This window comes from Armigeres subalbatus, chromosome 2 (assembly GCF_024139115.2).
Source record: "Armigeres subalbatus isolate Guangzhou_Male chromosome 2, GZ_Asu_2, whole genome shotgun sequence".
NCBI lineage: Eukaryota > Metazoa > Arthropoda > Insecta > Diptera > Culicidae > Armigeres > Armigeres subalbatus.
Window position 1 is genome coordinate 177,499,590 of NC_085140.1, and position 65,762 is coordinate 177,565,351.

General features: G+C 39.2%; 5 protein-coding genes across 5 annotated transcripts; 2 read left to right on the top strand and 3 right to left on the bottom strand.

Moving 5' to 3' along the window:
* Positions 1 to 1,647: 1,647 nt before the first annotated feature.
* LOC134211287 (cuticle protein 19-like) lies at positions 1,648 to 2,296 on the bottom strand. The gene is made up of 2 exons (XM_062688008.1): positions 2,229 to 2,296; positions 1,648 to 2,124 (listed from the first exon to the last, which is right to left on the bottom strand). Exons 1-2 carry the CDS (start codon positions 2,235 to 2,237, stop codon positions 1,771 to 1,773), a joined length of 363 nt encoding a protein of 120 aa, XP_062543992.1. The 5' UTR covers positions 2,238 to 2,296; the 3' UTR covers positions 1,648 to 1,770.
* A 1,421-nt stretch (positions 2,297 to 3,717) lies between these two features.
* On the top strand, positions 3,718 to 4,435 carry LOC134211282 (cuticle protein 19-like). Its single transcript, XM_062688003.1, has 2 exons — positions 3,718 to 3,873; positions 3,933 to 4,435. The coding sequence occupies exons 1-2, from the start codon at positions 3,865 to 3,867 to the stop codon at positions 4,335 to 4,337; spliced, it is 414 nt and encodes a 137-aa protein (XP_062543987.1). The 5' UTR covers positions 3,718 to 3,864; the 3' UTR covers positions 4,338 to 4,435.
* Positions 4,436 to 9,174: 4,739 nt separating this feature from the next.
* LOC134211278 (histidine-rich glycoprotein-like) lies at positions 9,175 to 10,012 on the bottom strand. The gene is made up of 2 exons (XM_062687998.1): positions 9,896 to 10,012; positions 9,175 to 9,826 (listed from the first exon to the last, which is right to left on the bottom strand). Exons 1-2 carry the CDS (start codon positions 9,977 to 9,979, stop codon positions 9,338 to 9,340), a joined length of 573 nt encoding a protein of 190 aa, XP_062543982.1. The 5' UTR covers positions 9,980 to 10,012; the 3' UTR covers positions 9,175 to 9,337.
* A 14,863-nt stretch (positions 10,013 to 24,875) lies between these two features.
* Positions 24,876 to 25,644, bottom strand: LOC134211280 (cuticle protein 19-like). The gene is made up of 2 exons (XM_062688000.1): positions 25,513 to 25,644; positions 24,876 to 25,439 (listed from the first exon to the last, which is right to left on the bottom strand). Exons 1-2 carry the CDS (start codon positions 25,519 to 25,521, stop codon positions 24,999 to 25,001), a joined length of 450 nt encoding a protein of 149 aa, XP_062543984.1. The 5' UTR covers positions 25,522 to 25,644; the 3' UTR covers positions 24,876 to 24,998.
* Positions 25,645 to 54,063: 28,419 nt separating this feature from the next.
* LOC134211279 (adult-specific cuticular protein ACP-20-like) lies at positions 54,064 to 54,953 on the top strand. Its single transcript, XM_062687999.1, has 2 exons — positions 54,064 to 54,128; positions 54,191 to 54,953. The coding sequence occupies exons 1-2, from the start codon at positions 54,120 to 54,122 to the stop codon at positions 54,746 to 54,748; spliced, it is 567 nt and encodes a 188-aa protein (XP_062543983.1). The 5' UTR covers positions 54,064 to 54,119; the 3' UTR covers positions 54,749 to 54,953.
* The last annotated feature ends 10,809 nt before the right edge of the window (positions 54,954 to 65,762 follow it).

A 65,762-nucleotide genomic window follows, 5' to 3' on the forward strand; every position in this document is an offset into this window, starting at 1 on the left:
GAGCTTTTTCGGATCTAGTACCCGTTTCTATTTTCCTTCCATTTCTCGATATCCTTCTATCTCGATGGTCCCGAAAGTCTTGCTATGAAAAGACTGTTGTCAATGAGAATATATCAGTTGTGAAGTTTTATTAAGTTTTCAAAATGGATAAATCAACTACCAATAAATTCCAAAAATGTTGTGCAAATTTTGGAAATAAAAAAACTCATAACTATGTTGGAAGATAGTGGAAAAGAAGATGTTGTTTTTCAGCAATGGCTAACCACTGATCGGTGTAATTTAGAAATCGTTATAAAGCCTGTAGATAAATTTGTAATTGATAAACTTATAACTCATGACTTTATTTGCAGACAGCAATCCACATTTTCGAAAAACAAAAAGAGTACCTTAGGTCCTAACCAATTTTAATCTTTACATTCATTGATTTGTTTTCTCGGTGAACGAAACGCTCTTTTATGTTTCAAATTTTACAGTTTAGACAAATTTACAATAGTCAATCAAACATCACAATTTTGTAAATCTGGTCATTTGTGTGTAACATTGATATAAGAAATCTAAAAAAAATATACGCCCTTTTCAAATGTTGGTCCGTATTCATGTTTTATTATACGAAATTGCTTCTTAAACAAATGTAATTATGTCACAGAAACATTATTCCCAGAAAAGTTAGATAATTGAAATACCTATCTGCAGAAAAAATTTCATCGATTTATGAGATGAGGTTTTTTGTAATATCGATTTTAATTATTAAAACTATTTTTTTTCAGTGTTGAAATCGGTTTTCTTATTTTTTGGATATTTCTCCTTCTGGGAATTTCACGACAGTCCGCCATACAACACCTTTTTGTAAGTCTTGTCATATTAGAGTTACATCGATTTAAAAAAAAAATGAAAAAAAAAAAATTAGGCCCTCATCAAATGTTACTCTTGACAATTTTTGAAAAACTAAGTATGCAGAGTGGCTTAGAAATACCGTATCTTTATGCCCACCAAGTTTCATTCGATTCTGAGATGGTGCTGCCAACCGCTGGTCGAGTTGGCGAGAAATTCGTCATACGTACCTTAACCCTTAAAAGGCCGAGACGACAGTCACCTCCTTCAAAGTGCTCGTTCTCAGTGGAGCGTTGACCAAATTTCATGACCGCGTTCATGAGTTTCGAAAATGTAATCAAGTGCAATATAGTTCTGGCGTCATAAAATAAAGTAGATACATGAAATATATCAAGTAGAAGTGATTTTCAACGTTTGCAAGTAATCTGATTACTGTAATTACCGATATTGAAAGCCGTATACCTGATCTAAAAGTTATGGTCATATTTCTTAAAATCTGATCACGAAATAAACCAAATTGTGACAGACAAGAGGGAAAATATTACAAAAAACTGTAGATATATTTATTTTGGAGCATTCCAGTTCATCCAAAATATCCGTGAGTTCAGGTCTTGAATTCTACCATAGAAGGGAAAGGTAATGTGCACATAAAAATACTCACCGGTCAAAAATGGTGACGCCAGGCGGCACACGGCTCTATCTTCTACACCCTTTGTTTTTCTAATAAATCAGTGAATATCATCAACACTGATAGGTGAATTCATGTTGTAATATTAAATTTCTGGAAGCATTGCATTTAACAAATCTTTCTAAAACAAATTTATACTTCATTTATTTAAAACCAATAAATATCAAAAAACAACAAAAAGCGCAGATTTGTAATCACAAGTTAAACAACAATTATATCACAGTCTAGACAGTCTCTTGCTTTCACCATTCTCAGTGGTGTCCGTGGGCCTGCGGGTGTTGGGCGTGACCAACTTTTTTCACGACAGCCTGAAAGCCGTTGTGCTTATCGGATGAATATTCAACCACACGCTCAGTGCCGTCAGCTTCATGCAGAGTGTAACCGCCCTTGACAACATCACCATCGCGGACCTCCCACTGGCTTTTGTGATCTCCGGTGTGATGATCCTTGACGCCGTACTCGTACTTGTACTTGGGATAGGCGTAGTGATCCTTGTGATCCTCCTGCTGCCCACCACCATAACTCCCGAGGCCCTCGCCAACAGTACCTTCTCCGTGCCACTCAGCGGTTACTGTTACCACCAGTAGCATTGCAACAACTGCCAACTGGGTCGTTAGATTGGAAAAGAATATTATTTAATTGTGCAATGAAAACAGAACCGAGACATTCTTACACCACGCGACTCAGCCCCGATTGACTGTATACTTACCTTGAACATGTTGCTTTTTGGCTGAAAAGGAGGAAGGTGCGGTTGGTCAAGCGAAAACACACGGTTGAATGATGGCACCGTCGCACAGAACGATGGCTTTTATAAGTCTGTGGGTCAAACTAAAAACTACCTTGCGTGACATACGAAGCCACTCGGTACATTAAAATTCGTCCAATAATTGAATTAGAAACCGATGGGCTCACGCGACTCACTATATAGTGCAAAAATAAGTACATGTAACACTGAAAGTAGAAGCTAGATTTTATCAAACCAAGTAGCACTTTAAAATATGGTTAGATAAGATCTAGAAGTTAAGAAGAACTTTGGTGGCATACAAATGAGACAAAATTGAGACCGCAAATACAATTCGATGAACTCGATAAAATCTAAACCAGGCACATCTCGATTCGACAGCTTTTTCGCATGGTTGCATATATGTCAATCAAGATGCGCAATCCCATCTACTTAATTGAACCAAACTACTATTGAACCGTTTGATTTATAACTACAGCTCCAATGTGACTTATTAACTATTGTAAATTATCTATCATTCTTTTACCTTTAAACTCGTTATGCTGGTTAGCCCGTGCTCTTTAAAAAAAATACTGGAAAATGCATGTGGTTTCTAAGATGGTCGATTTGTGACAATGCTGTTTATTATTGGAAATCCGGAAAAAAGGCTTACAGGATCTGAATTCAAACTCACAAACTTCCGCTAGGCCAAAGTGTTTAGTAATCCTCAGAGACTCGTGCTGGTGCTGGAGACAAGGCGAACAGGTGCTGTTAGGCTGGCACTCCACGTTTGCAGAAGCAAACTCCTTCTCTCTCAAAATACACATAATCAAGGGTCCTCAAGGGAGTTGATTACTCCAGTTACGGTAGGTTACGGATTCATTACCATTGCAAAAATGGTAACTTGATTTAGAAGTCACGCAGTAATAACATTAAGCTGCAAAGCGCTAATATTCCATCAGTGGAGGATGTTATGACAGAGAAGAAGATGAAGATTAGATTGTAATTGATATCTAGATTATGGGTAATTAATTATTTGTTAAATTGGATGTAAAGAAAACTGAATGCAAAATTGAATAGCTTAATTTATTTATCAAATATATTTTATAGGAGTGACTGCTCAATTTCGTATCAGGATTAACAATGGGAATTTCCCCACATTAATTAAACTTACCAGACACCCTAAGCGTCATATGCATAACCATATGAACCCCAAAAACCTATGAAATTCCAATGCCATGCCTAACAGATGTTTGCAGACAATTGGTGTTGGTCTTGAAACCGATCAAGTGACCTTGAAGTGCGGCTGTAAATTTATGGTTTTGGCGCAGCTGAGTTGCCTTCACCAATGCGGTTGTACGCAGCAGCATGGTTCATTTCCCACTGCCTGCCGGTGTGGTTATTTGTTTTCAGCGACAAGTGAAAATATTTAGTCGCGTGGGCGGATAAAGCGTTTTGCGGTGAAATCGAATGCAAATCCGTTGATTGACTGAGCTCTGTTCTGAGTTCTGATGACTGTGAGCTTCTGTTCTAAGTTATTGACCAACTAATCGAGCGGAGGTATATAAACCAAAGCATGTTACAATGCCGATATCAGTCGTGTAAAAACCGTTGATTTAACAAGATGTTCAAAGTAAGTTGATCAATTGCATATTTTTAAACACTATTAATTATTGGTATTTTAATTTCTAGGCTACTGTTTTCACTATTTGCTGCCTAGCGGCTGCTACATCTGCTCAGTACTGGGGAGGTAATTGGGGTGGCGAGGGTAGCTATGCAGGAGAACATAAGGATTACCACTCGTATCCAAAGTACAAATACGAATATGGAGTAAAGGATTACCACACCGGAGATCACAAGAGTCAATGGGAGCAGCGTGATGGAGATGTAGTCAAGGGTGGCTATACTCTGGATGAGGCAGATGGTACCAAGCGTGTGGTTGAATACCATTCCGACAAGCACAATGGGCTGACGGCTCACGTCAAGCGAATTGGCCACGCCCACCATCCTCAAGTTTACGGACATCATGGTGGTCACAACCACGGATATGGTCATTCCGGGCATAGTTATAGTAACTTGAACCAATATCATTACTAAGTTTGACTTTTGGTACATAATAGGCCTGTTGAAGTTCTTGGAATACGATTGGATGAAACAAGGGATGAAATAAAACAATTTTCTCACAATAAGGAGTATACAGTTGGCTCTAAATGTTCGATACATTTTTGATTTCTTTAACTCGATAATCCCTTTATCTCGGCCCCTTTTCTGCACTGTTGCCAATTTATGGTTAAAATTAACTCGTTTCATTCCCTGGGTTACTTTGCAGGGTTACTGTCCGGCATTCTTACAACATGCCCTGCCCATCGTACCCTTCCGGATTTAGCTACTTTCTGGATATTGGGTTCGCGGTCATTCTTCGCCGCCACACACCGTCTTCTTGCACACCGCCAAAGATGGTCCTTGCAAGTCCTCCTCGAGCATTGTCCATGTTTCATGTCCGTAGAGAACCACTGGTCTCTTATCAGCGTCTTGTACATCACACGATTGGTGCGGTGGTGAATCTTTTTTGACCGCAGTTTCTTCTGGAGCCCGTAGTAGGCCCGACTTCCACAGATGATGCGCCTTCGTATTTCACGACTAACATTGTTGTCAGCCGTTAGCAAGGAGCCGAGGTAGTCAAATTGCTCGACCACCTCGAAGGTATCCCCGTCTATCGTAACACTGCTTCCCAGGCGGGCCCTGTCGCGCTCGGTTCCGCTCACAAGCTTTACTTTGTCTTTGACGCATTCACCACCAGTCCAACACTTGTTGCTTTACGTTTCGGACTGGTGTACAGTTCTGCCACCTTTGCAAATGTCCATGTCATCCGCGAAACAAATACATTGACTGGATCTGTTGAAAACCGTACCCCAGCTGTTAAACCCGTCTCTTCGTATGACACCTTCTAGCGCAATGTTGAACAGCAGACACGAATGTCCATCACCTTGTCTTAGTCTCCAACGCGATTTGAATGAACTGGAGTGTTCGCCCGAAATCTTCACACAGTTTTGCACACCATCCACCGTTGCTTTGATCAGTCTGGTAAGCTTCCCAAGAAAGCTGTTCTCGTCCATAATTTTCTCTACACGAACTTGGGACCTGGTATTCACGGCATTTTTGAAAGATTTGACGTACAGTAAAGCGGCCGTCAACGAAGCCGGCTTGATAACTTCCCACAAACTCATTCACTAATGGTGACAGACGTCGGAAAATGATCTGGGATATCACTTTGTAGGCGGCATTAAGAATTTGTATTAGTATTTGTATTTGTATTTTATTAGATCCAACTGCTCAAACATGGTCTTATTGAACATCTTATAACTAGGAAATAATATCACTCATAAATAACTGATTTCATCAACTCATTAACAACATATTAATGACACATTATAACACATTAATAGCACATAACTCTTCAAACACCGTATGGAAATCAGTCTCGGTGATAGCGGGAGAGCATTTCTCACAATGCATTGTCATGATTTTATAAAGCAATAATGGTCGACGCGACAGCTATTCAGAAACGGATCTTCTTCTTCATTGGCATTACATCCCCTGGGACATAGCCGCCTCGCAGCTTAGTGTTCATTAAGCTCTACCACAGTTATTAACTGCGAGGTTTCTAAGCCAAGTTACCATTTCTGCATTCGTATATCATGAGGCTAACACGATGATACTTTTATGCCGAGGGAAGTCGAGACAATTTCCAATCCGAAATCCTAGACCGGCACTGGGAATCGAACCCAGCCACCCTCAGCATGGTCTTGCTTTGTAGCAGCGCATCTTACCTCACGGCTAAGCAGGGCTCAGAAACGGTTATTTTGTGAAATTAAGGTCACTCATGACAGAATCCAAGTTTCAAAGTGCTCGCGTTTTCGGGGCCACACCACTCGATACGGAAGCAACGCAGAACTGTCATTTTTATTTTTTCACGCATGCTGCGACGCAGCAAATCTGAATCAACAAAAATGACAGTTGTCCACCGCCTCCATATCGAGTGGTATGCCCCCGAAATCGCAAGCACTTTGAAACTTGGATTCTGTCAGGAATGACCTTAACGGGCACAAACGTGAAACAATCAATTAATGATGACACTTTTTAATAAAACATTCAATGGACTTGACTTTAACAAAGATTGTATAATTTTTAAACGTCTTCAACACGTTAAATTCAGCGTTCTAGAGGAAGTAACAAACAACAAATAGCCCGTACGGTATCAGAGACGATGCGAACAACCCTAAATCATGTCCGATTTAGCTCAAATTTTGCTTTCGCTCGAAAGTTTTCACACTCCAGTAGATGTTGTAGATGGGGCAGTTTTCACACTCCGGTAGCTGTTCAGTTTCCCAGATTCTGCCGATCAATTTCTGCAGGCAATAAGTGGCCAGCTTTTCCGGCCCATCTTGATGAGCTCAGCTCCGACACCATCCTTACCAGCTGCTTTATTGGTCTTTAGCTGTTGGATGGCATCCTTAACTTCCCTCAAAGTGGAGGCTGGTTGGCTTCCATCGTCCGCTGAACTGACGTAGTCATCTCTTCCGCTGCCGTGAATTTCACTGCCTGTACTCTCAGCGCCATTTGAATGTTCATCATAGTGCTGCTTCCACCTTTCTACCACCACACGTTAGTCCGTCAAGATGCTCTCATCCTTATCCCTGCATATTTCGGCTCGCGTCACAAAGCCTTTGCGGGATGCGTTAAGCTTCTGATAGAACTTGCGTGTTACTTGAGAATGGCACAGCTGTTCCATCTCTTCAAACTCCGCTTCTTCAAGGTGACGTCTCTTCTCCTGAAAAAGGAGGGTCTGCTGTCTCCGCTTCCATCTATAACGCTATATTGCTGTCCGACCGCCCACGCTGCGTCCTTCTCCTCCACAATCTGTCTGCACTCTTCATCGAACCAATCATTCCGTCGACTTCGTCCCACATACCTGACGTTGTTCTCCGCATCCTCGTTAATGGCTGCTTTAACTGTATTCCTCCAGAGGGGCCCCATCGAGCTCACCCTCTTCCGGCAACGCTCCCTCGAGATGCTGCGCGTATGCAGTGGCAACATCAGATTGCTTCAGTTGCTAAAGGGTCGTACCGCCGTAGCCGTCGGTACCGAACATTGTTGATGACGGATAGTTTTGGGAGCAGTTTAACCCAAGTTTTTTTATGTACAGGTTATCCGACTTGTCAATATCCCCAACTTGGATTTTTGTATGGAATTTATGCTCGTTTGTTTACGTCTTGCACTGAAAATGTATGTATCTCCCCCGCGCTGGTTATTCCCATCTACTGACGAAGTCGGATAACCTGTACATAAAAAAAATCTTGGTTTAACCATCGTCAGATAGTGATCAGCTTCGATGTTAGCGCCACGATATTTATGTATATCCTGACGACGATAATATGCCGTCCATCAATCAGAACGTGGTCGATTTGTGATTCTGTCTGAAGTGGTGATCTCCAGGTGTTCCGATACGGAAGCCTGTGTTGGAAATATATGCTGCGGATGACCATATTCTTGAAGGCAGCGGAATCAATTAGTCGTAGGCCGTTTTCGTTCGACAGCCGGTGAGCGCTGAACTTCCCAATAGTCGGTCTAAACTCCTCCTCTTGGCTAACCTGAGCGTTCAAATATCCTATGATGACTTTGACGTCGTGACTTGGGCATCAGTCGTACTCACGTTCCAGCTGCGTGTGGGCTATGGACGTTGATTATACTGAAGTTGAAGAACCGGCCTTTGATCCTTAACCTGCACATTCTCTCATTGATCGGCCACCACCCGATCACGCGCCTTTGCATATCGCCCATCACTATGAAAGCTGTTCATAGCTCGTGTATGTGTTCCCGCAGCTCTGGTAGATAACATGATTACCTCTAAACGTTCGCTCTCTACTGATGAAAATGTCAACATTTCTTCACAGCTTTAGGATATTTAAATTTTAAGTTAATAACTCAATATAGGAATACTTGATCCCTCATTAATCGCCCATACAAAAAATGGCGAAAAACCCTGAAAAATAATAATTTGTTCTCAGGTGTCTATTTTTATAATAACTTGACAATTTTGTTCGAAAACGTATTCATTGTGTAGATATCATAGTCTCACCAAAATCAAAGATATCATTCACTGTGGAATTCTATAACAAAAATCATTAATGAATACGTACACGACGAAAAATCTACATATTTTTAAGAAAAAATATTTGAAAAATCAGAGAGCACCTTTCTACTTTTATCAAACCAAGTTCTTGGATTAAACCAAAGGGATCAATTCCCCCCGAATATTTTGAAATTCGATTTAAAACAGCACTAAAAATCGATTTTGTATCAATAACAACAACAATTTACATGCTGTCACATTAGTAAAGTTGAATTATATATTTCTCAGAGAGTCTTTGCAAAAACCGCGTAGATGTATTTATTTTTAGCTGTGATACATCGGAAATGAAAAAGGTGGACCAAGTCTATCCAGTCTCCCCTACGCATTACCCAGCATTTGCCATGCTCCATTAAAAGTGACTGGAGTTGAATCAACAATTTTTGGCGCCTGTCATCAGACTTGACTCGACTTGTACGAGACACTGAAGACGGCATTACAGTTGAGGCCGAAATAAGTATCTGTTTAGAATACAACGTGATGGAAACTCGTCTTATGAAAGGTAAAGACATTTCACTAAATTAGCCTCATAATTTTCTTAATTATTGGTGTTTTCATGAACATTTCATGGCTGCACAATTTGAATCGATTTGTTTATATCAACTCATATGTCCCCTATCAAATATGAGTAACATGAATATATATGCAGTGCATATGTGCAGTTGCTTGAAAATGGTTGTTTTTTTCCTATAATTGGCAATAAATGGCTTTTTGGGATATTTTAAATTAAAAAAAACGGCATACTTTTAAAATTATTTCAAAGCCTCCATTAACATTCTTTCATCAACATCGATCATAACACACATCACAGATTGGTAAACTACATCACATCAGAAATTATGTTTAGAACTCATCTTCGAAAGCACTTATGTCTGGGTTGTATCACATTCACATTCATTAAACTCTCTTATTCGTGTTTGGTCAAATGGCTGTAGCTATGCCCGTGACCGTGATATTCCGCTGAGGAAGGATAATGTTCGTGGTGATCCTCTTGGTGCTGATGATAATGATTCTCCAGAACCAATGGAGCGTGATGTGGCTCAGCGTGATGTCCATGTCCCAACTTTTTTACAACGGCATTGAATCCATGGTGAGGATCAGCAGTGTAATCTACCACGCGTTCCGTTCCGTCCGAATCGTGCAGCGAGTATTGTCCCTTCACGACATCTCCATCACGGTGTTCCCAGTGGGTTTTATGGTCCCCGGTGTGGGCATCCTTGACCCCGTACTCGAACTTGTACTTGGGATAAGCATGGTGATGGTGATCTTCGTGTCCGTACTCTTCCTGGTGATAGTGGGGGGCATCGTGTTCGGCTTCTACATGGAATTCATGCTCCGGTTGATGGTGATATCCGGAGGTGGCTGTGATTGCCACAAAAACCAAAATGCACGATACCTGTCAATTAAGTACAGAGAACCTAAATGTCTTATGGCACCAATTAAATTACATCACACCAAATCCTACCTTCAACATGTTTTCTATGTTTCGTATGCTACAAACTTGACGACTAGCGACGGAATAATATCTTTCTCGGTGGCGTTCCAACATTTATATACAGGGCATTGTTAGCCAACCCTAAAACCAATTAGTTACATCCAATAAATCCTAGCTTGGTAGACAATTTGGTAAACCAATCAAAAATGCTGCAGCAGAAACGCCAAATCATAAAAACACCCATCCAAGCCTTAAATCGAGTCAATTTCACGATTAACCTTCGTGATGACGTTGGGCTGAGTCAAAGCGAATCATTGCACGCAAGAATGACACGGCCTACAGATTATTGAACCTACCGATGAGACGGGCTGCCATTGAAACATATGAAGATCATGATCACCAAGTGTAAAAAGCAGATGATGCCGTTTCAAATTCTTTGAAGAATCAAAATAGCGAATCACCATCCGTCTGCAAGTAAAAAATAAATTGTATATCGTATTGGATTTCCTATTATAATTTGGAGCGTTGATATTGTATACTAAATGGATTAGCAATTGAAAAGAGCAGATATAAAAAACATACATTTTTTCTTTGTTTCTATAAATTTTTAAATAAATTCAGATCTTCACTTATCATGGTATCGCCAGTGCTAAGGGAGCATATGATAAGGGGGCTAAAAGCAGCAACTTCCAGGTCCAACCTAGGGACACTCCGCAAGTACAGACGAATTAACAAAGCAAACTAAAACACTTAAAATAAATCACCGAATTTGATAAAATTTTACCGAAATCTCAACAGCAGAACTGTTCGGAAAATAATTTTACAGATTTTCGGTGATGTGATTGAACAATGCAAAAAATTACAAAAAACCTTTAAAACAATTACCGAACAGGTCTGCAGATAAGATTAAAAATTTAAAAATTTTAAATTTACCGAATACTATGAAATGAGTTAAGTGTGACACACCTAAAAAACATTAAAATTGGATGAAAGGTAAAAGTTGGACGAAAAAACGGGACCAAGACATTAATCACGGTTGTCTTCCATGGTGGAGGGAGGCAGCAAAATAAAATTTCCATAACGAGTTAAAAAATTTCTATAAAAAATTAGGAAATTTCCAATAAAGAAATCAGGATATGAGCAATAAATAAATATAAAATTTCCAAGAATAATGCAAAATTTACATAAACAATTGAGAATTTTCCACAAAACAAAAATGAATTAGCAAAGCAAAAACTGCAATTATGAATATTTTTCCATAAAGAAACCAAAATGTTTCACGAAAAAAATAAAAAATTTCCATAAATAAATCAATATTAGCAATATACAATTACTAAATTTTCCACAAAATAAATATTATTTTCCATAAAAAACTGATTTTTTTCCACAAAACAAGCAACAAAAAATAAAAAAAATTCATTAAAAAATACAAAAAAAAACAATAAAATTTACAAAATTTTCCATGAATTTTAAACGCTTTTAAAGAAGGGGACATCTTTTGAGAAATTCTCAGTTTCATTGCTTTTTTATATTTCTTTATAAAAATTTTCATATTTTTTATTTGCTCTTTATTAATTTCTTCGTGGAATGTTTTTAATTTATGTGAAAAAAAAAATGTGGAAGCTTTTGTTATTGTATATTGCAAATATGTATTGATTAAGGTTAAATCACTACTTGGGCCTATGGACCCGATTCCCGGCTCACTGCATAGAAAACTAATGATTTAAAGTTATACTGTTAGGAAGCCGTAGTTTTCTCATTGATAATTTTTAAAAATTCTATCTCGCACAATAAATAATATTATTTAACCATTTATTTTACTCCTAATTGATTCAATCATAGAAAGTAAAAATGTACTTTCGAATGATCGACTGTTTATTGTTATTTTAACTCAAAACGGCTACGCAGTCTTTAAGGATTGAAACAAGATTTATATTTGTCCAACGTTTCGACACGGGGTTGGTGTCTTCATCAGGGGAAAAATATTATGTTTGTTCCTTGTCTAATGTTTAGTCTTACAATAACTGTCAGGTTTGGAAATTTGTGGAACATTATTTTGGAAAACACTTATTTTTAACATAGATGACACTGGCAAATAACACAGATTTTCTTTATCAAACCACCTATCCTCAAACCGCACAAAAAATCACCTCGCCCCAAGAACCGCATCGTGCTGCCTAAAGGCCAGGAGCCTTTTTTTATTATAAAAATCATCCTTCATCGTTAATAGGAAAACTGTCCAATACGTATGCCGGAAAAGCAATCGCTCTGACTGAAATACGTGCTACACCTCGTGAATTTAAATCAAATAAATGCTTTTTCAAACGATGTTTAGCGAGAATAGCTATTTTTTAATCAGAAGTGAACCTAATAGCAGTATTACATGGCCCACACAATTCAGGAAAAGTTGCTTCCTTTCATAAATATCAATTAAATAATGCTGTCGTACGCATGTTAGGCCGGGAATGGGGTAAGAACTATTTATGGAAATTTTGTATTTTTTCCGTGGAACATTTTGATTTGTTTATGGAAAAAAATTCTCTCGATGATCTACATAAATAACAAAGCGTTTTACGGGGCCTCAATCCTAATATGAAGTTGGCAATGATACTTGAGACATAATTAAACTATTTTTATCAAATCGCAGTGTTACCAGAACATCAACGGTACTCCAATCTATTCTTGAGTTCATATAAACTCTTTGCAATGCAAATATTCTTATTGCAGTTATTCATTTGACTACATTACGACCAAACATTTTGGCTTTGATCGAGCTTTGAGAATATGACTTATAGCGCTCTTCATCACAACCGTAGTGCAGCTTATAAAATCAATTGGAATTTGACGTTTGAGGCTTTTTCAGCAGATTTATGAAAGGTTTATTGATAGTAATAAGAATGCCAATAAAACTGAGCAACTAGCCATGGTGATTGCTGTCATAAATCCATTATAAGAATTAAATAAATCCAACAAGCATGGAAATTGTTACTTGGGTGAAGACGACTGACAAATCTGTTCTTCTCGGAGGCATTACTCCAACGTACCTCGATAAATGGCAATCAAACAAAGCAAAGATCATTGAATTCACATATGGGCACTTACAATACACTTACGATGAGATGAGCTGGCAACGACAACAATATTATGGATATCCTAAAAAAGATTCTGTGTGGATTCTGTATATAGCAAAATACAACAGTAGATCCCGGCACAGTAGTGGTTAAGAACACAGAGTGCCTACCAAATAAATATATGAATAAAAAAAACTCCGTGATATATAAAACGATTTATTTGGTTCTGACTAAGGGTATGCGATAAACACTTTTTCCTAACGAAACGAAACGAAACGAAATTTAAAATGTCTATGTTGATTCGAAACGAAATATAGATTTATTTTCGAGACCTCGAAACGATACGAAATCAGGGTCAATTGAATTCGAAATTTTTCGAAACGAAAGTAAGTTAAATTTTTTTCCGCGGAATTTTTATTGAATTGGTTTTACATTATGTTCGGAATTTCAATTTCACTTTTCAAAGTCAAATAACTGAACAATAGAGTTATAATAAGAGAAGAAGTATAGTCTGTGATAAATCGCCTCGTTCCCGTTTACATACCATTGCCATTAAGGAAATACCCCAGCATTTGTGCCGCTTTCAAAGCAAAACATCGAACGTGTGCTCCCGATTCTGATCAATCTGTTCAGTTTTATATTAGTAAGTATATAAAAATATAGAAATGGTGTGATTTGTCGTTAAAAATCTTATTTCACTTGAGAATTATGTGATTATGCTTCATATTGACTTATCAGCGTGGTTGTATGGCATTGAGCCAACTCGAAATTAGAAAATGAATGCATAGATTTTATTTTTTAATTTCTTTGATTTTTTGTGAATTTTTTATAGGGTTAACTCATAGTTTCATTTACGGAAAAGGTCGTAATCGAGTAAAACACATCCGTGCACGGTTTACATGTAAAAAAAGAACTGGGTTTAATCTACTCTAGATAATAAAAAAGGAATTCACTTGCTTCGGAGTTTGACCAATATTTAATGATGCCAGTCATGTGCTTACAGTCAATTTATCCCTTAGGGCCTTCTTAACTCTTAAGCGGTGCTTACCCATGTCCTTAAACCTGGTTTGAGGCGTAAGTGGAGGTGTAGAATTATTAAAAAGGGGCGCTGAAAAAAGACTTCAAAGGGGCCCTTGTAATCCACGACACGACTTGCATCTTTGAGAAAGTTTTACTGATTTGATTCATATCTGGTTACATTATACAAATAGGATAGAATAGTTAAAGATATTTTTCGTTTTCTGTTAGATATTTCTAACGAAATACTGAAGACGTTTTATAGAAAAAAAAACTAAAAACGTACTTCTCGACTCAGAACGGGTTATGTAGTAAGCATCTCAAATAGCCATGCGAGCAAAGTCGTAGGATTGCCAATCCGGAGATGGTGAGTTCGATTCTCGGTCTGGTCAAGGATGTTTTCGGGTTGGAAACTTTCTCGACACCCTGGGCATATCCATTGTCTTGCCACACAAGATACATACTCATGCAATGGCGGACATAGAAAAGTTTTCAATTATTAACTGAGGAAGTGTTAACAGAATACTAAGTTGAAAATCAGGTCAAGTTGCAGTTGCAATGTAGAACCATTGAAGAAAAAGAAGTAAGCGTTAATAGAAAAATTTGTATAACATAAAGTTTTGAAAATAGTTTTATGATTTAGAACCGTTGTGTTTCAAAGCACTGTACTGCTCTCTGGTACGCTCAATATTAGAGTTTGTATCTGCTGTTTGGAATCTCTACCAGGCTGTATGGAGTGAGCGGTTAGAAGCTGTCCAAAGAAGATTCGTCAGATATGCTTTGCGTCACCTTCCATGGAATGACCCGTTGAACTTGCTTACTTACGCTGATCGCTGTCGGGTTGGATACTCTAGCCAAACGGAGGAATGTGGCTCAGTGTGTTTTTATTGTTAAGCTTTTATCATCTGAATACAATGCCCCTGAGTTGCTGTCGAGGATCAGTTTATACGCACCTGTCCGAACGTTTCGAATTTCATGTAGACAACATAGTCCGATGAACAAAAGAAATACGAAAAGAAAGAAAAGTTCAGCGGCGCAGCCAAAATTTTTGATAACATAAAGTATGGTTTAAGTTTAAATTTGTTTCGAAAATTTTCGCGGAATTCCGTTAAGTTTCGCGAGAAGCTAGTTTTTTTCTAGCGAATTTTTTGTAATTTTACGAAACGAAACGAAATAAAGAAATCAGACTTCGCCATGCTCAAATTCCGCGAAATTCCGCGGAATTTCGTTTCGAACGACCTGAAACGAAATTTTTCGAAATACCGCTTATGCTTAGTTTTGACAGCGTTCGACACGAAAATAAATCAAATTTTGGAAAACCAGTTCAAATCCAAGGTCTGACCGCTGGATACCGGAGATAGTCCGGATTATTCGATGGCATTTCAAAATGCTATTTTTAAGCGTTTATATTTTTTACTTGGGTTAAATGTTGACCCTTTTTATATTTTTTACAGAAACTAGAGCTTTTCCTGAGTTGATTGATATGTTGACGTCACAGATCGGACAACAAACACCTAAGATATGCCCGATTCCGTGAAATCCGTGTAACCGGTTCCACCTCTTGTAACACGCATGCTATTGTTCTCGTAGACAGCGTTCTTGCATCAAGTAGTAGGTACCCCATGAAATAACGGCTGGCGCAGTGTTACTAAGTAAATATTTAAATCACAGTTGTTCTAGAAATACGCGTCGCTGGTCCGAAAATCTTCGTTGGCGACGGCGGTCAAATCTTCTACATTTGGTAAGGAAAATAATATGAATTTTTCGCTAATTATCTTTTGAGTATTCTTATATTGCGCGGATAATTCGTTCAATTTTCTACAATAAAATCTTCGGAATTTTCAAAAGAGTTTACTTGAGTTTGAATTTCCTCGAAAAAGTATTTTTAATTATAATTCAGCTTTGCAGAGGAGAAAAAACAAATTTCTTTGAAAATACGTGCTTTTGTGAATTAAATTCCGTTTTTCACAACAAATGTATGTGCCAAATAAAATCCAACAGCCAATATGCATTCTAAAAGGCCCATTCTACAAAATTCAAACTTTATTCTAAAAGTGAGGAGCGGACATTCAGCTTTGCAGAGGAGAGAAAACAAATTTCTATGAAAATACGTACTTTAGTGAATGAAATTTCGTTTTTCACAACAAATGTAAGTGCCAAATAAAATCCAACAACCCACATGCATTACACAAGGCCCATTCTACAAAATTCAAACTTTATTCTAAAAGTGAGGAGCCGAAATTCAGCTTTGCAGAGGAGAGAAACCAAATTTCTATGAAAAGACGTACTTTTGTGAATTCAATTCCGTTTTTCACAATAAACGAACGAGCCAAATGAAATCCAACAACCCAAATGCATTCCACAAGGGCCATTCTACAAAATTCAAACTTTATTCTAAAAGTGAGGAGCCGAAATTCAGCTTTGCAGAGGAGAGAAAACAAATTTCTATGAAAATACGTACTTTTGTGAATTTAATTCCGTTTTTATCAACAAATGAACGTGTCAAATGAAATCCAACAACCCAAATGCATCCCACAAGGCCCATTTCACCAAATTCAAACTTTATTCTAAAAGTAAGGAGCCGAAATTCAGCTTTGCAGAGGAGAGAAACCAAATTTCTTTGAAAAGACGTACTTTTGTGAAATAAATTTCGTTTTTCACAACAAATGAACATGTCAAATAAGATTCAATAACTTACTTAAATCTTGTACGATTTTTTTCTATATGATTCAAACCTCTTTCTCAAAGTTATAAACCAAAAACCAGCTTTACAGAACAGAGAAATCAAATTCCCATAAGAATACGTAGTTTTGTGATTATAAACCCGTTTTTCTCAAAAACTGGACGTGTTACAAAAAATCTGAATACATGACTGAATTCAGCGAAGAAAAGTCTTTCAAGTACACTGAGAATGGTTGAAGGGAGTAAAACACTGTTGACAAGTTATTTTTGAATTTGGGAGGAAACTTGTAATTTAAAATATAATCGTATCCCGAGTTTTCACGAGATTTTTTTATTTTCACTTGATATTTTTAGGATTTTCCAAAATTGTTAGAGACAATTAGTTTAGTGTTTCCAAAATAAATTCTTTTCATCTTCCATGGATTTTTTTTTTGAATTTCCAAGGAAGTTCCTTTGTAAACTTAGGACACCTTCCTTCGAAAATTCATAAGAACTTCAGAAGAATTTCATTTGGATAGGAAAAAGAAAAGCTTGATCGATTTTTTCTTATTTCTTACTTGCTACTTGGAACTGAATAGTTAATGTTAGAAAAAATGCACTCAAATAATGCAGATTATCTCTGGTATCCGGCGGTCTGGACATTGATTTGAACCAGTTTTCCAAAAACTTGATTGGCTGTCAGAACCAAAGAAATCGGTTGATATTTCACGGAGTTATGGTCACTTGAATTTTGATAAAATTTTGCCTGTCCCGATCATTCTGTCTAACCTCTGTATTACCCATCCGTATTGAATCGGTTAAAAGTGCTAATTTATTTTTGTTTTGTGGAAAATTATTATTTGTTTTTGGAAATTTTGCATTATTTGTGGAAATTTTATATTTATTTATTGCTGATTTCTTTATTGGCAATTTCCTATTTTTTAGAGAGAGTTTTTATTTTAGTCTTTTGGCAACACATCCAGACAGGATAGACATGACTGCTGGCCGCAGGCAGGAAATGCACGTTGAAACAACTGTGTGGAGGGGAATTGAGGCCTCCTTACGACTAGCAGGTGCGCACCAGGCGACGATTGTGTGGGAGATGATTGACATGTTTCAGTTGACGTTGACATAGGAAATCTGCGATCGGTTGAAGGTTGAATTATCGAATAAATCAAAGCAGATGAGTAGGTACTTGCCTGCAATTGGAGTTCGGAAGCCCCTTCCTCCTATCTCAAATACAGGACCAGGATTACTGTTGAAGGGATATGGGGTCTCCTTACAGCTAGTAGGCGCGCATCCCGGTGATATTTTATCTTTGACAGAAAATATACACGACCAAGGCACTATGGGAAATTATCATACAAATGGGCGGCCAAAAATATTTTTTCAATGAAAACTGTTTCTGTGCCACATATATTATGTGAAGGAAGAAGAACCCTTTTTAACCCTTTAATGGCCATCGTTAACCCTTCAAAAAATGTCACCCATGAAAAAGGAGCATTTTTTTGTTTTTTCCAATACAGCATACATAAAACAGCAAACAAACATATTTGCAGTAATAATGTTGTTAATTTTCTAATCATTACGAGGTATAGAAAATAAAAACTACAATTTTTAAGAGAACTTTGTTTGCAACGTTCTAGTCGAAGTGCAAATATGCGCTAGACCTCTTCATGTTTTCAAAAGGTATCAACAATTCAACCGGTCAGCCCAGAATCACAATACCTTTGCTAAAATAAGCCTCCTGTCAAATTTTCAGCTAATTCGGATAAAATTTCGAGTTGGCTCAAGTCGATTTAGTGTTTTTGGGCTATTTTAAATTTTGGAAAAATCTAACAAGAGATATAAACGACGAAAACTATCGCAACAACCTCTATACGCAAGCTTTTGGTGTGCTCTACAAGTCTTGTGAACATTGCGATTCGTTCCGTTTACGTTTTATCTATGTTAAAGTGATTTTCGACCTTTTAAGTGCATAAAAACACTGTTTCCTCTAAAAGTCGTTGTTCTACAAAATTCTTGAATTTATGACAAATCATTGCTTATTTATTATATTATTTTTCTCCTCTTTTGCCTGGACATTTGAGTAATATAATTATGTTTTGTTCGAACAACTTGTTTGAAGAAATCCTAACGTGCATATTTATGGCAAATGTTCAGCTTCTTATTTTTAAGAATTGAACGGTAAATCGCACATTGGCAATTATATTACTCAAATGTCAATTGATTTGTCATAAATTCAAGAATTTTGTAGAACAACGACTTTGAGGGGGAAACAGTGTTTTTATGCATTTAAAAGCTCGAAAATTACTTTAACATGGTCAAAACGTGAACGGAGCGAATTGCAATGTTCACAAGACTTGTAGAGCAAACCAAAAGCTTCCGTATAGAGGTTGTTGCGATAGTTTTCGGCGTTTATATCTCTTGTTAGATTTTTCCAAAATTTAAAATAGCCCAAAAACACTAAATCGACTTGAGCCACCTCAAAATTTTATTCGAATTAGCTGAAAATTTGACAGGAGGCTTATTTTAGTATGAGAATTGTGATTCTGGGCTGACCGGTTGAATTTTTGATACTTTTTGAAAACATGAAGAGGTCTAATGCGTAAGCACATCACGCACTAAAGATTGATACTATGGTTATATTATTCCCCCATTTACAGATGAGAGGACATTCGGGAACATTAGGTTTGAGGTACCATTTTATAGCAAAGAATTATTTTAATGAAAGTTTTTCTACTACAGCTTTTTGATATGATTCTTCGCGTGCAAAACAAACCAAAGTGAGCATGAGCATGAGCATTATGACCGCACAATTCGTAGTTGCTACTCCGTGATTGACTAGAACTTGCGAAATTGTACAGAGAATACAATAAATGGGGCTTGGGACTAGCTACCCATTCTCAATGTACACGTTTCGGGAGCTCAAATATCTAAAGTCAATAACGGCGCCGGCCACGTCCTTACGGTCATATAGGAAGGGAAGGATTGTTAGTCCGACTCTCGTTGCTACTAGAGACCGAGAACACCTCTGCATCTCCACGATTGTCTTGGGATAGGATATCGTTTTAGTTACAAAGGATAATTTATCTAGATTCACTTCGGTAAGTGATGCGATCTATGGGATGGGAAATAACACTCGCTGTCTGAAACTTTCACTTTCTGATTTATTCACTCACCCGCGCAAAGCAGAACAAAATTACGACGACCGGCCGATCGTTTTGCCTTCCGCACAAAGCAAAACTAAACTTCGACGACCGGCCGATCCGCTTACTGAAGAAACACGACCGGACAAGAAACAAACTTTCACTTTCTGATTTATCTACTCACCCACACAAAGCAAAACTAAACTTTGACGACCGGTCGATCCACTGCCTCGAAACAAGAGCCAACACGCACTGAACTAATTAACTTTACTACCGGCCGCGGAATGCAAATCACAAAATTTCAGCAAATCGCACGATCGTTCTGCCGTCCGAAACAAGAGCCAACACGCACTGAACTAATTAACTTTACTACCGGCCGCGCAATGCAAATTTCAAAATTTCGGCAAATCGCGCGATCGTACGGCCGTCCGAAACAAGAGCCAACACGCACTGAACTAATTAACTTTACTACCGGCCGCGCAATGCAAAACACAAAATTTCGGCAAATCGCGCGATCGTTCGGCCGTCCGAAACAAGAGCCAACACGCACTGATCTCTCTTCGCGTGCAAAACAAACCAAAGTATCGAAAAACTAAGATTTTAAGCTTTGAAATTATATAAAACCTCATATTTAACTTCATAACATACAAATCAAAGTAAGGAATGATTTTTTATTTTCATCAGCTTTTTTCACTTCGCCAGCCTTTTGACTGAATAAACATAGCGCTTCAATATTTTCCGATTTTTTTATCTAGGGTACAACCGATCCTTTTTTCTACACGGGGGATGCGTTCCGTGTGAAAAAGTTTTCAGTTCAAAATTTGAACATCCGTGCAAAAAAAGTTTCATGATTTCTCGACGAATCATGCAAAGGAGCATTTTTCCAAAAAATTTGTATGGGAATTTTTTTACACGGCCGTATAAAAAAAGTCCGTGCAAAAACAGAATCGGGTGTATATACTTTCATATCTTCTATCTTCTATATAGGCTAGGTGTACCAGTTGTGGCTATAGCACCAGTTATCGCACTAGTGCTTTATATGCCAAATGACCAATCAAATCACCGCAAACCAAGTTCATATCGATAATGCGTATTCATATGACACGATAACACCTTTGATTTCCTCCAAAACAAGCAAAACATAATTGTAAAAATTGATTTTGCTTAATTTTCAACGTCCTTTGCACCAGTTGTGGCACTAGTGGTCCCAATAGAAAACAAATCCCATAAGAAAACAATGGGATTTGCCAAATAAGGAACCAAAATTAACAATAGTGCCACAACTGGTGCATGCGTTCCTATTATGGATTAATAAATTTTGAGGATAATAACAAATTTTATTGTGGTTTTCATAGCTGTTCTAAGGAGCAGGAAGTAAAACTTTTTGCTTGATATATAAAGTTTACCCACATGCCTTTTACTTATTTAAAAAAAAAAACAGTTGTTCTTATGTATGGCAACAATTGGTACACCGACCCTATATATAAAACTCAATGTTTGAATGTTTGTATGTATGTTCCAGCATAACTTCTGAACGCATTGGCCGATTTCAACCAAATTTGGAACACACATTCTTTGTCTTAAGGAGACGATGATAGGGGGGTTAGGGATGCTCTTTGAAAAAGTGGGAGGGTGTGGGGGGAGGGGTGTTCCTAAGTTATCGATCAACTCAGTGTACCTTCTGAACCCCTTGGCCGATTTCAACCAAATTTGGAACACACATTCTTTGTCTTAAGGAGACGATGATAGGGGGGTTAGGGATGCTCTTTGAAAAAGTGGGAGGGTATGGGGGGAGGGGTATTCCTAAGTTATCGATCAACTCAGTGTACCTTCTGAACCCCTTGGCCGATTTCAACCAAATTTTGAACACACATTCTTTATCTTAAGTAGACGACGACAGGAGAGTTAGGGATGCTCTTTGAAAAAGGGGGAGGGTGTGGTGGGGAGGGGTATTGCTAAGTTATCGATCAACTCAGTGTACCTTCTTAACCTCTTGGCCGATTTCAACCAAATTTGGAACACACATTCTTTATCTTAAGGAGACGATGATTAGGGGTGCTCTTTGAAAAAGTGGGAGGGTGTGGGGGGAGGGGTGTTCCTAAGTTATCGATCAACTCAGTGTACCTTCTGAACCCCTTGGCCGATTTCAACCAAATTTGGAACACACATTCTTTATCTTAAGAAGACGACGACAGGAGGGTTAGAGATGCTCTTCGAAAATGGGGAGGGTGTGGTGGGAAGGGGTATTGCTAAGTTATCGATCAACTCAGTGTACCTTCTTAACCTCTTGGCCGATTTCAACCAAATTTGGTACACATACTCTTTATCTTAAGGAGACGACGATGGGGGGTTGGGGATTCTCTTTGTAAAAGGGGGAGGGTGTGGTGGGGAGGGATATTGCTAAGTTATCAATCAACTCTGTGTACCTTCTGAACCCCTTGGCCGATTTCAACCAAATTTGGAACACGCATTTTTTATCTTAAGGATACGATGCTGGGGGAGTTAGGGATGCTCTTTGGGAAAGGGGGATGGTGGGGGTTGGTGTATTGCTAAGTTATCAATCAACAAAGGGTACCTTCTGAACCCCTTGGACGAATTCAAACAAATTTGGAACACACACTCTTTATCTTGAGGAGACGACGATGGGGGGTTGGGAATGCTCTTAAGAAAAGGGGGAGGGTGTGGGGGGAGGGGTATTGCTAAGTAAGAGATCAACTCAGTGTACCTTCTGAACCCCTTGGCCGATTTCAACCAAATTTGGAACACACATTTTTTATCTTAAGGAGACGACGATGGCGGGTTAGGGATGCTCTTTGGGAAAGGAGGAGGGTGTGGAGGGAGGGGTATTACTAAGTCATCGATCAACTCAGTGTACCTTCTCAACCCATTTACCGATGTCCACCAAATTTGGAACTCATATTCTCTGTTTAAGGAAGACCATATTAGACCATATATTTTTTTTAAATTGGCACGATTTTGAACGAACATCGGGTGAATTTTTCAGGCCGGTTTACACGTGCAGCACTTTTTTGGTTTTTGTTTTCGATTTTAAAATAGTTGAAGGCTTAAAAAAATATTAGTTTTTTGAGAAAGTTGACCTCAAATTAGCCAAAGAATCGACTGAGACAATAAAACGAGTTTCAATTTTCGACGGGAAAGGTCAATTGTTACCCTTCATCGGAATCATAGTATGCTCAGTGAAAAGCAATGATTAATGTGCTTCCTTCTGGATGATGGATGTAATTGCTTTTTCAAAAGTAGGCATTTGCTCGGAATAAGGCAATGGTGGGTGTGATCCCTTCTTTTAAAATATGCGTTTGCCCGGAATAAGGCAATTGTGGGTTTGATCCCTTCTTCAAAATCAGTCAATGTTTCCAAAAGTTTTCTTTTAATAAAATGATGAAGTATCAATAGGTAAACACAATTACCCTGTTGATCAATTGGTTTTAACATTTTCCTATTGTGAAATCAAATTTCGAACCAATCTGGCAATTCCGAGCAAGGCCGGGTACATAAAGCTAGTGATATATAAAATAGACAATTTGAAGATAGTATTTTTTTTTAATATTAATGACCACCCTTTTCCCCATTGTGCAACGATGACTGGAAGTGACGATTTCGCAAGGTAAAGAAGTTGCGCATTCTAAACGTACTTGTCTGAAATGGCAGTCTGGAACCCCGTTTATCCTGACCCATATACAGGACCGGGCCGACTGATGCGCGCTGGTGGAATTTGCTCGACTGTAATGGAGGAACATCACCTTAAATGTACAAAATTGCAAAATGTCCTTAATCTGCTCGCCTGCCGAGACAATTCGAAAATTTATTTAACAAAAATGAAATGTTTCAGATAAATCTCCAAGTGACGAGTGTTCGGAATATGTGTCAGATCGGAATTTGAGTCAAAACGGTATGTCCTGTGGCTCCAGCGGAATCCAAGATTTTTTAGACCCGTATTGCCGATGATCGCATATCAGTCCCATCTTTGCTGTAGTTTCTTTTCATATGGGATAGATATGTGCTTGTGGGCAGCATAGTATTCGAACTCACGAAAAACTAGTCCTACGTGCACATACCTCAGGCCAAATGGCTGGATCCAGTGCAATTTTTATTCAGCGAGGGGTCTAGGTAGCCCAATCTTGAAAAAACGAAGCCTAGCGTGCTGATATCCTTTTCCATAGCAACAAGCTTCACAAAATCGATCCGGCCATGTCTAGTGCTAGATTAGATTAAACCATAGCAAAAACCGCATCGTTGATTACATCTGGTCTAGTTTTTAATAAGTACAGTCAAAACCTCTTCTCATTGGCTTCGTTGAATATTGGAACGGAAACAACATTATCGTTTGGTTGTTAGCTCCTGATTCGACATTTTTTAGAAGCCATCATAGCAACATCAAGATCGCGTGGTCACTTATTCGGTTTTCGCAAATCTTATGATGACCAACGGTTTGTAGCTGGTATCAATGTCTTTATATCGGTACGGAGTCCACTTATTATTACTCTATGTCTTAACATCATTTCAATCTAGTGAATAATTAGTTGTTTGAACCACGAGCGAAAACAATGTTCTATCATTCCCTCGATGGATTTAATTGGGTCTTACTTACACCAAGCCGATCATTAGACTCTGCCGTATTTTCAAATCATTCTGCATTCATTTGACCAGTGTTATGGTTTAAAAGTAACACCTGTCATGCGAACGCTCGGCTCTGATGTAAGCCTCCAGTGAATGCAATTATTGCATAGAAAAAAAATAGAAAGTGAACTGCAGTTTCCGAGCTCGGCGTCTTCTGCTTGATTGATTAGCAGCTGACAATATCTAGTGTTATGTACAATGTGCGACAGAGGCAATAAATTGATGTTCTATTTTGAGTGGCTGATTAATTCAATGCACGATTTACGTGTTTTGCATATGATTACCTGCCCTCACTCTGCCACTGTCAACGTAGAGAGCAAAAGCGCTGGTTTACTGTGTGCTCATTTTCAGTCTAATCGAACAGCTCTCGGAGTGACGAATGGTCGTACTTTTCATACGGTACACATGTTCACCAGAAAGAAGATCTGCATTATGATTTCGGACTAGATACCCCACAGAAAAACATAATTTCAATTAAACAATACATGTATTATTATTATGAGTCTCGCGCTAGAATGGGCTACAAACTTAACAACATTAGCAATAAATATCAAGTCTTTTGGGGGTAAGAACTAATAGGATAGGAAATTCAGCTCCTTATTCCAAATGCTTGTGTTCGTGATGATGTTTCTTCTCCGGTTCATGGTGAACCAACGGCTCGTGTTGGATCTTCTTGACGACTGCCTTGAATCCGTGTATAGGATCCGCAGTGTACTCCACGATGCGAGTGCTACCATCAGCATCGAACAACGTGTATGCTCCTTTCACGACATCGCCATCTCGTTCTTCCCAGTGGGTCTTATGGTCTCCGGTATGGGGATCCTTAACTCCGTAGTCGAACTTGTACTTGGCATGGGCGAAATAATCGTGGGGAACTTCGATGTGATCTTCGTGGTGATGCTCAATTTTGTGGTGTTCGACTTTATGGAGTTCAGGTTTGTGATGCTTCTCCAACTCCACATGGTGCTCCTCTTGATGGGGAACATGCACTCGATAGGCGGAAGCCGCTACCGTGACACAAGCGACGAGCCCGATGAACTGATTGGAATAGAAATAGAACATTAATTAACATATTCGATTTTAGCCGAAGTGTGTGTGTGTTTCTATTTACTTTCAGCATGATGGATGAAATTTAATTTATTTCAGAATGAAACTGGGATAAAAATTTGCCTTCTTTGTACGTTGTACAATGTTGGATGACTCTCGATTGAATGATACAATTTAGGCACTTCGACAAGTTTTTATAGCGAGAAAACAATAGATTCCGAACCGCCACCGCACTCGGTCAAACTAGGAGAAATGGTTCGATTCGTACCGATTCTGTCTCGGTGCCTTCCTCCCCGCCACAGACCGGTGCATTCCATTGAGACACTCCGTCGAACCGGCGAACGCGGGAGAAGCTTCGACAGGTTGCAAACGAACCAAAGATATTACATAAAACAAAAAATAATCGACAGGAAAAATCACTCACCACACGGATTAACTCGAGCTGGCTCTCTATTGAACAGCTACGATTGTCGGAGTCTAATGAAGTCACAATAATTTAATTAGCACTCGTTTACAATCAATTTGCAAGCTACCGAACAATTGGCTGCAGCGGCTGCAGCTTTCGCATCAGCGCGGAAAACTGCATTGATCCGACGAAAGAAACCAAAAAAGCGCTCGAAGATTGGAAAATAATCGACGACGTCGGCGCCGCCGGATGATGGGTACCGGCGCGCACTCGTTGTGGAAGATTACCCTTTGCGTCAGGCGCTGTGCAACAGCAGAACCACGAGGGCACAGACAGATTATTCTGAATAATGCAGTTAAATAATTTGATGTTGGATGAATAGCTTACGGCATTGTGTCAAAAAATTAAGAATGAATGCGAGAAACACTGTTCATAACTTCAATTGTGTCATTGCAAAAATAAAACAACGAGTTAATTCTACCAGAGTGAGCATACACTGTGCTGCATTTTATGTACGTGGTTTGTTTTTACATGTTTCTGGCCATTCTAGCCCATGAACAGTTCGGAATAAATTAGATCCAATGCATTGCTAATTGTTACCCTATCAGAGAAAAGTGATTACTGAGAAGTTTTTTAAAATAATAAGCCTAAATAAGTTATACCTAAGATATTGTTGCTTTAAATTTTGTATAGAATATTGGGAAAATACTAGAAAGTATTTTTTTAGTTATTAAAATAGTCTTTTCAATGTTACATTTCGGTAAAATGACTTTCAAAAATAAATGAAGCATCATTCCTTTTCTTCTTATTCTTCTTCTTCTTGATATGCTATACATTTTAAATTGAATTTGGCCTGTTTCTAAAACTTATTGCTTTTATAGCTTTTACACAATTATCAATTGGCTTTTCTATGTCTGCCATGAATTATTGAATACGTATCTGGTTCTGTAAGTACAATGAATACACTATGTGAGATTGTTTCCCACCATAGTACTTTCTACACCGGATAATTACAAAGTACAGGCTGTATTAGCATACAAGAATAAAATGGATGTTATATTAAACCGAAAAATATAGAGTCCTCCCTCAAATACACCAATTAGCAATAGCACGGAATTACCAAGCCTGAGGTGGCGAGTTCTAGTCATCCGTATGTGGCATGTGCAATGTTATTTGAAAGCTTTCTATGCCTTTCTACGCCTCTCCGTCTAACAATAACTCAAAACATTCGTCATAGTATCCGAATTCCAACTGGTATTGCGTAGCAGGTTATACCAGCAAGTATCATCTTTTTGAAATACAAACGAACTTTTTCTCACTATAGTAACTTCGCTAAGCGCAGCGTCACGAAGATTTATGGACAGCGTGCGCGTAAATTATGACTGCGGATTCATGACCATGCACAACATAGTGCAATGGTGACCGACTTTTACGTGCCTCTAGATTTTTTTTTCTATTTGAAACGTGAGATTTTTATGACCCGCTGTGTGAACACACCGCAGACTCAAACTGCTCGTTATGTTTAATTTTCTGGTTTCATTCGCGTTACTTACTACCGTTCAGCCGTGTGCAATGCTGCAGACTTCCTCTTCAGTAGCATTGCCACGCGCGCTACTGACTGGTACATGCTGTGGGACGTGGATATGCTACCGAGTGGACAAGGCTCGGTCGGATATTAACTGATCAGCTTTGTACGGGCTTGTGGAACTCGACGATACTCACGGTTGAAATGCGGAGAATTTCTTCACAGCTGCCAGCAACAGCGCCATACCAACGCGCGCCTGGTTTGCAGACCAAAATGCAAATCATAATTGGATTAAAAGATCACCCTTAAGTCGGCAGCAACAATAAAGTTTTTTGTTGGTTACCTGAAAATGAACTGGCTTAACGCATTTAAATCAGCCTGATACTTAGTAAAAATTAAGCAATTAGTGCCGGTAAACCGATTATTACACACTCAACCAGGTCTATACTGCCGTTATACAAATAGTTGTCCCATGTATATAGGAAATCTCAGCAAACATGGGACAAATATGCATATGACGGCAGTATAGTGTTCAATGAGTTTTGAGCTTCTAACAGTTCGACTATAAGTGCATTTGTTCTGAATAAGCCCACGTTCATCGAATAAGCTTTACACGTGTCATTTTATTGCTTTACTATTCTCTGAGACTGTTCATAATTACATAAAAGTTATGCTGTTATTTGAGCTAACTGTATGCAATCAATTGTACTGAACAACATGAAAATAAGGACAAATTTTGTTCTATAATGCGAAGAACTAATATCTCCACATCACAACAGGTTAGGCAAGCCTTTTTCCTAAATGCAATCCATTTTCATAGTTATGCTATAGGGTAAATCCGGGTGAGATAGGGATCCAACTACATAGTATAGAAGTTATTTGCAAAACAAAAACAATCAGACTGTACTATTTACATTACAGAAAAAAGTCAAATCCGGGTGAGATGCCACACCTCAGGGAGAGATGCCGCATGTGGAAAATGTTGGAGAAATGGGAAAATATCCATTGTTTTTACGATAAACGATATTTTTCAGAGAAGCATAATCATTTATATCTGTATTTCAACCCAAAAACAAACAAATTCTTCGGGTACCGTCAACTGGGGGGAAGATGATCATTTTTAAGACAAAACATGCAATAACAATGTGTGTTTTCATTTCAAATCGGAAAAAAAATATTTTCAAAACACGTACTGCTATACGTTGCAATAATCAACAAATTTAGTTTTCTGAAATGCGTTCGCATTTATTAAAATAAATTTAATTATCACACATTTTTTGAGTAATCTGGTACACATCAAATGTTGAGTAATCTGACACATCAAATGATCATCTTCCCCCCATTTGACGGTAAACAATTTCTTACTTCTACCGTATAAAAATACAAAGTCAAGGATATTAGTCGTTAATAAGCTTTTATTTTATTGTTTTTCTCCCACAATCAATTACACAAATCGTAAAAAATTGCACATATTCCTTTTTTCTATGTCTATGACGTTTTTTCAACTTGTTTAATATTTTAAGATGTTGAGATGAATTTTTTTTTCGATAAACGAAATCATAGCAGTTATTCCGCACTTAGTGACTAACCTAAACGACCTGGCTCACACCAGATATTCTGACGCTCGACTTGGATCCATCCAGCGTCGCATGAATCAGCCTAATAAGCTTTGCCGGAAAGGCATGTTCTAGCATTATTTGCCACAGTTCGTTCCGTTTCACTGAGTCGTACGCTCCCTTGAAATCTACAGACAGATTATGAGTCCGCAAGTTGTATTAACGGAATTTATCAAGGATGTGTCCGTTGTTGATTGTCCTTCTCGAAAATCGCTTTGATATTCGCCTATAAAGGTCTCCGCAAACGGACGCAGAATTCGGGAGTTTTCCTTGTTGGCGGTATTGAGTAGTGTTATATGTACCTCGATAATTAGCACAATCGAGTATGTGCCCTTTCTTGTAGATAGGACATAAGAGGCCATAAAGACAGCTCGAAGGCATTTCTTCTTCCTCCCAAATCATTTCAATCACTTGGTGGATTTTCTCGTTCGGCCGTCACTTCATCGAGCGTTGATGGCTCCACTGCTTGTCCATAATCCTCATTCCTGATTCTGTTTGTGTCCTCACTGTCTGATTGTCCATTCAACAATAACTTAAAGTGCTCCTCCCACTTACCAGTCACCCCTGCTCGGTCGGTCAACAGATTTCCGGAGCTGTCGTTGGTCATGACTAGCACCGGTGCGCTTTTCTTGTGCATGTTGTTGATTGTTTTGTAGAACTTCGCTTCGCTCTGCCTCCGAGAGTAGTTTTCGTCGTACTTACGCCGGTGAAATTTTTCTCATCTGCCCTTAGTTCTATCGTTCTCTATGTTGGTGTATATCCGCTACTAGCATGCGGCTTCTGGCTTGGTTTTTCTCATCTGTCGTCCTTTGACACTCGCCTTTTCGCTGGTTTCCTTGTGTAGTACCCAGGGTTTGCAGATATCGCTCTCAATAGATAACGAACAACGATGAACGAAAGGCAAAAACTGTTCCGAATCATAACAAATCATAGGATGTTTTTATCAAACTTGTAAACAAGTGCAAAACATCAGAATAGGATAGGCAGCCCCCACAAAGAAGTGATGATCTCTTTGTTTTCGCTCGGTTTTGCTGGGAATCGTACAGCTGTATAGAACAAGTTGAAATGCATCATCAGAGCCAGTACTCCACGCGTTTGGAGCTTTTTAAAAGAAATTTATCATGAAGTATAGCCTCCCGAATCAGTTCTTTATAATGACAGCTTGCGAAAAAAGTTTCTCCCGGTGTGCTACATATCATATATGTGGTACCAAATACCTCTGTGACTGTTGAATTGAACGCCTCGTGGATTTGTTGCCACAATGCGTTCAAATTTTCTCCAGTTGGGTGTCCTTCGATTCTTTCGTCGAGCTTATGAGCGAATTGCTCCGCAACACTTAGCCTTTTTTTACAGGGAGTAATGCTAATGCACTGACCCACTGGCATGTACTGGAGTGTGGGACTCTCACCCACTAAGCCCTCCTTGGGCTCCAACCCTAATTTCCCCCCGGGACAGCTTTCCAGCATTACTTCTGGAGGATAGGCTATACTTAATGTACACATTCACACAGGCACTCACACCATTTGAGACTTACTTAGATGTTCACTCTAACAATCCACTGCCATACCTCGAGGAGTCTTGCGGTAACTGCCTGGGCCTACAGATACCACGCTAAGACACTCCTACCTCAGCATGTGTAGTCTTTACACAAACTACGACACACCTTCCTCAGCACAGACCGATCATTCGCTCTTCTGCCGAAGCAGACCACGCGCTACCCTACCGAAGTAGGGACCAATCAACGATACTACGCTACGACACTCCTTCGGCATGCGCAGTTCACACTCAAACTTCTGCCTGCTTCGAGGTGACAATAGTGGTGACGCACTATGACACTCCTGCCTTAACACAAGCAGATCATTCGATCTCTGCTGAAGCAGCACACGCACTACCCTACCGATATAGGGACACTCCCCATGCCAATTGGCACTCACTGGGCTCCTGTGCACTTTGAGCGGCACACTGTCGCTTTGATAGGGCCTGTTTGCGGACACATGTAACTTTTTGTAGAGGTTTAACAAATCCCACAAACCACACCACGTCCTAGACAGGCCCCCTAACTCGCAGAGGCCGTGTTCAGTGGTCGTATAGCCCTTGGGCATAGTCCCTGCTGCCCTCGCCTGGCAGTTGATGCATGTTCAGTAGATCTGTTCACCATTTTCAAAAGAATTTCAGATTCAAAGTGCCACCCCTCTATTTCAATGAGTATCTTAAATGGAGTCTCCTGACCAATTTTCAGCCAAATCCATAGAGATTTAGAGGTGCATCAAACGAGATTTGTGATTTTTCAGACTTTTTCGTAAAAATATTGTCTGAATGCATCAATTTAACTCCACATAATAAAAGGATTAGCCGTTGATCGTTTCTTTAGACTATTATCTACCACTTTGTCATTGATACTAGGATGTTTAGACGATCCGTGGACCTCTTGATCTGCAGGTTCTGACACTACCACATAGCCCACTCTAGATCCATACCAGTGGGTCGAGCATACTGGATGACATTGCTCATAAATCATGGTCAACTTTGTTTTAGCATGAGGGGAATGGTCTTGCTTGACTACCCTATTCAAATGTTGAGTATTTCATGAAAACTGCATTTTTACATGCCGAAGCTTATTTTTCAGAATAAAGTGATGTATGGACGAAACTTCCGCAACACTCGAAGGAAAAAATGAAAGGAAAAATTGAATTGGGCACATATTGAAAATTTATTCTACCCCCAGAAGCACCTTAAAATTATTTTTCTGGTTTTCAGGCATTTTTTTCAGCTAAATCTAATAAAAAGTCATAGAATAAGCCCTCTTAACATCCTAGTATCAATGACAAAGTGGTAGATAATAGTCTAAAGAAGCTATCAAAGACTAATCCTTTTATTATGTGGAGTTAAATTGATGCATTCAGACGATTTTTTTACGAAAAAGTCTGAAAAATCACAAATCTCGTTTGATGCACCTCTAAATCTCCATGGATTTGGCTGAAAATTGGTCAGGAGACTCCATTTAAGATACTCATTGAAATAGAGGGGTGGCACTTTGAATCTGGAATACTTTTGAAAATGGTGAACAGGTCTAATGTTCACCGCATGGTTCTCTCACGCCTAGAACAAATGATGCTGGACAACCTTGCGCGAATCTCACATACCACCAGATAGGGGCATAGTCGATATTTGGGGCTCGGAAGGTCCTCATATCTGAGAAATGTCGACCGTCCACTAGAATATGATCGATTTGAGAACACGTATCGCCACTAGGGTGTCTTCTGGTGTACTTTCGACTATTCTTCAGTGCAAAATAGGTGCTACAGATAGCCATTGCTCTGGTTCCGGTAAAATTGACTAGCCTCAGGCCGTTGTCATTGGTAGTTGCATGGAGGCTCTCCTTTCCAATGACTGGGCGAAAGAACTCTTCCTTTCCGACCTGACCTGATGAATTTCTCGTCGTGATTTTGGCAGCATCGATTCCTGGAAAAAGTAGACAAGAGAAAATAAGGGAAAAGGAGAGAGAAGTGCAAACCCGGAAGCCTAGAGGACGAGGATGGGGAAGAGAGAGAGGAGGAGTGTGAAAGAAAAAATGGAGGAACGCGCAGTTTTCGGAGTGCAGAAAAGAATAGTTTTTTGGACCAAATTCCCGTCCCAAACAAGAAGTTTTCGAAAAATGTGCCGTATTAATCGACGAAATAATCCTGTCGAGTGATTTTAAGTAGCTCCCGCATGGAATGTGCACTATCGTACAGCATCCTGTCGTAGAAGCAGTAATAAATACCGAACGAACGACTAAAACCTCCCCTCTTTCATCTTGATAGATGGGCGAGTAATGATATAATGATTATTAGGTCATATAGGTACTATTTTATTCAAAGTTTATTTTTGCAATTTGCACTTGTTGGCACCTAAATGTTTAGTAATTTTTTAGCCCATTATGTCTAGAATAAGGTAAGGGATAAATAATTATCGGGTCTCTTAAGGCACATTTTTTCTAATTATTATTTTTGAATGTCTTAAAAGTCAAGGAAATAAACTGTTTCGTGAATTATACAAGTAGAATCTCGTATTTATTCTTCAAAGCAGCATTCTCAACCTTTTATTTTATAATAACAAATTAAAAATTGGTCCAGTAGTTTAAAAGTTATGGATTCTTGACATAAGTAAATATTCGAAAATGTCGTTTTCATAGAGATGGTACATCGTTTACCTATATAACGCCTGTGTTCAAAATAATAGCAGCGGAGGCCGATTTTCTTACAAAATGGCCAACTTTGACAAGCTGTAACTTTGTACCCCAATGACCGATTTAGCTAATATTTCGGCGTTGAACTACAAATATGTTGAAATTTCGATATAATAAGTATTAATTTTTTCGAACCACTCGTTACAAAAATACACACTAGATCAAATTGTTCAAAATAATAGCAGTTTTAATTTTTGATATACTGGCCTATTCAAATGTTATATTGCACAATTTGTTTTTTTAATGATCTACTTAGTGCCTCTCAGCACCTAAATACAAGTTCTTCTTCTTATTATTATTATTGGCATTACAACCCCACACTGGGACAGAGCCGCCTCGCAGCTTAGTGTTCATTAAGCACTTCCACAGTTATTAACCGCGAGGTTTCTAAGCCAGGTTACCATTTTTGCATTCGTATATCATGAGGCTAACACGATGAATCGGGAATCGAACCCAGCCACCCTCAGCATGGTCTTGCTTTGTAGCCGCGCGTCATACCGCACGGCTAAGGAGGGCAAGTCACTTTTGTCAAAAATCCATAACTTTTGAAGTACTGCACCGATTTTCAATCTATTATTATGAAATCAAAGCTTAAGAATGCTACTTTTATGAAAAAAATATGAGATTCTACAATTTATTCGATTTTGCTTGGATAATTCACGAAACAGTTTGTTTTCCTTGATTTTTGAGACATTTAAAAATACCAATTAGGTGAAGTATGCCTTATGAGACCTGGCAATTCTGCATCCCTTACCGTATTCTAGACATAATTGGCTAGCAAATTATAAAAAATAGGTGCCAAAAAGTGTCAATTTAAAAAGTGAACATAAAACAGTACCCATATGATTTAATAATCATTATATCATCACATATCCCAATTGTATAATGTTGGAGTCTCCCTCAAATGCTTTATTTTACTTATATATACAAGTTCACGGAACATACTGAGTTGATTAATTGATACTAAAACATGGAAAAGCTCAGAAAACACATTTTGAGGTTAGTTTACCAAATGATACAATAGATTTTTTTCACAGTGTATATTTTATTCACATAGTTCCAATGATTACCTAAAACATTGCCGAAGACACCAAAACGATCGGACAAACCGTTTTCAAGTTAAATTTTATTGAAAGTGTTCAAGGTGTTTTTGCTTAGACCCTTGTCAAAAGATTGGCTAGAGCCAAAACGGCAAACTAACTATGCAAATTAAGTTTTTTTTTATCATAAGGGATGCATTTGCAAAATTTCAAATAAATCGACCTTTGATTTAGCATATTTAAAACAAACAGATTAATATAGGGGGAAAGACGGCTTTGGCAGGTTTTGTTCTATTATTGTCAGGGGGGTTTTTGTCGACCAAATTTTATGAAATTTGGCCAAAATATTCTTTGATACGCAAAGAATGTTTATGCCATATTTGAGAATAGTCAGTCATAAACAACCCCCCTGCCAATAATAGAACAAAACCTGCCAAAGCCGTCATTCCCCCTACCTAGCGGTGATGGAACCTTTCCCGTGTGTTATAAAAATAGTATTTTGGCCATAGCTTCTGAGCCCATAGTCCAATAGGTCCAATTTTCAATAGGAAAGGATTCCGCGTCGAATGCGATCTGTTACGAGCAAATCGGTTAAGAATAAATGCCAAAAAAAATGAGTGAGAAATTTTTACGCGCCCGTTTTTGGTATGAAAAAAAAATATTCTGGCCATAACTTCTGAGCCCATAGTCCGATCTGGCCAATTTTCAATAAGAAACAATGGGACAGGATTCTGCGTCGAAACCAAGCGAGAAAATCGGTTAAGGATAAGTGCCTAAAATGAGTGAGTTTTTTATACGAGCTTTTCGGGAAGACATACACACACAAAGACATCACCTCAATTCGTCGACCGGTATATAATACTATGGGTCTCCGGACCTTCTATAAAAAGTTCATTTTTGGAACGATCATATAGCCTTTACTTATACTTTGTATACGAGAAAGGCAAAAACGTATAAGAATGATAAAAATAGCACTGACAGATGAATATATTCCATAATACACAATCATGTATATTCATAACAAGTTTCGAAATTGCGAAACCAAGATATTGGAAGCTTTCAACATTCTCCACTCGTTGCTCGGCTACTGTGAAACTGGAAGGGGTCACAGTGTTTACACCCAACGATCTGGTTTTGTTGACGATGATGACTAAACCTGCCGATGAAGGCATTCTTGATGGCGGCGAGGTTGTTGAGCTTACTCTGCATATCAGAGCGCCGTTGAGCGAGAAGTGCAACATCATCATACAATTCGATGTCGTTTAGGTGCTCAATGGTTATAGGCCATAGCAGCCCACGGTTTGGTTCACGGTCAATCGCACCTACCAGAATCTCGTCGATTACGATGAGGAACAGTAACGGTGATAGAATACATCCTTGCCTCACACCAGCTACGACCCGGACAGGGTCGAACAAGACCCCATTTTGCAGCACTCTACACGAGAAGGTCTCGTACTGTGCCTGGATGAGGCCGATGATTTTCTCAGGAACCCCTTGCGTCTCAGGATGCCCCACATATTCTCGTGATGGCGACGGTCGAAAGCTTTTTCATAGTCAATACCAAGTAAAGGGACTCTCGGAATTCGTTGACCTGCTCCAGAATGATACGGATATGGTCCATATGGTCCACACTGGATCTTCCGGCACGGAATCCGGCCTGCTGCCGCCGGAGAGTCACATCGATCTTCTCCAATGCAAAGTTATCTGGGCTAGGATAACTTTGCATAGAACTTTGAGAACGGTGCACTGCAACATAATGCCTTGCCAGTTATCGCATACAGCCAGGTCACTTTTTTTTTGGGTACCTCACTAAGATACCTTGCATCCAGTCGGCCGGAAAAGTTGCGGTGTCCCAGATATTATGAAATAAACGATGCAGTAGTTGATCGGATGTCATGGGGTCAGCTTTGAGCATCTTGGCTGATATGCGATCGACCCCTGGGGCTTTATTCGATGTCATGCTTTGGATGGCTGTTTGAATTTCTAGCAGTGATGGAGCTTCGGTATTGACGCGTGTTATACGTCGGATCCTTGACAGATCATACCAAGGTGGTGGTGGCTTGGCTGGAACTTGACAAAGTTGTTCGAAGTGCTCGAACCAGTGTTTCAACTGGTCAGTTGGGTCGGTAAATAACTGATCATTTGCGTCTTTCACAGGCATCGTTGCATTCATCTTCGCCCCGCTTAAGCGTCGTGAGATATCGTAGAGGAGGCGAATGTCCCCGGTTGCTGCGGCTCTCTCTCTTGCGCAGTTCGCCCAGATTATTCTCGCTGGTGGCGATGAAGGCATTCTTGATGGCAGTCTATTGGTCTTCCACGCTGCCACCTTGCGGAATATCTGCAGTACGCGTCTCCAGTTCTTCAACGAAGGACCGTTTCACCGTGGCATCTTCCAGTCGGTGTGTGTTGAACCGTCGTCCAACTCTCTCCTCCTGCCGACGAATTCACGCAATGCGCTGGCGTATTTCGTCGATGAGGAGGTGATGATCTGATATCGACACTACGTTTATTCCGTAAATCATGAAGGCTCCGTTTCCATTTTCGGCTGATGCAGATGTGGTCGATTTGATTTTCTGTAAAGCCGTCACGGGAGACCCACGTGACCCTGTGAACCGGTCGATAAGGGAAGAGCGATACCCCGATCACCATGTCGTTATTACCACAGAATTCTGCGATCCGGATTGACAATCCTACGCCTTTGCTTGCAAAACTAATGAGACACGTTGACTTGGCTTCAGCGCAATTTACCAACAAATTGTGAAAGTTCATTTTGACATCATTATTATATACATTATATTATACAAAACCCAGATTAATCCACCTAGCGGTGATGGTGCCTTTCTCGTTCGTTCAAAAGGTTTGGAAAAATTTCAAATAACACCAATATGTGGATTGGTCTTATTTTTCATATCTATATCTATATCTATCTTCTATCTATCTATCTATCTATCTATCTATCTATATATCTATATCTATATCTATATCTATATCTATCTATCTATATCTATATCTATCTATCTATCTATATATCTATATATATATTATATATATATATATATATATATATATATATATATATATATATATATATATATTATATATATAAAACTCAATGTTTGTATGTTTGTATGTATGTTTGTATGTATGTTCCAGCATAACTTCTGAACCCATTGACCGATTTCAACCAAATTTGGAACACACATACTTTATCTTAATGAGACGACGATAGGGGGGTTAGGGAAGCTCTTTGGAAAAGGGGTAGGGTGTGGGGGAGGGGTATTGCTTAGTAATCGATCAACTCAGTGTAACTTCTGAACCCCTTGGCCGATTTCAACCAAATTTGGAACACACATTCTTTATCTTAAGGAGACGACAATGGAGGGGGGCTAAGCATGCTCTTTGGAAAAGGGGGAGGATGTGCGGGGAGGGGTATTGCTTAGTTATTAATCAACTCAGTGTAGCCTCTGAACCCCTTGGCCGGTTTCAACCAAATTTGGAACACACATTCTCTATCTTAAGGAGACGACGATAAGGGGGTTGGGGATGCTCTTTGGAAAAGAGGGAGGGTGTGAGGGAGGTGTATTGCTAAGTTATTGATCAACTCAGTGTACCTTATGAACCCCTTGGCCGATTTCAACCAAATTTGGAACACACATTCTTTATCTTAAGGAGACGACAATGGAGAGGGGCTAAGCATGTTCTTTGGAAAAGGGGGAGGGATATTGCTTAGTTATTAATCATCTCTGAACCCCTTGGTCGATTTCAACCGAATTTGGAACACACATTCTTTATCTTAAGGAAACGATGATAGGGGGATTATGAATGCTTTTTGGAAAAAGGGGGAGGAGTATTGCTCAGTTATTGATCAACTCAGTGTAACTTCTGAACCCATTGGCCGTTTTCAACCAAATTTAGGACACACATTCTTCATATTAAGGAGACGACGATAGCGTGATTTGGGATGCTCTTTGAAAAAGGAGGGTATGGAGGGAGTGGTATTGTTCAGCAATCGATCAACTAAATGAAAGTCTTGAACCCAATGACCGATTTGAACTAAATTTGTATCAAATATTGTATGTCCTAAGGAAACAACTTAAGTGGATGTGGGTAGATAATTTCAAAAGGGGATGGTGTGAGGAAGGGGTATTGTTTAGTTATCGATCAATTCAGCATAAGTTTTGAACCCATTTACCGATGTCCACTAAATTTGGAACCCATATTCTCTGTTTAAGGAAGACTATATCAGACTGGATAGGAGTGTCGTAGCTGAATGGGGGAGATGGTATATTTATTAAACGAACAGTTTAGTATACCTTTTTACCGCATGGGTCAATTCAAACCAATTTTGTAAAAACATATTCTCTGCCCAAAACTATTATATAGAGGCTGGGAGAAATTTTTCTAATGCAGGAGGTTGTTTGGGTTTGGTATTGTTCAAATAAACGTCTTAATTTAAAATCCCTCTTATTTAGTTCATTCGAGGTTCTTTCACATTGTACAATGCTCCGAAAACAAATTTCCCGAATTCCTTAAAAATAGCAAATCCTCGACAATAACATTTTCCCGTTAATAACATTTCCCCAAAAATGACTTCAACTTCAACTTCCCTGAAAATGACATATCCCTGAATGAAGCAGGCCATTAACATAACAATATTTGGCTTAAGGTCATTTGACATGAAGGGCATTTAGGATAATTATGAGCAGCATCAGAAAAATCTTTCATAGAAAGCATGCATTTGCTGGGTGTAGAGCAATGATTATTGTTACCCTTCATCGGAATCATGGTTTGCCCTGTGGAAAGCAATAATTAATGTGTTTCCTTCTGGATGGTGGATGTGATTGCTTCTTTAAAAGTAGGCATTTGCCCGGAATAAGGCAATGGTGAGTGTGATCCCTTCTTTAAAAATGGGCGTTTGCCCGGAATAAAGCATCGGTGGATGGTTTTCCTTCTTTAGAAAATGACGTTTGCCCCTTTTCTAGATCAGTCAATGCTTCCAAAAGCCTTCTTTTAGTCAAATGACGATGTATCAATAAGTTAACACAGTTCTGTTGACCAATTGGTTTTATCTTTTTCTGATTGTTAAAAACTTAAAACCAAACTGGCAATTCCGAGCAAGGCCGGGTACATAAAGCTAGTTTGTTTATATGCATAAAAAAAAATTCTCGCCAAACGCAATTTGTTGCAAACAAATCGGATGAGCATAAGAGCAAAAAATGGCATTTTATTTAGCAGTTTCAAAATTAGTATTTTCGCCATAACTTTTGACCCAATTGTACGATCCGGCCAAGTTTCTATAGGAAACAATGGGATAAGATTCTGCGTCGAATGCAATCTGTTGCAAAAGACCTGAGAAGCACACATATTGCACATCAATCACAGTAACTTATATATGACCGGATTCAGTCACAATATGGTTACTGCAACCAGATTTGTTGAAATTGTGTTGCTTGGGGAATAGATGAAGTCTAAATGCTAAGAAAGTGAGCTAGACTTTTTTGAACTCTTTTTCACAATAAATAGTAATTTGACCATAACATCTAAGCCCATAGTCCGATCTGGCTAATTTTCAATAAGAAAATATGAGACATTCTGCGTCGAATGCAATTTAATGCGAGCAAATCGGTTGAGGAAAAGTGCCTGAAAAATGAGGGAAAATTTTTTGTATCGATTTTTTCATAAAAAACCCAGATTAATCCACCTAGCGGTGATGGTGCCTTTCTCGACCTTCGTAAAATGTGTGTGCTTGAAAAAAGATGAGCTAGTGGCTAGGAGTAAAAAAGACAAATTTCTTTGTCCGTTCTATGAAAATCAGATTATTTATGGCAAAGATATTGTAGATCCAGTTGAAAACCGAAAATCATATTTTGTCCCATTTCCGGATGTCGCAACTGCATCGCGAGTGGTGCCTGACTATGGCACAGTTGCGCACTACTCGCGATGCAGTTGCAACATCCGGAAATGCGAGAAAATGCGATTTCGCGGGACCTCGGTTCGGTTTTCAGCTTGATCTACAATATGCTAATAAGAATTTCGACATTTTTGTTTCCTTTTCCAATCTTTTTGACGTACATAACCCTGTTTTATTTCACCCAGTCATATACTTTAAGGATATCACTTTTGGATGTTAGTTGAACTGAAGCTCCGACTACACAAAAAGAAAACGAAAATGTCATTCCCATCACGCGAGCGGAGGGCAATATTTGTTATGATATAAATCTCATGACCGTCTTTCTGCCAAACTAGCGTATGAAGTGGGAGAGACAGAGACATCATCTCAGTTCGTCGAGCTGAATCGATTGGTATATAACTCTCCAGGCCTTTTGTAAAAGTTTGGTTTTTGGAGCGAACATACAGCCTTTTCGTATAAAAAGGCTAAAATGGTGTTTCGGCCATAACTTCCGATCCCATAGTCCGATCTAGCCAATTTCAATAGGAAACAATGGGACAGGATTCTGCGTCGAATGCAATTTGTTGCGAGCAGATCGGTTGAGAATAAGTGCCTGAAAAATGAGTGACATTTCTTACGCAATATTTTTCGTATGAATTTGTATTTTGGCCATAACTCTCGATCCCATAGTCCGATCTGGCCAATTTCAAATAGGAAACAATGGGACAGGATTCTGCGTCGAATGCAACTTGTTGCGAGCAAATCGGTTGAGGATAAGTGTCCGAAAAATGAGTGACATTTTTTACGCGATTTTTTCGTATGAATTTGTATTTTGGCCATAACTTTTGATCCCATAGTCCGATCTGGCCAATTTCAAATAGGAAACAATGGGACAGGATTCTGCGTCGAATGCAACTTGTTACGAGCAAATCGGTTGAGAATAAGTTCCCGAAAAATGAGTGACATTTTTTACGCGATTTTTTCGTATGAACTTGTATTTTGGCCATAACTTCTGATCCCATAGTCCGATCTGACCAATTTCAAAATGGAATCAATGGGACAGGATTTTGCGTCGAATGCAACTTATTGCAAACAAATCGGTTGAGGATAAGTACCCGAAAAATGAGTGACATTTTTACGCGATTTTTTCGTATGAATTTGTATTTTGGCCATAACTTCTGATCCCATAGTCCGATCCGACCAATTTCAAATAGGAAACAATGGGACAGGATTCTGCGTCAAATGCAACTTGTTGCAAGAATATCGGTTGAGGATAAGTACCCGAAAAATGAGTGACATTTTTTACGCGATTTTTTCGTATGAATTTGTATTTTGGCCATAACTTCTGATTCCATAGTCCGATCTGACCAATTTCAAATAGGAAACAATGGGGCAGGATTCTGCGTCGAATGCAACTTGTTGCGAGCAAATCGGTTGAGGATAAGTGCCCGAAAAATGAGTGACATTTCTTACGCGATTTTTTCGTATGAATTTGTATTTTGGCCATAACTTTCGATCCCATAATTCGATCTGGCCAATTTCAAATAGGAAACAAAAAGATAGGATTGTGCGTCGAATGCAACTTGTTGCAAGCAAATCGGTTGAGGATAAGTGCCCGAAAAATGAGTGACATTTTTTACGCGATTTTTTCGTATGAATATGTATTTTGGCCATAACTTCTGATCCCATAGTCCGATCTGACCAATTTAAAATAGGAAACAATGGGACAGGATTCTGCGTCGAATGCAACTTATTGCAAACAAATCGGTTGAGGATAAGTACCCGAAAAATGAGTGACATTTTTTACGCGATTTTTTCGTATGAATTTGTATTTTGGCCATAACTTCTGATCCCATAGTCCGATCCGACCAATTTCAAATAGGAAACAATGGGACAGGATTCTGCGTCGAATGCAACTTGTTGCAAGCAAATCGGTTGAGGATAAGTGCCCGAAAAATGAGTGACATTTTTTACGCGATTTTTTCGTATGAATTTGTATTTTGGCCATAACTTCTGATTCCATAGTCCGATCTGACCAATTTTAAATAGGAAACAATGGGGCAGGATTCTGCGTCGAATGCAACTTGTTGCGAGCAAATCGGTTGAGGATAAGTGCCCGAAAAATGAGTGACATTTTTTGAGTAGTTTTGCGCACACACACACACACATACACACACACATACACACACACACACAGACATCACCTCGATTCGTCGAACTGGGTCGATTGGTATATAACACTATGGGTCTCCGGGCCTTCTATAAAAAGTTTGTTTTTGGAGCGATCATATAGCCTTTACCGTATACTTAGTATACGAGAAAGGCAAAAAGGTTTTTTTAGAATGTTCCATAAAAACAGAAAAACTGGTCTAACAAAATCTAAAAAAAATCCCCAGTCAAGTTCGCACGCACTTCCAACCTTCGCCGGTAAGAAGAATGGGCGGTTGAGCATCAATAAAAATATTTTACCCAGCAACTGGGAAGGTCGGAAAATTGCAAACCGATTCCGTAAACAGTCAAGGCATCCAATGGTTCACTATTGCGACCAAAATTCAATGGCACTCGGCGGCGACCACGGTGATGATGGTTTCATTATCGTTTAAGTACTGCGCACCATGGGAATGTCCCATACCGGTAGGTGGTTGAAAACATTTGTATTTCCAAAGTTGTTACAACAAATTTTTGAGTAAATAGTAAGATGTGCAGTTGGTATCTAATAGATGAGCAGGACGTTTGTCCAACGACGCTTGTCGAGTAACTTCAATTGGAGAGAAAATACAGCATGTTTGTACTATTGTTTTACACTCAAATCGTAACTATCATACAAATCCTAGTTTATCGCAATTGACAGTATAGATATTTCATAAACCTTTTTTTTTGTTTCCTTTAATGGCCATTCACCTCTCCATAGTGCTGCGATCGGCCCAGCCAAGATGGAAATAATGTTCAACTATGGATTATGCAAAGTTGTGAAATTGCATTCATTTTTTGGTCAACTGTTCTTGTAACGCTAATAGTTTCAAGGTTGTAACTCGGCACGATCTGTACGGTTCAAAGGCTGAGAACAGTTGCAAGTAATTTTGCGATCTCAGGAAAAAGGAAAAAATAATGATTGTATCCGTTTATATTGTGATCTCCAGTTAGTTTTGCGTGCATAGGCGTAGGATTGTCAGTCCGAAGATAGCGTTCTCGGAGATTCATACTCGTGAAACAGCGGACATAGAAAAGCTTTTGATATATTAACTGAGGAAATGCTCATTTTTGTATTTATTGATTTTGTCAAACGTCGTAGACTAATACTTTAAATATTCATAATTTGCCAATTCCTAATGCTAAAATACATAGATATTTAATGAGTTTTGCCTATAAATATAATTTTAAATATGGTGCGCTAGTTGATCAAATTTGATTCATTTATGATCAAATAATTGCACCACCTGATTGTGAATTCGCATGTACATTATTACATTCAACCAAGGATGGTTTAGAAATTTAGGTTCGATCATTTATTAGCTTGTCAAAAACTCGTATCAGATGCTGAATTTCAAAATATGTGATGGATTTTTTTTTCTATAACTATTGTCAGATTTTCTGGATATGATACACTGCGCGGCGTTTGTAATGTTCCCAAATGGGTACTTGCACAAAACTTCACGCGGCGAATGACTGTCGAAAGGTACGGCCGCGACAAACGATACACCGCAATGCTATTCATCCATAAGAATCAAGTAAACGGGGTGCAGAAAGCGCGGCGGTATCTTTCATGAAAGGTTCGCCGCGTGCAATTTTGAGAAAATCAGGCAATATTTCCCGCAGTTCGTTGCTTGAATTGAAGCTCAAATTTCACCAGTTCAAAAATGTATGCGCTAATTGCAATAACATTTTCTGACGAGCTCGGTGGTCTAGTGGCTACCGCTTCTGCTTTATAAGTATATAAGTACTTTATATACTTTATAAGTATAGACCTCCTGCTTGGTCGTGGGTTCAATTCCAGGCTCGTCCCTTTCCTACTTTGTATTTCTATCTTAGTTCTTTCGGTGTTTCACGTTATACCAAAACGATTCCTACTGTTATAACCTTCCACGCAATCCCAAAACCTCCCGTGGCACCTATGAGAGGTCGTAGAGTTCTCTGCATCTTTCTTAAGTAGGTGTCCAACAAACCTTCCTTCCCCTTCCTCAGCATTCGCAAGGACGTGGCCAGGACAGATCTCGACTATTGGAGAGTGCATTGCTTCCATCTAAGAGATAGTGATAGTCCCAAATCAATATCTGTGGTAACGGATGAAAGTGATGCTACTCTCATACAATAGTCTTGGCTTGTACCACCTACGAATTTGTGCGAAATGCTCAATGCTAATGCTAATGCTAATTCCTAATGCTAAAATACATAGAGTATGAATTATAACATATACCTAAAATAAAAATTAAATTGAGATTAAATAATGCAGATAAAAAATGTTATAATTTTCTTTCGAATTTTTTTAAAGTATGTTTTAAGATTCTGCCGAGACATTGTAAAGTTAATAGTTTCGGAGTGTGGATTACAAATGTCCAAATATCCAAATTCCAATAGGAATGTAAAGCCATAGAAGAAGACACAGAAAAAGAAGAGGAAAAAGAAGACGAAAAAGAAAATTCAGAAGAAGAAGAAGAAAATCCGCGATCAACTTGTATTCGTTTAGAATTGCAGTTGAGACAATTATCTTGGAAAAATAACGACATGTTGATATTGCCTGATTTTCTCAAAATTGCACGCGGCGAACCCTTCATGAAAGGTACCGCCGCGCTTTCTGCACCCCGTTTACTTGATTCTTATGAGTGAATAGCATTGCGGTGTATCGTTTGGCGCGGCCGTACCTTTCGACAGTCATTCGCCGCGTGAAGTTTTGTGCAAGTACCCATTTGGGAACATTACAAACGCCGCGCAGTGTATCATATCCAGAAAATCTGACAATAAATGATTAGAGAAGCAAGTGCTTTTTGGATTTTTTGTCAAAATTTACAGTCCAGATTCGTACTTTTTATTCATAAATTTGACTTTTGTATTTAGGAGGACATTTAAGACAAAGAAGAATCTATGCCCAAAATGAACCGGTGAGGAGAGTGAATACTTGCAATAATTGACTGATTGTGGTGAAAATTATATTCGAGAGTATAGCTTATTAGTTTACTATTAAAACCCAATTTTATCCACCGGTGGTGATGATGCCTTTCTCGATTCAATATGTTGAATTCGAATTAATGTTGTAAATGCAGTGCTTATTGCCTACATCTCGGCGGTAAAAAGATTTGGCGCAATAATAGTACGTTGCTTAAAAATTACTTACCGTGGGTTACCGTGGGTTACGCCACGGCTAAAATGATTAATGATTCAATGTACATTTGTGTTTTTTTTTGATTAAAAAATAAAAATATAATCCAAACTGCTTGATTTATTAAAAAACAAAAACAATAGTGTCCAACTAGGAAATTTGCTCCGTCGAATGAAACCAGTTGCACTCGAATCTGTTAAGCCCTTCTATATGAAACGCTTTTAACAAAAAAAAATATTTATGGGCTACACACATACACACTTTTGGAGTGAAATTATAGCCTTCTGGTACAACTTTGTTGTTCGAGAAAAAAGAAAGGCAAAAATGTTAAGATATGAATGGGGATTTTTAATCTTTGAGAAATTTGCAATCGATTGATTACAAAATCATGAAAACCCGATGCAAAATTATCAACTTATCAGTCTTTAAAGCCTATCCCTCTTAAGGACGAACTTTTCGGAAAACAATGATTTTTCCCCCACGCGTTTACAAGGGCACCACTATCAATACTAAAACAACGAACAACTGGCATCGATTTATTCTATGCTTGCTGCCACACAGCAAAGCCAAAATAAAAAGATGACAATCATCCGTTTCTTCTTTGGCTAAATTGATCCCTCTAAAAATGCGAGAATCATAATAGTAGAGGAGGGTGGGTAGACTTGATCGCTCCCTGTTTTATCCTCCAAAGCTCTTGAAAGAAGGGCTTCCGAGCCTCTTGAAAGGAGGCTTCCGAGCCTCTTGAAAGAAGGGCTTTCGAGCCTCTTGAAAGAAGGGCTTCCGAGCCTCTTGAAAGAAGGGCTTCCGAGCCTCTTGAAAGAAGGGCTTCCGAGCCTCTTGGAAGGAGGCTTCCGAGTTTCTTGAAAGGAGGGTTCCAAGCCTCTTGAAAGGAGGCTTCGAGGCCTCTTGAAAGGAGGCTTCTGAGCCTCTTGAAAGGAGGCTTTGAGCCTCTTGAAAGGAGGCTTCTGAGCCTCTTGAAAGGAGGCTTGAGCCTCTTGAAAGGAGGCTTCTGAGCCTCTTGAAGGAGGCTTCTGAGCCTCTTGAAAGGAGGCTTCTGAGCCTCTTGAAAGGAGGCTTCTGAGCCTCTTGAAAGGAGGCTTCTGAGCCTCTTGAAAGGGAGGCTCTTGAAGGAGGCTTCTGAGCCTCTTGAAAGGAGGCTTCTGAGCCTCTTGAAAGGAGGCTTCTGAGCCTCTTGAAAGGAGGCCTGAGCCTCTTGAAAGGAGGCTGGAGGCCTCTTGAAAGGAGGCTTCTGAGCCTCTTGAAAGGAGGCTTCTGAGCCTCTTGAAAGGAGGCTCTGAGCCTCTTGAAAGGGAGGCTTCTGAGCCTCTTGAAAGGAGGCTCTGAGCTCTTGAGGGGAGGCTGAGCCTCTTGAAAGGAGGCTTCTGAGCCTCTTGAAAGGAGGCTTCCGGAGCCTCTTGAAAGGAGGCTTCTGAGCCTCTTGAAAGGAGGCTTCTGAGCCTCTTGAAAGGAGGCTTCTGAGCCTCTTGAAAGGAGGCTTGAGCCTCTTGAAAGGAGGCTTCTGAGCCTCTTGAAAGGAGGCTTCTGAGCCTCTTGAAAGGAGGCTTCTGAGGCCTCTTGAAAGGAGGCTCTGAGCCTCTTGAAAGGAGGCTTCTGAGGCCTCTTGAAAGGAGGCTCTGAGCCTCTTGAAAGGAGGCTTCCGAGCCTCTTGAAAGGAGGCTTCTGAGCCTCTTGAAAGGAGGCTTCCGGGCCTCTTGAAAGGAGGCTTCTGAGGCCTCTTGAAAGGAGGCTCTGAGCCTCTTGAAAGGAGGCTTCTGAGCCTCTTGAAAGGAGGCTTCCTGAGCCTCTTGAAAGGAGGCTTCTGAGGCCTCTTGAAAGGAGGCTCTGAGCCTCTTGAAAGGAGGCTTCTGAGCCTCTTGAAAGGAGGCTCTGAGCCTCTTGAAAGGAGGCTTCTGAGGCCTCTTGAAAGGAGGCTTCTGAGCCTCTTGAAAGGAGGCTTCTGAGGCCTCTTGAAAGGAGGCTTGAGCCTCTTGAAAGGAGGCTTCCGAGCCTCTTGAAAGGAGGCTTCTGAGCCTCTTGAAAGGAGGCTTCTGAGGCCTCTTGAAAGGAGGCTTCTGAGCCTCTTGAAGGAGGCTTCTGAGCCTCTTGAAGGAGGCTCTGAGGCCTCTTGAAAGGAGGCTTCCGAGCCTCTTGAAAGGAGGCTTCTGAGCCTCTTGAAAGGAGGCTTCTGAGCCTCTTGAAAGGAGGCTCTGAGCCTCTTGAAAGGAGGCTTCCTGAGCCTTTCTTGAAGGAGGCTCTGAGCCTCTTGAAAGGAGGCTTCTGAGCCTCTTGAAAGGAGGCTTCTGAGGCCTCTTGAAAGGAGGCTTGAGCCTCTTGAAGGAGGCTTCTGAGCCTCTTGAAAGGAGGCTTCCGGAGCCTCTTGAAAGGAGGCTTCTGAGCCTCTTGAAAGGAGGCTTCTGAGCCTCTTGAAAGGAGGCTTCCTGAGGCCTCTTGAAAGGAGGCTTCTGAGCCTCTTGAAAGGAGGCTTCTGAGGCCTCTTGAAAGGAGGCTTCTGAGCCTCTTGAAAGGAGGCTTCTGAGCCTCTTGAAAGGAGGCTTCTGAGCCTCTTGAAGGAGGCTTCCGCGCCTCTTGAAAGGAGGCTTCCGAGCCTCTTGCAAGGAGGCTTCTGAGCCTCTTGAAAGGAGGCTTTGAGGCCTTTTGAAAGGAGGCTTCCGAGCCTCTTGAAAGGAGGCTTCCTAGCCTCTTGAAAGGAGGCTTGAGCCTCTTGAAAGGAGGCTTCCTGAGCCTCTTGAAAGGAGGCTTCCGAGCCTTTTGAAAGGAGGCTTCCGAGCCTCTTGAAAGGAGGTTTCCGAGCCTCTTGAAAGGAGGTTTCCGAGCCTCTTGAAAGGAGGCTTCCAAGCCTCTTGAAAGGAGCCTTTTGAAAGGAGCCTCTTGAAAGGAGGCTTCCGAGCTGTAGTAGATAAGATCAGGTCTATAAAGTATCGAAAAAAGTGATTCACTTTACTGCATTGTGGTATTGGCAATTAGTTGATTTTTGTAATTTGAATACGCTCTTTTGGTATGTATTTCTTCCGAATGGGTAGCAGGTTACCTTATTTTGAAACATGTCGATTGATCGTGTCAAAAGCGAAGAGCGGAACAGTTTGCTGAGTATTGTTGCGACGAACGGTCGAGACTAGAAATCTCGTCCGGGTCACGACAATGGCGCAGTCGGTAGGATTGCACAATGGTCCCAGAGTCGAATCTAGCAAGACAAAAATGTTTGCGCCAAAACTATTAGTTTTAGATATATAGTGACTTTGGGAAAAAAATTTCATATTTTTCCATGTAGTGAAATTAGGGTGGTACCTATATTTCAGAAGTTCATAATATCAACTTTTTTATTTTTCTGTAGACACTTGTGCATTGTTCCACAAAGTTGTAGAGCAATAAATTTTGAGCAACTTTGCCGAAGAAACCATTTTTCTATCACTTATGGTTCATAAGTTATGAGCTTTTTCAATAAATACGTTAGGGCGGTCCCTAAAAATCGGTTCTGTTGTTCCGTGAACTTTTAGGACTTTTGAAGACGCACATTTTTGTTAAAGAACCATGGATCTATCTCTTATGACAAAAAAGTTATTTGAGTTTTTGAATGAAAAACATGTTTTTTTCATATGCGTATATTTCAAAATGGAGCAAACCGATTTTCAATCTATTGGTTCTATTCGAAAGCTTGCACTTTTCTGCGTTTACGGTGGGAAAACTGGGGGAGCGTTTTTTGTTTAAAGCGTTTTATTTCATTTTGAAAAAAATATGTTTTTAATCGAAAAACGGCTATAACCTATAACTTTTTAAATAAACGAGATAAGTCCATGGGTATTCAACAAAAAAAAGTGTATTTAGAAATTCTAAATCTGGTCCATACAAAGTATCCCTCTGAAAACAATACATAAAATTTATTTAAAAAAAACGGTTTTCGTAAGGAAATAAACGTTAGATCGATCAAAGTAGGCTGAACTAGAGAGCGCATTTCCTCGGTTCACCGGTTCATTCTTACTGAATGTTTACATACGCGTTGAAACTGCCATGTCTTTTGAGTGCCATGCTAAACATCAAACAGAAAATCAGGCTACTATGCATATTAATGGTAGTAGCTTGGTTTTCTGTTGGATATATAGCGTTAAAAATAGGTCACTTTTGAAGTATAGCCTTTGTTACAAGCCTACCTTGTTTTGATTAGATTTTTTTCGGTATCGCCAGTGGGAGAAAGCGAAGATGACCATTGGTAAGTTACTGAAATGTTTTTATTACTATTACGTTAAAAGCAACTCTTCATCAGGTGGGAAAATCTCAGTAGTTTGCATTAAAGTTCAAAATGTTATGAAAGGCAAGTAATAGAAAAAAGAGCATTTCACGCAACAAACTTGGCTAAGTAGGTACACCAGGAGAAATTCCGGAACGGAAAACCTTGAAACGCAAATTCAAGTACGAGATCAAAGTTGTAAAAAGGGGTGGGTAGGGGTTGAAAATTGTCTTTTTCGGCATTATGTAATTTGTAAACGAACCATGTACTGTACCGCTCACAAAAAAAACAACTCTTCCGCTCATTTTTGGTCGCAACGGAAAATACGTGCCAGATAGTCGCCTAAGAAAAACATACCTCCAGATAAAAAAGCTACTTCGATATTTTTAAAATTTGGCCGCCTCGTGGTGCATCCTAGCGGTGAATGCTTGGATAGCACGTGCTATTTGTACTGCGGAGAAATTTTTCACATCTATGAGAGCTTTGGAAAATTATCACGAAAGTTGTAATTTTGTTGCAAGGCACAATAACGTAAAAAAAATCATAAGCTCTGTCAACCAGCCTACTTTGATCGATCTAACGTTTATTTCCTTACGAAAACCGTTTTTTAAATATATTTTTATGTATTGATTTTGAGGGATACTTTGTATGGACCACATTTAGAACCTCTTAAGGCACATCTTTTTGTTGAAGACCCATGATCCTATCTCGTTTATTTATCAAGTTATAGCCGTTTTTCGATTAAAATCATATTTTTTCAAAATGAAATAAGGCGCTTTAAACAAAAAACGCTCCCCCAGTTTTCCCACCGTAAACGCAGAAAAGTACGAGCTTTCGAATAGAACCAATAGATTGAAAATCGGTTTGCTCCATTTTGAAATATACGCATATGAAAAAAACATGTTTCTCATACAAAAACTCAAATAACTTTTTTGTTATAAAAGATAGATCCATGGTTCTTTAACAAAAATGTGCGTCTTCAAAAGTCCTAAAAGTGCTCGGAACAAAGTTTATGCGAGAAATGAATGTATAAAAAGTTATGTGAAGAATACCGATTTTTAGGGACCGCCCTAACGTATTTATTGAAAAAGCTCATAACTTGTGAACCATAAGTGATAGAAAAATGGTTTCTTCGGCAAAGTTGCTCAAAATTGATTGCCCTACAACTTTGTGGAACATTACACAAGTCTTTACCGAAAAATTAAAAAGTTGATATTATGAACTTCTGAAATATAGGGACCACCCTAATTTCACTACATTCCCAAAGACACTATATATCTAAAACTAATAGTTTTGGCGCAAACATTTTTGTCTTGCTAGATTCGACTCTGGGACCATTGTGGATTGGATTAAGATTAGATTCGTATGGATTTGAATTGGATTTTGATTAAATTTGGTTTGGATTTGTATTGGATTTGGATTAGATTCGTATGGATTTGGTTTGGATTTCGATCGGACTTTGATTGGATGTGGATTGGATTTGGATTGTATGTTTGATTGGATTTCGATTTTTTTCGGATTGAATTTGATTTGGACTTGTTTATGCTTGGGATTAGAATTGGATTGGATTTGGATTGAATTTGAATTTAATGTGGATTGGTTTTTGATTGGATTTGAATTGTATTTGGACTGGATTTGGTGTGGAATGAATTTGGAGATTCATATGGATTTGAATTTGGATTGTATTTGCATTGGAATGGATTTTGTTTTGATTTGGATTGGATTTAAATTGGATCTGAATTGAATTAAATTGCATTTAAATTGGATTTGCATATTTCATTCCTTTTGAATTGGATAGATGTAAGCTTGGACTTGAATTGGATTTGGCTACGGTTCAAGCCGTAGATAGATTGTATTACATTTTAAATCTTTTTAAAGAATTGAGAAGGGAGTTTAGAATTTCAATTTATTGGACTATAAAAAAGTAGTCAGAAGATAATTTGATGTGGATAATATTTGTTTAAGGATCAACAATATGAAGTTCTAAAGTCATTCTACATTTATTACAATTCTGAAGAGTAGAGGTGGAGAAGAATGTAGTAGATAAGATCAGGTCTATAAAGTATCGAGAAAAAAGTGATTCACTGTACTGCATTGTGGTATTGGCAATTAGTTGATTTTTGTGATTTGAATACGCTCTTTTGGTATGTATTTCTTTCGAATGGGTAGCAGGTTACCTTATTTTGAAACATGTCGAATGATCGTGTCAAAAGAGAAGAGCGGAACAGTTTGCTGAGTATTGTTGCGACGAACGGTCGAGACTAGAAATCTCGTCCGGGTCACGACACGAGCCTCTTGAAAGGAGGCTTCCGAGCTTCTTGAGAGCACGCTTCCAAACCTCTGGAAGAAGGCTTCCGACTCTTTTGAAATAAGGCTTGCAGGCCACTTCAAAGGAGGCCTTTGAGCTGCTTGGAACAAGACTTTCAAGAAGCGTAGAAGGATGCTTCTTACTCTCTTGCAACGAAGCAACCGAGTTTATTTGAAAAAAAAGCCTTCATGCCTCTTAAACGGAGGCTTCCGAACCTTTAGGACCTAAATTCTAGTTCAAAAACATATTATAACATATTATTCATCATTTTGTTCGATCAGTTAGATTACATTAAACCTTTTTTTTATTTGTTCATTCGACAAAAGGACAAAATCGTTTGATCTTTTGTTCCACAGCTCTTCATACATTGTGATGCTTGTGGAGGGGAGCAGTGTTGAAAAATGTCATTTGCATTCGTTTCTATAATTTTCCCAGAACTTTTTCAGAAGTTAGCTATTGATTATTGATGTATGACGAACTTATAGTGCTCAAATGTGCCTACAACTTTATCTATCAAGACATTGCTGTAAATATGTAATCTGGGGCGTGGGAGGCAAAATGTCATTCAAATGACATTATGTCAAATGACACGTGACATTTTGGAGAGATTTCACTCTCCAGCCTTAGATGTTATATTTAGAGCAATGTACCCTTGAACAAAAATATAGCCCTACTCAAGCTTTATGAGTACATCTAAAATTATTATGTGAATTTTACTTCTGAAGAAAGTTATTAACAAATTAGTCAAATGACATGCAGATGCCATTTTACAAGCCTGGAGGGGAGGATTCAATTGGCTATAGTTCACTGATCGCCTTGCACATTTTGTATAAGACAAAGCTTTGAAATAAAAAAAATCTCAATTATCGAAACTGTATTAATGAGTTTCGATTGGATTTGTAATACGTCCGCCATTGCACATTTTTGTCCGAGGTACCCCCTAGAGCGAAGCGAAGGTACTCCCAGGGGTACATGGTTGAGAACCTCTGCCTTAGATAATTAATACTATTATTATCAATTAATCTATTATCTATTATCTATTAATCGTGATTAATCTATTTATTATCAATCTAAGGTATTACACATCCTACACACTGAAAACAGCTATGCAACTATCTTCCGTATAACGGATCTTTGGCTCTCCATCGGACAATCAACGAGGATGGACGCTATACGGGACGCGCGACGAGGCCTCCAGTCAACATGCTCAGCGGAATCAGGCCCCACACATTTCTCATGACAAATTTTGATATAATTATTCCTAATGTAATTTTTGAAGCAGTTCCTACAGCATGTGCTGTTTATAAGGTCCTTAGCATTGTTTCTGGCGATTTAGGAGACTTATCCCTTAACCACTCTTGACAATGTTGAATTTTCTACAGATATTGTAATAATTCTGTTAGTTTCAAATATTGCAATGTTTTGATTTTAGCTTGTTTGCTGTTGCTTAGAGCTTCCCTTAGGTTCCAACTTATGCCAAATTTATCCCTTACATTATCAAATTTTCGATTGCTAGTGGTCCTTAGCATAAGTTGTACGTTTGCGAGCGATCAATTCAAATGTAGATCCCTCTAATATGCCTTTGCCGGCTCGAGACTATGTTTGGTTGCCCTGCGGACAAAACCATTTTCCCGTGCTCAAACACGACCAACAACAGCGACATGAACGTGCACCAATTTCCGCTATTATGTGCATAGACAATTACCAGCAACAACTTGTAGAGTATGATTTCGGAACTATGTTCTGGGGTTGTTTTTCTTTCATAGCTACACGATATTGACCAAGATGCAAAATATCAATGCTTTGGACCCCAGCAGCTGATTGTAGTTTTTGTTGGTTATGCTTCACGGTGGCAGAGGTTATTCTCCGCTTCATGCTCGGGTTTTGATTGTTTTGTTTCAACTTTCAATAAAAATTAGGGGTTCTCACAGAAACGAAGCCTGACTTTACTAGAGGCACCCGTTGATGATTGTCCCACGGTTTCAACAAAGAACACTATATAAACAAAGACTGCCGCCAAGAATGGTATCAGTACGATAGTGATTTTTCGTTGATTAAGTGCAGCTCAGAGACTTCAAGTTTAGTGCGAAAAATTTTGAAAATGGTGAAGGTACTTAAAATGTGCAGAAAAGTGTAACAAAAACTCAGTGATTGAAAATGCTTTTTTTTAAGGTATTCGCAATCATTGCCGCTCTGGCCACTACGGCTGCCGCATATGTTACCGGAAACGGATACAATATCGTGACTAAACATGCAACGCAGTACTACGGAAGTGGATTAGGATCCGGGGAAAACTTAGGAAATTCTGGATATGGTGCATCCGGTTATGGAGCTCAAGGAAACTTGATCTACACAACTCCCGGAAATCTAGGATACATGAACAAGGGATCCAAATACGATAATTACGATCAATACGATCACAAAGACTATTACGCGTATCCCAAGTACAAGTTCAACTACGGTGTTCAAGACTCGCACACTGGAGATCACAAAAGTCAATGGGAGATCCGTGATGGGGATGTAGTGAAGGGCGGTTACTCTTTCTACGAACCCGATGGCACCAAGCGTGTAGTGGAATACACCTCGGACAAGCACACCGGTTTTAATGCAGTCGTCAAAAAGATTGGTCATGCTCATCACCCGCAAGTTTACGGAACGGAAAACGGTATCTCTGGAAGTGGCTACGATGGACACCATGATGAAAGTTATAGCTACAATAACGTCCACTGAAACAAACTGTGCTTGAGGAGTAAATTATAGGACAATTTTATTTATTACTCTGAATTTAACCTGAGATTAGCCCAACTATAATACTAAAACGTGAAATGTGATGAACGAAATTGTATGAAAGATTGTACAGTGTATAAGTAACGCCTGAATGTAGATACTGCTCGAAAAATAAAAGAAACTTGTCTAATAATCCACAACTGTTCGATTATTGAGCCTTCTCTTTTGCGCTTTTCCAACAGCCATTCGTAAGACCGGCAGGCATCGGTCGGTTGTCTTCGACGTTGAGTAAAATGCAGCTAGTGAAGAAATTACAATCAAAACAAACGACGCATTAATCTTCTCTGCCTGGTCTCTGCTTTGGCGCCAATCAGTCAATCAACATTTTTCGTTTTAGACTAGGCTACCGGTTGATGGCATGGCGCGTTCGCTCGTCGCTGGCACTACTGATGCTGGTTGGACAGTGTCAAGGTGAAACACAGCGCCGTGTTTGTGGAGCCAGCGAGAAGGTTATGGACAGCGCGCGCGGCGATATTTGCATATTCTGTGGGTCCAGTACCGGATACAGTAAGCGGAACAAGAAGCCGTTTTGGCAAAGTGGAAGCATTTCCAGTTGAAGTGGTTACATTTTTGTGCAAGACTTGGAATAGTAAAAGGTACCCAAGTAACCATGAAGCTATATATGCTTGCAAATAATACAGCCATTAAAGTTGACTTAAAGTGGAAAAAGGCCCTTTTACGACCGAAATAATGCTTCATTATCTTGACATGTTGAAATAAAACATAAATAATGCATCGCTGCATTCGTGATGCTGAACTACTGTATCGTTGCTTGACAGTTGATGAATAAATGCATCTTTAAATCGTTAAAACTGATCTAATGCAAATAGCATTTATTATGCTGATCTGTGATTGATTACATGCAATAATTAATGCTTGGTGGTTACTTGGGTATATATTAAACATGTAAGCAACGTGATTTTTGATTGGGTTTATATAGATACATAATAGTTATTTTGTCAGATAATCCGCATGGATGCCATGTTACTTTTCAGTGGCTCATACGAGGCATGATATTTCTAACCGGTCTAGTTTTTTCTGCTGTATATATTTTTTATTATGTCAAGCTTTGATTAGGCAATTAAATGGCAAACAGGCAAACAGATGGCATTACGTGAACGTAAATAGAAAGTCTAAGCAATTGAACTTACTTGTATGCTGCATACATCCATCTTTTGGTAGATCAGTTGAAATTCACAAAATTACTCAGAATACCCTTGTCCAATCTAAACTTTGCATAGAGGGTCAATTAACTCCAATATATTATGACAGCATAATAATTCTTGGCTTTGTAGTTGTATCGCCTTTTTTTTATTTATTTAAACTAAGGCGACCCCTTATTTGCTGCTTCTTATGCCCGTCGGACCACTATCAAGAATTATGCTCAGCATTATTGTCTGACATTCTGGCTATAAACCTAGCCCATTGCAGTCTGTAGCGGGATTCCGCTATTACAACCCAGACTCGGAAGACATTTTTAAACAGGCTCGAAAGCCTAATTTTAGGAGGCTTGGAAGTCTACTTCAAGAGGCTTGGACTCTCCCTTCTAAAGGCCCGGAAGTCGTCTTTTAAGCTTTCTTTCCCCTGGGGATACCTTCGCTGGGCTCCGGGGGTACCTCGGACAAAAATGCGTAATGTCGGATGAATTACAATTTTAATCAAAACTTATTGATAAAGTTTTGATAATTTTGTATTTTTTGGAACTTTTTATAGAAGCTTCGGAGACCCATAGTGTTATATACCATTCGACTCAGCTCGACGAGCTGAACAAATGTCTGTCTGTCCGTGTGTATGTATGTGTGTGTATGTGTGTGCACAAAAGCTAAACAAACATTAAACAACTTTAATTTAATGTAATCCTTAACCGATTTCCTCGCAACAAGTTTCATTCGATAGGGGGCAAAGGCCAGTTGATCACCGTTGAATTTTAAAACGATCGTTGCGTTTGAAAGTTATAAAGAAAATGGTACATTGAACCATATTCACTATATACCCCATTCTGTTTTACACGGATTTTTTCACACGCTCCCAAAAAATGATTTCTCGGCGAAAATCTGCGTGAATGAGCATTTTCTTCTTGTGAGAATGAGTGGATTAGCTGAACACCTACTTAAGAAGGATGCAGAGAACTCTACGATTTGTCATAGGTTTTTTTTTATTATTTTTCGGCGAATCATGCAAAATGGAGCAACTTTGCAAAAATTTGTATGGGATTTTTTGTTCTCTGCATCCTTCTTAAGTAGGTGTTCAGCTAATCCACTCATTCTCACGAGAAGAAAATGCTCATTCACGCAGATTTTCGCCGAGAAATCATTTTTCGGGAAAGAAAAACAGGTATTATGAGTGACAACCATGTTTCTCTCACTTCCAGTGGCGCAAAAATTTGGTTTGCTCGCAGGGTTACTCATAGTTTTGAGTAGTCCTGCTATTGACTGATTTTGAGTAAAATTTCTGTGGGATAAAAAGAGAGGACAATACAATTTTACTTAGTCACTGAGTATAGCAACAAGATAGCGTGCAAGATTGTCGTTTCGCTTCTGAGTTCGTTCTTTGATAAAAGAGTGGTGTGTGAAAGATGTTTTCCGCCACAAATATACGGAAAAAAAACTCAAAGGTGCAGCCCATTCAGGTTGTACGCAAAGGTGACGTTGAACTACGTATCTGTATGTAATGTACAGGTTTTCGAGTTTTCTGTGCGATGAGACCAAAGCAAGCCTTTGTCAAGCCCAGGATGAATCGCTGCTCTCGTGCTACTGAGGTTGAGTGAGCATTACGAACCCTGGTTATGTAAATAATTTTTGGACCATCATTTGAAAAGGAAGATAAAAACAAACAAAAAATTGAATTTTCAAATAATTCTAGACCAACATTTGAAAAGGGCGTAACAGCCAAAATTTATTCCTTCTGATTCTTCGTCTACATATATGGCTATACATGTGGACAAAGAATCAGAAGGAATAAATTTTGGCTCTTACGCCCTTTTCAAATGTTGGTCTAGAATTGAGGATGAACAACACTCTCAAGCGTTCACATATCCAAATTACCCAAGTAACCATGAAGCTATATATGTTTGCAAATAATACAGCAATTAAAGTTGACTTAAAGTGGAAAAAGGTCCTTTTGCGACCGAAATAATGCTTAATTACTTTGACATTTTGAAATAAAACATAAGTAATGCATCGCTGCATTTGTGATGCTGAACTAGTGTATCGTTGCTTGACAGTTGATGAATAAATGCATCTGTACATCGTTGAAACTGATCTAATGCAATAAGCCTTTAATATGCTGATCTGTGATTGATTACATGCAATAATTAATGCTTGGTGGTTACTTGGGTATCAATTGATAAAAACTCGCTAGAGAGTAAGAATTGTTCGATAATTGTATCTTGATTCGAAATATTGGTAAATGCTACTTTTAAACTTATTTTCCTTTCCTACACTTATAATTCCTAAATACAATGCCAAACATCCGATTGAACTTCATTGTTGACATTAAATTGGTATTAGTTAGGTTTAGGTTTACAATAAAATGATAATTTCGTGTTTATTGCCAATCGATTCCAAAATTTGAAGAAATTATCGCCGATGACAACTCGCCTACTTTTCACACCTGAAAAGTTATCAAATTAAAATTCCAATAATTATCGTTTGAGAATGATTCAGCACAACCCTGACTGATAAAGCCTCTCCACTAGACTGGCCAGCTTAGTACGGGGACAAAAAAAAATGTCGAATTCCACCCCCAGGGTTGTGTCTTAGGTGAGAAAATCAATCTCTCAAAATTTCAGCTCAATCGCTTGTTGCATAAGCTGCGCGAATTAATTTGAAGTTTGTATGGGGATTTCAGTCAAAATGTGTAAGAAAATACACCTCCGTCACTTTATTCGATCTGGAAATTGGTTCTGATTGCTCGATTGAGCTCAGATTTGCAAAAAGGGCAGTTGGTATGCTACAGAACAATTTCACAGGACGTTGTACGATGACTAAATGAACTTTTACTTGACTTTCGGCTAATTTATTAGAAGCTGAATTGTGTATTTTTGGATTTATTGATAGAACCTTATCAGCCGAAAACTATATAAAAGTTAATTTAATCATCATACAATGTTCTGTGAAATCGTTCTGTAGCATACCAACAGCCGTTTTTGCAATTCTGAGCTCAATCGAGCAATCATAACCAATTTCCAGATCGAATGATTGACGGAGGTGTATTTTTCTATACATTTTGACTGAAATCCCCATACAAACTTCAAATCAATTGCGCCAGCTTATGCAACAAGCAATTGAGCTGAAATTTTGAGAGATTGATTTTCTCACCCAAAGACACAATCCTGGGGGGTGCCCCGTGGAATTCGACAACTTTTTGTTAATAAATTAACGTCCAAGTCGGCTGGTTTAATCCCCGGAAATAGGCAATTAACTTTGATTGAACTGAACTTTTTGTTTCCTGGGCCAGTCTACTCTCCACGTTAAATCTCGGAAATCCATCTTCCAGTACGAATTTTTCAAAATTTCAAAAACCACTGACACGATTCAATTTTATAACAGTTGAATCTCTACACTTCATGGGGCGCTTTGAGTATGTTTTAGCTCTCGTCCAAATTGATAAAATTGCGACAAATCACATGGACATTAACAACGTTAACTGGAACAGAAACTAAGCGCCTCTGCCACTAAGTCAGTCTAAAGCCCCGGTGGCTCATTACAGAAAAGTTCACCGTGGGAGCTGGGTTGTCAACGGCGTTTGGTGCTCATCCTATGGAGTAAGTCAGAGCAGACGCAGTAAAGAAGTTATAATTATTATTGCTTCACGTGAGTTCCGTCGGACTATGCGTTTACTCCGGTAGACACCTAGGAATCAGCAAAAACGAGCCGAAGTTTCACAGAACGCATCCACTGCAGCAGCGAAGAAGATTCCGAGCCCCTCTACTGGCATCAATAGACGTAAGCGAGAAGTTGCCGTCAAACGCCCCCAAGCTTTCGAGAGAAAACGCGCGTAGCAGAAACGAACTGCACCAATTTGACGTCTATGCTAGCTTGAAGTTTCCTGTTAGCCTTGCGAACAAAGGCGCAGAATCCAGAGATTGCGAGATAGATTCTTGATTTGATCTAGGATGTTTTCGAGTGGGAAACATTCTCGACACTCTGGGCATAGTGTTTCCATTGACTTTGTCACATACTCATGCTTGGAGACGAGCCAGCCTCGGGCTGAAAGTCTCTTTAATAAAGACACAAAAAAAAAAAAAACATACTCATGCAAAGCTTTCAATTTATAACTAAAGAAATGCTAATAGATAACTATAGATATTATAGATATTATAGATACTATAGATAGATAATGTTGAAAAGCAGGCCAAGTTTCAGTTGGAATGTAGTGCTATGGGAGAAAAAGCCTGCGAATTGCGATGCACGTACGAGATTCACTGATTCAACGAAACCGAATGCTAAACTGTTAGCAAGTTTTCAATAGTAAATATTATCATACATAAATATTGTAACACACTGAAGTCGGTTTTTACGCGGGGATATGGACCGCGTAAATTAAAACAACGTGAAAAACCGCGAAAATCCCAAAATATGTCTGAATGAACCACGGAAATCCCAAGATTCGAGTGAAAAAAATCGTATAAAAAGCGATTCAAGTAAAAATAACCGCGTAAAAAGCGACTTCAGTGTACATTGGGTATGACGTTGACTCTTCCTTAATCGAATGGTCCAAGAAAATTGAAAATCCACCGAGAAACGGCTGAGATATTAACAGTCAAAGTCTATCATATTTTCGTGACGTTTTTCGATTTTTTGCAATCGTAAAGTGTACCCCAATATAGAAAAAAGACAAACGTAGTTCTACGTCAAAAGATTCTCCTTCGACTCAAAAACGTTTGATTTCGTCTCATCGAACTTGCAACTGATACTGAAAGGCACTATTTGGACACTTTTTCTGCAACTGATAGTCGCCAAAGGATGATCCCAGTCCAGTCTATGTAGAGGTTCTAGCCGAATTAGACGACAGCGACTTTCGAAAGTAAGCAGATCAAAGGGATGCTTTCGCGGTAGCCAACGAAGCGAATTCGCTTAAGGAAACAGAGGCACACGGATTCGTTTCTCTCGATCGGCACAAAGAACAATTTTCGGAAATTTATCCATGGCGTGACCCTACCGAGATTTCTAGTCTCAGCCCTTCGTCGCAACAATACTCAGCAAACTGATTTTCATTTCGCTTTCACACGATCATCCCGAAAAGTTTCTTGCTGGATGGGATCAAAACATCTTACAATCTAAGGTCGCTCCCTACACGTTTAAACGAAATACACTACAAAAGAGTATATTATGACTGGGTAAAAACTTAATGCCAATAACACAATGAAGTAAAGTGAATATTATTTCCGATACTTTATAGACCTGATCTTATCTACTACAATCCAGTTATTTATTCTGAAAATCATCTTGAAGTTCCATCGAACATTTCATCAAAAATTCTTTCAAAAAAATTTTCAGCTTTAAAACCATAAATTCGTGTGAAAACTCCTCCAAAACCTCTAGGAATTCTTTCGAACTTTCCTTACGGATTCTTTCGAGCCTCCATCAAGAATTTCTTCGGAACTTCCTTCACAAACTCTTTTGATAATTTCTTTACTCAGAAAAGAACATGTTTCAAAAAAAATAATTTGGAATTGTTTAAGAAATTCACCAGAAATTATTTAAATAAGGTCTTTTGAACCTGGGGGATTGGGGGAAAGGTCCACTTGCATGGTGTCGAACCCTGCAAGCCAGCCTTTAATAAAACTCATGCAACGAATAATCAACAAAAGAGTATGGACCGGAACAATCGGCGAGGACCACAGCGACGAAAAGGGACAAGCGATTGGAAATAACTCGGTATGTAGAACTGCAGATCATTCAACTTCATCGGGAGCACATGCATACTCACCAGTATGTTCAAGCAACGTGGATTCGACATCGGAGCGCTGCAGGAGGTTTGTTGGAAGAGATCAATTGTGGGAGTAGGAACAGCTTTCATAGTGTTGGGTGATTTGCAAAGGAGTGTGATCGTGTGGTGGCTCATCAATGAGAGAACGTGCAGGTTGATAATCAAAGGCCGGTTTTTCATAATCAACGTCCATACCAACACACAGGAAGTACTGATGATGATAATGAGGCATTCTACGCGCAGCTGGAACGTGAGTACGACTGTTTCCCAAGCCACGACGTCAAAATCATCAAATGAGATTAAAACATTCAGGTTGACGCAGCACCTACTTCCAACACAGCTTTCCGTATCGGTACACCTGAAGATCACCACAGCAAACAGAATCACGAATTGACCTTGTTCTGATCGATGGACAACACTTCTCTGACATTATCGACGTCAGGACATATCGCGGCACTAACATCGACTTAGACATCTGGTGATGGTATACCTATCCACCGTCAATAATGTTCGGTACCGACAGCCGCCGTGGTCCCGCCTAGAGCGACTGAAGCAACCTGATGTCGCCACTGCATACGCGCAGTATCTCGAGGCAGCGTTGCCGGAAGAGGGTGAGCTTGATGGGGCCTCTCTTGAGAACTGCTGGACAGTTTAAGTAGTCATTAACGACGCAGCGGAGAGTAATGTTGGATATGTGGGACGAAGTCGATGGAACGATTGGTTCTACGAAAAGTGCAGACAGATTCTGGAGGAGAAGAACACAGCGCAAGCGGTTGTGCTGCAGCACCCGGCAGAACACGTAACGCTATAGACGGAAACGGAGACACGCAAGTTCTATCAGAACCTCAACGCATTCCGCAAAGTATTCGAATCTTGACGGACGAACATGTGGCGATGGAAAGGTGGAAGCAGCAATTCTAGGAACACCTAAATGGCGCTGAGGGTACAGGCAGTAAAGGTCAAGGCAGTGCCAGTGGAGGAAACGGCAACGTCACGCTTACATAGAAACACTATGTCAGTGGTGGACTGGATACATTTTGCGCAATTAACCCGTTTGAAGAGAAAAGCAAGAGTATAAGCTTTGAAGCTGATCTCTCTTCACTGACAACACGAAGGTGGACCGATTTGCTTATAATATACACAGGATTTTGTTTTTACACGATTTTTTTTCGCTCGTATTTTTGATCGTGTGACTTCAATTTGCCACCAAACACTTCGCAACATGTTTCAAAAAAATCCAGAATAAGAAAGAAGAAAAATCACACATGGTAATTAATATACGTTAAACATTTAGGATTAGTGGAAAATTTAGAAAATGTGAATCGTGTAAAAACAAAATCCAGTGTACTGTCGCGATCGGAAAAGGTTTCTATCAACGAGTACTGACGCTAAGTTTTCTTATTTGACATCAACATCTGATTTAATTGGATTTTGAAGAAAATCCACTTCTATAAACATTCTTCATGCCTGCTATATCCTAACGGAACTGCTTTTGTTGCCTCGTTCTTGAGTTTGAGTTAGACTAAGACAAAACCAACCTCTTTCTACATGCAAGATGCATTTGAAAACCTGCTGACTCATATGTATTTATTGCCAATGATTCGATTTGAAATATCCAGCGATATGTATTAACATTTCCGTCGCGTGACTATGAAAGTTGCAAAACATGTTTTTATGTAACTCATGTAACAAGTTGCACCTTCTTGCAACTCACGTGATTTGCTGAACACCAGCGTCTTAAAATTAGCATAAGACATGTTTGTTGATTCCGTTTCAGTTGAAATACGTAGACTATCTTTTTTATACGTTCCTAATTGACACATTGATTCATGATTTGCAACTTTTCAGATTACCCCCAGGTGAGTCACTGCCAGTAGATGACATCTGGCGTGCATAAAAATAGAAACTCCGCGTGCTGCAGTAACTTCTTATCTAATTGCGTGAATTATTTCACATCACTGCCCTTAAATCAATGAACCCGGTTTTATGGCGTATAGCAGCTGCAATTGGATTGAAAAACCAGTTCTTGCGTTCGCCTTCGGTTTACTGTTCAGAGTTGTTAACTGGTAGTTCCTTTTAAAACGACTCATGTAGGTATCTGTCGCTTCGAACAAGACTAATCCATTTCACTAGCTTCTCACTTTCATTCATCGAGTGCATACGGCGCAAACTGGCCAAGGGCAGTGTCCGATTATGTGCATGTCCAGTTAGTGGTTGGTCACAGGGACAATCTGTTTGAAGTAGACGACAATATAAGAGATTTATTGTAGAATGAAAATACTAGTTACTATACCACAAAATTGAGAAATGAAAGCCTGAGAAAAAACATCCAAAAATTAAACATCAAATATTGCCTTGTAGCGTTAATAAACGATGGGTATTACTGAAATATGTACCAGATGCAATAATCGGGTCGTTGTCGAGAACCGTTTTAACCGGACTACTGTCCGACATTCTGGCTACGTTCCCGGTTCCCCGCAGTCGTCCGATTTTGTAGACAGTCAGTTTGGTACATCGGCGAACACTGATCGTCCGAAGCGTACGGTTTCCAGCCACGATGCGTCTCCGAATTTCTCAGCTGGTATCGTTATCGGAGGTCACCAGTGAGCCCAAGTAGCAGAATTATCCAACCACCGATACAAACTCGTGGTGGGTGGCTCACGTGGTCTTCTCTTGAGTCCCTTCCTATCATGTACTTCGTCCTCGACGTGTTGATGACGACTAAAATAAAAACTCCCCATAAATAAATAGACATTTTGCGTAACATATTAGGAAATGGCCAATAAAGAAATCACGGTATAAGCAATGAACAAATATAAAATTTCTCTGATTAATGCAAAATTTTCATAAACAATTAAGACTTTTCCACAAAAAATAAATAAATTAGCACTATTAAAAGCAACAATTGTAATTAAAAATAAATGAAAATGCAGATAGAGCTGCTTTCTCTCAGCAGCCACACAATCAAATTGGAACGAGATCAGTATAGTTATTTGCGTATTACCCTTGGCTGCATGCATTCAACGCACAATATGAGCCTAAAGTCACTCCTTTAAAGCACAGTTACTGTGAGCTCTCACTAAGGTTCCTAAGAGTTTATCTCAACTACATAATATTTTTCATAATTTTCATCTTCTCGGATAGCCTTAGTTCTATCGAGGTACTCCGGTCGATGAAACCTGTTAAACACGCAACTAACTGTCTCACAAACATAAGAGAGCAGATGCGTGTTTTGGTCGAAAGATCGTTCAAGATAATCCTTGTTTGGGTCCCGTCCCACTGCCCAATCTACGGCAATGAGAAGATGGACTCGCTTGCAAAGGTGGGCACACAGGAAGATGAGGTTTATGATAGACAACTCTAGAACAACGAGTTTTTTTTCATTTTCCATCCGTCAGAGTACTCTTTAAATTTGGTAAAAGAATTGGCCACACAACAAACTTGGACGGTGACTGTTTCCCATAATTCCTAAAGTTTCTGGGCGAGCGTGGTTCAGAGGTGAGGGCTTAAGTCGAGGCTTCATTCGTGTGATGTCGAGGCTCATGTCCAACCACTATTCACTAAACGCACATATGTATAAAATAAATCTGGTCGATAGCAACTCATGCAGGTGCGGAGCCAGTTACGGTGACATCGAACACGTAGCTTGGTTCTGCTTGGTTACCTTGTGACCCGAGGTAAACAACCCTTCAGGGAAGTTCGAGGTATTATAAGTGATCGTGATATTGTCTCTATGCAGGCCATTTCCGAGTAGCACAATTTAGACCAATTTAGTTGCAACAACTCATATATGACTGGATTTGGTCGTACATAAGTGACAGCAACTCGTTTATGACAAGTGTGCTGCTTGGGTTTCTAGTTTTCTTTGTACTTCTGACATCAACATCTAACATTTTGTTTTTTTTCTTCCTCAAAGTGTTTTTTTGTTGAGTCTCTGCCTTTTTGTTCCGTAGAGCTCCATCCGGAAGATGCTCCCAGTCGAACCATTCCTCGAGCACGACGACACGCCACATCGTCTCTCCGC

Excerpts from the sequence above, each read along its gene's own strand:
- LOC134211278 (XM_062687998.1), bottom strand. The coding sequence starts at position 9,979 with ATGTTGGAACGCCACCGAGAAAGATATTATTCCGTCGCTAGTCGTCAA. Across the intron at positions 9,827-9,895 it reads ACATAGAAAACATGTTGAAG|GTATCGTGCATTTTGGTTTT; the intron begins GTAGGATTTGGT and ends CTTAATTGACAG.